The sequence below is a fragment of the Clytia hemisphaerica genome, unplaced genomic scaffold, assembly GCF_902728285.1.
Source record: "Clytia hemisphaerica strain Z4C2 unplaced genomic scaffold, Clytia hemisphaerica genome assembly, whole genome shotgun sequence".
Classification (NCBI taxonomy): domain Eukaryota; kingdom Metazoa; phylum Cnidaria; class Hydrozoa; order Leptothecata; family Clytiidae; genus Clytia; species Clytia hemisphaerica.
In genome coordinates this window covers 6,011-78,099 of record NW_027103813.1, presented here as the reverse complement: position 1 = coordinate 78,099, position 72,089 = coordinate 6,011, and the positions used below count along the sequence as shown (strand labels likewise).

Genomic DNA, 72,089 nt, shown 5'->3' with positions numbered 1-72,089 from the left:
TCCCACTCCATCTACAAGCACACAAGATGAAGAAATTTTCTCTGACATAAGGATTGTCTCAATAGAAGAAGACAAAGGGGAAAAAATAAAAGATAACTTTGCTAGAATAATTCTTGACAGCTACAATTCCAAGAAAGATAAGGAGAATATCAAAAAGCTCAGGCAGAGCTACCCTCTACCTGAAAACTGCAACACACCAGTGCCTAAACTAAACATTGAGTTATGGCAATTACTCAACAGTTTTCAACGAAAAAGTGATGTATCCATGGCTATGATCCAAAGAAATCTAATTTCTGCCCTCCCTGGGGTAATAAAAATTATTAAAAATGTACTCAATGAAGACGCAAACAAGAAAGAGCTTGTCCAAATATCTTCGGATATAGTAGGCCTCATTGGTCAAGCATCCAAAGACATTGCCTTTAAGAGGAAACTTTTTATAAAATCAGCCCTTAAAGATGAATTTAAAGACTTGGTATCCACAGGAGACAACAACAAACTAACTGAAAAACTTTTTGGGTAAAACCTGAGCCAAAATATTAAAGATTTGAAATTAAGAAACAAACTGAAAAACAATAACAAAACATCAAGCTATAAACAGAAAAGCCAGTTCTCAAAGCGAAACAGTGAATACAATCCTTACAACAAAAACACTCGTCCAAATTCTTTTTTAGGCCGAGGCCGGGGGAGGATTTCCTCCTCCACAAACACCAACACAAAAAGAAACTAGAGCTAAAAACAAGTGCAACGAAGACCTCAGATGTCAAGAAATCAACCTCAGTTGTCGAGAAATCAACCTCAGAAGTCGAAAAATCAACCTCAGATGTTAACAATAAAGACTCATCAGAGGTTCAAGACTTACAACAAAAGGTAAAAGAATCTATATCCCCTATATTTGTAAAACCTAAAGATGATGGGGGTACAAGGATGATTCTGAACCTTAAAAGTTTAAATCAAAATATTGAGTTTCGACACTTCAAAATGCTAACTATTAAAGATGCTTTACTTATGATATCAAAAGGGGACTACTTGACTTCAATAGACCTCAAAGATGCATATTACAGTGTTCCCATACACAGGGATTATCAATGTTTTCTAAAATTTTCATTTCAAGGAACCATCTATAAATTCACATGTTATCCCAATGGCCTTGGATCTTGTCCAAGAAAATTCACCAAACTCACTGCAGTCCCTATGAGCAAACTGAGGACACTGGGAATACCAATATGTGGCTTTATAGATGACTTCCTACTTGCCAAAAATAAATTTATAGATTGTATGCAATCTACACTTAAATCAGCACAAATGTTTACTGAAATAGGGTTTGTAATACACCCAGAGAAGTCTCAGCTCACTCCATCTCAGAGGATTACTTATCAAGGCTTTGTAATAGACTCAACCAAAATGACTATAACTCTTACTGAAAAAAGAACCAATGCTTTAAAAAGACACCTCAATATTCTACATAGCCTGTCAGAACCTACTATTCGATATGTAGCAAAAGTCATTGGACATATAATTTCAGCTCTACCAGCATCAAAGTATGGTGGTCTACTTTATAGAAACCTTGAAAAAGAAGAGATTAAAGCTTTAAAACAAAACTGTGGTAATTTTGATGCAAAATGACACTCTCAGACCTTAGCAAACAAGATTTGAAATGGTGGATCCAAAACATCAACAAAATTGAAAACTGGATCCAACCACCTCCCATTCAGAAAAAACTCTTCACTGACTCCTCAGATTTTGCATGGGGTATAATTTTTGAAAAACACAGAGTTGGAGGTTCCTGGCATTATAAAGAACTAGGACTACATATAAATGTTAAAGAAATGATTGCTATTCTCTTTGCTCTCAAAACATTCTCTGAAAATTTAAAAGACAACCAAATATGATATATGTGACAATACAACTGCCATATGCATCATAAATAAAATGGGGAGCTGCAAAAGCAACACCTGCAACAAAATATGCCAAGAAATATGGTCTATTTGCAAAACAAACAATATCTGGGTCACATGCACCTATATACCAGGTAAGGAAAATATAGAAGCCGATGAAGAATCCAGAAAAGACTATAGTGACAGCAACTGGATGATAAATGACAACATTTTTGCAGATATTTGCAAAAAATTAAACTACCCTCCTAAAACTGACTGTTTTGCAAACAGAATAAACAACAAAACAGATAATTATATCTCATACAGGCCAGACCCAAATGCCCAACATATAAAAGCATTTACTATTAACTGGTCAACCTTGAAAAACTCTTATTTCTTTCCTCCCTTCAGTTTGGTAGGGAAAGTACTACAGAAGCTCAAAACCGACCAATGCCAAGGATTGATAGTGACACCAGATTGGCCAACACAAACTTGGTACACGACACTGACTTCAATGACGGTCTCAGAAACCATAACAATAACACCTGGACAACAAGTTCTTTTTCTTTCAGAAGACCCTCAGCAGCTACACCCTCTCTGGAGGAAACTGAAACTCAGAGCTTGCATAGTCTCAGGACTGAATACTTAAAACAAGGTATGTCTAATACTACTACAAATATTATAATGAACACTTGGAGGGAATCAACCCAAAAACAATATGAACCTGCTCTTAAAAAAAAAAAAATGGCTTAAGTTTTGTGGGAACTCTATAGATCCATTTAATCCAAAGATAAACGAAGGATTTGAATTTCTTTCTCAATTATACAAAGATGGGGCAAGTTTCCATGTTATTAGCAATGCTAGAAGTGCACTCTCTATTTTTGTAAAAACCTTCGAAAATGTTACATTTGGAAGGCTACCTATAGTAAAACGATACATAAAAGGTGTATTCGAAAGTCGACCAACCTTCCCAAAATCATGTATCACCTGGGATGTAAATATTCTTTTTAACTATTTCAGATCCCTTCAAGATGTTGAAAATCTTAACCTAAAACTCTTATCCTTAAAGCTAGCGAGCCTCATCGCTATTGCATCAGGAGGACAAAGAGTTCAAACTCTTCAATCTTTGGACATTAAAAACATCAACCTCTTAGCAGATAAAGTTATTATTCCCATAACATCAAAAATCAAACAGACTAGACCATCAAAACACATAGAACCCTTAGAGCTGAAAGGTTTCGCCCAAGAACCAAAACTCTGTCCAATCCTTCATTTAAAACACTATATAGCAAGAGTTGAGAAACTTAGAAATTCAGACAACCTTTTTGTTAGCTACATCAGACCACACAAAACGGTTTCTAAAGATACTATATCTAGATGGTGCAAACAAATGATTGCCAACGCAGGCATTGACACTAATTTATATACTGCTCATTCCCACAGATCAGCAACTACATCCAAGTGCAAAACCAGTAACATGTCGTTGACTGAAATACTGAAGAAGGCGGGTTGGTCTAACGCAAGAACATTCGCCAAGCACTACAACAAAATAATCGTCGATGACGTTAACCTCGTGGAAGTCTTAACACATTAATACAAAATATTATTTAACAACACCTCAGATTTTGTTTTATATTTGTAACTTTATTAGAAACTTTATTACACCTTAGATTGTGTTATAAATATACGTGTTTAATGAGCTGAACAAAGCTCTAAAGCTTATAATCAACCTCTCACTACTTCCCTTCTAACATTTAAGGAGACTAAACATGCTGGCATACTGTGAAATCTCGCTTTATACTCGTAATCTCGGAATAATTTATGCAATAAAATTATCCCAAAACAAACGATACTTACCTGTAAGTTGAAGTTTGTTGGGAGTTTTATTAATAAATTATTCCAGATGGATGAGTATAAAGTGCCCACCACAGGATGGAACCCTCCCATTTATCCTCATCCTTCATCATGCCAGTATGATTATTTACAGCTATGAACCCTGACCAGATTGCCGTTCTATCTCACTTTATACTCATCCATCTGGAATAATTTATTAATAAAACTCCCAACAAACTTCAACTTACAGGTAAGTATCGTTTGTTTTGGGATAAATGTCAACATACTTTGAACATGACTGTACATCAAGCCAAAACTTTATAAAGTCAAAAAGAATGATCTTTTGATTCCAAAACATGATGAGTTTGATCTCTGTGAGGGCAGTTGTGTCCCGTGTGGTCTAGTGGCTAGGATTCGGCGCTCTCACCGCCGCGGCCGGGGTTCGATTCCCCGCACGGGAGATAGCAACTTTGCATCTCCTTCACAATGCTCAGAGGTTACTTTGCTTGCAAGTTAGGAAGTGTGGTAATGAAGTGATGTACTGCGAGACGTCTTGTCCTTTCTCAGCTTGATTGACGATCTTTTTCATCAAAATTTTTCGAAAAAAAAAAGTTAGCGAAAAATCAAACTAACTCCGTCATGGCAACTTTTTGGTCTTTTGAAGGTTATTTACTGTAAAACAGAGAAAATTTAATAGATAAAGCTGCTTTCACGGAATTAGACATTGTATGATGGCATTACGGTACTTATTTTTTTATAGATTACAATTTTCACTCAAAAGAAACAAATCACCATCATCCAGCAAAATGCTTCCTTTCAAGCTAAAAATTATATCATATATATTTGAAAAAATTGAATGTGCATGTAAAGTTGAATGAATGTAAACAAACTTTTTTATTTTGGTCTTTAAAATAGATTGAGCTCGCTTAGGATGCATTCACTATTTGTCAGTGAGGTAAATATCGATACTGTTTCAATTGAAGATTAAAAGTTTTTCTTTTTTTTAGAAAGCAACTGATACAACTTCTTCTATTAACCAAACAATCAAAAGTCCGAAGGTTTGCAAACCTTTTTTTTGTCAATTCAACGCTAACACTAATTTTAATTTTGATTTTTCTCAGAGATATGACTAGGATTTGGGTTATACAAGCAACATTTAGTATTTAAACCTTATGAAAGCTCTTTATTTTTTTGTAGATTTCGGCAAGTTCAATCTCAGCAAAATCTATTCCTTGTATTTCCACGATTCACGGAAAAGCTTCAGATATTACGGTTAAACCAAAGTTACAATACTGCATAATCAACTCCATTTTTAATTTTTTCAATATTTGGTTTTCAAGATATCTGCACTATCTCTATCTAATTTTCATATTATTTCTCCAACATTCATAATAGTGGTATTTATTTCCATTTAAGTCGTTTGATTTCCCAATAGCTGCTCACTCAACGAAAACTTGTTCGACAGTTTCTACACAACCTCCAGTAACTGGACCTACAGTAAGTATTGCTCTTAGGTATTTCAAACATTCTGGGCATTTCTCGTAGTTTTTCAAAGGTTCTCTTTTTAGACTTGAGTTTTTATTCTTAGTGTTGGGAATTTCTCATCAACTTTCCAAATCAAAAGGATTCAAAACTTTCTCTATTAATATAACACCATAATTTCCTTTTTAGGCATCACTTCATTTGAGTCAAACTTACTCATCTCTAATTACTTCACTGCAAAAAGATCAAACTAAATCTGTTGTAAGTCTTTTAACAGATATTTTTCTTAGAAGAGAGGCTTTGATGCTGATTTTTGTTAAATTTCTATCATATTCCTATTATCTTTATGCATAATACTTTAATTACTAATGTTTATGATACTGGTTTACATTTAATCTTGTATATTTTTTCAAAGATCATGTATTGCATTATCCATGAAGGTAATAAAGATAGATGGAGAGTCAATGCATTTTGTTATATTCTGATTTATCATCGGAAGCAAACAGCTGTTTGGTTGCTTTTGGAATAAGATGATTAATTTTGGGTATACTCGTGGGAATATTTAAGATGAATGAAAAGACATTACATTTTTAAGTACATTTTAGATTCAAAAAAAAATTAAGTGTTACGATTAGGAACCTTTTATCGATCATTTTGCCGGAGTATGAAAACCGCTGCCCACTTAGACGTGAAGATTTTAAGATAAGAAAATTTTAATGATAATGTGATGCGACTCTCAACGTTCACAAAATGCCTACCCAAAAGTATATCCTTATGAAATTAATATATTCTTTTATCCTTAAATCAGTTGAAACTATTTCGAATCGCATTTTAACTGAGATTTCTCGCAAAATTAAGTTTTTCAAAATCAACGGACCAGCCTCTTTCTGTTCTTATAAAGTTATGCATTGATGTTTTTTGCTTCCAATGATGGTACATCAAAGAAAAGCCGCTTTGAATAGATTTATAAAAGATTTCAACGACCATTTAGGTCATCATCGAGACGTTTTCTTTCCATCTGTATCTTTATTACCTTCATGCATTATCCCATTGTTTTATTCTAGTTGCCGATGTCCGAGTTAGAGTCATTCCCACTACCAAATGATACTTCAAATAAAATTCCAGACGAGTGATTTGTGTTCAATTACTTTCATTACTTTCACAACATGAAGTTGATCTTTCTTGAAATGCATTGTTTTGTTATACGTTATATTCTTGCTATTTTGGTAATTATAATTTTTTTCAAAGCACTTTTTAGTTGTATGTCTTTATATCTTAACTAATTAAGTACTTTTTCTAAATTAAAAAAAATGTTTTCCATTATATGGGCAATTATACTCAAATCTGTACATACCGTCCGAAGAACAGCATATACAGATTTGAGTAGAATCGCCCATATTGCATAATAGGTTTGGTCCCATTGAGTCCTGCGTTATAGGATATTTTGGACTGAGCTTTTTTCATTAGGACTACTCTGTGAGAATTCCGGATGGTTGGCTGAACTACATTGATCCATACGATCAACAATGGATAGGAAAGGCTCCTTTCAACTCTACCTCAGAAAACGTCAAAAAAGGATTGGCTGGGCGGTTGAAATCACCAACACCGATATGGTACATATGTGGTATGGCCCTCCACCAATCCTCATGTGTGCCAACAAAACCTGATCCCAAAATTTATTATCAACGTCGTTTCTGTTTATGGGTACCAATGCGAGCGCACGAGTTTGAATTCAAATGTCATGATTGTGGTTTGGGTCTGCATCCACACGGTTTTTACCTAAAGTTGAGACTGGTATTTCACATTACAGATTGGTACTACTTGACAACAGAATTCATGTCCTGTAAATGTGGTGCAACTTGTAGTGGTTGGGACAATCGTATCCTCAATCAACTACCAATTGGTCTTCGTGTCAGCTTTCCTGACACTTAAATATGCAGTGGACAAGAATTTGCTAACATTCTTGCGTTCAAGAACCCTTGGCAATAGCCCAACAGCTTTTGGCAACACACTTGTCGAAATCCATCATGAACATTGGATGAAGCAAAACATCAAATATATGTTCGCCTGTATGCAACATAAGAAAGCTATTGAGACCTTTAATGAAACAGTGACATACAATACTGTTCCGGCCATTCGTGACCTTCCAAGGAATCAGTGGTTTTTGGCAGCATATGTCCGTGACGTATACACACGACTCGACATCATCAAAACATCTTTGTGCTCAACTTTAGGTCGAATTCTTAAAATCGATTCCACTAGAAAGATTGCAAAGAAACTCACTGGCATAGGGAAAGATTAAGCACACTGGGTTACGAATGTTGGTAATGAATTTAGAGTTTAGAAGCATTGCAACCCTTGGCAGATGGCTTGATAAAAAGCTTCAAATCTGCAAACGTAAAACCACCCATCATTCTATAAACAGACCGAGATTGCTGTTCGTCTGGTGGAGATTCAAAGTTTGAAATCCTTTTTGCTGAACGGAGTATCATGCGATTATGCCTGGATATTTGGCACTACATCCGTCGTTTCTCGGAAAGATTCACTTCTGCAACTAACCACTTTATGGTGTTTGAGTGGGACCAAACAGATTACAACCGGTTAATCGAGCTAAGCGAGGTGAGCTCAAAGCCAAGAAAGTAGTTAACCCAACCATCCAAGCAATCAAAAAGAGAATCACAAAAGGTGAAATGACGAGGAACAGCAAACGAAGTACCAGAGGAGCAGACAAAACAAAATACCTCATAGAGCAGCTGATTCTTTCTTTTACTGGTGCAACAGATCCTCTTGGTGTACCCCTGCTGAAACTTTGCATTGTTGAGATTTGGGAGGAACAAAAGAAGCACCTTCATTTCATCCAAGACCCACCTGGCACCCAACTCTACACGCAGATTGGAACATCGACAAAATATGAAGTTGAACTTCCAATCTACAGATGTGCTCGTGGTACAATATCATTGGAATCGTTCCACCACCATATTCATACGTTCATCCCAGGAACAAGCGCCAATCCTGTAAATTTCCAAGCTTTTTTGCTTGAAGGTGTTTACAGATGGAACATGAACAGAACATACGCCATCGATGAATCATGCTCCAGCCTCCAAAGCTTCGATGCCAAATTGGTCGAGCAGATGAACCAACTTCATCTTTCTGTTCATGGTCGAAGATTTAACGAAGCACAACCACCTTCTAAGCTGCCCACCGAGCATTTTGGCATGGAGTCGGCAGAACGCTCAACCTTTCGACGACAATTTCATTAAATAGAATATTAATGATGGTACCAATATCGAGACATCATACTCCATCGATTCCGGCATTAATGAAAATGGGTTTGTTGAAGAGCATTTCCCGGACGAAGAAACTGGCTTCTCCAAAGATGATGACCATGGCTACTGTGATGAAGAGGATGAGAAATCGACTTATTCAAACGGTATCCCTGGCTGGAACAAAGTGGACAAACTTGCCCATGCTCTGGTTGACACCACTGGAACAAGCATCACCAACACCAAGAAAGAAAAAATAAAACGCTTATACGAATGCCTTGATGACTATGACAAGAGACCGGTTAAGTACAGCAGTGTTGTGAAGAAGCCAACCCGTGGAAAGTTTATCAAACGAAGAAGTGGACACGTCGGTGTCGTCGAAATGGCAAGAACCTTCCTTTCCGGCTCCACCCCTGCATTTCTACCGTCAAAAACCAGGATCGTGGAAGCAATCTGTATAATCTTGTGCAGCAAGTATCAGCACAATGTGACCTATCAGGAAGAAGGCCGACGGAGATACGATTCTAGATGGAAACAAATAGTTAGAGCTTACATCAACATCCGAGCTCGACTCTTCAACAGCCTCATCTTTGAAGAAATCAAACTGGTTCTTGTTCCAATCAATGAACATACTTTGAAAGTGTGGGACGAAAACAAAACTCGTCGCCAGGTGGTGACCGAGCATTTACAAGGAAGAGACACTCCTGGGGATTTAACATTGTCAAAAGTCGTACTAAGTGCAGTACAAAAACCGACAAATGTCAAAACAGAAGGTGTTGCCTCGATCGAAATTGTAGACCTAGAAGACCGGTCCGGAAAGGCGAAGCTTATCTGCCGTAGAAAAGCCAACCCGGTCAAAAAGCGTGAAAAGAAACGTAATGCTGTTTGAATCTCTGTCCCTCGTACTGTCACACCACGACCAATCCTCAAAACACCACCTCAATCACCTCCATAGGAATCCCATCACCCTTGTTATCACAATCATATTCAAATTCCACCACAGATGTACGCCCCTCAGTTTATTTGTCAATACGTCCCCAACCCGATCACCGATGCTATTCCCACACCATTTTGCAACACGTTGTGGCAATCTTCTACGTCCTGCTGTTTCTTGTCCACTAAATCTAAACGTGACATCTCCCAAAAAACCCCTCAACTTCTTCAAATCCTCAAAAAGACTACGCTTGTAAGACTTGTGGAAAACCAGTCAAGGGTACCGGACATAGCTGGTTCAAAGGAAAACGTTATTGCCCAAAGACTGACTGAAACAATGCCTTACGATCAATGGCTTGATATGATGCACAAAGAATCGAAAAACAAAGACAAATGAACATTATTCATTTTTTTCTTCTAAAAGTTTTTCTGTAGCCTGTAATTTTAGACGCATGCTTTAGTACCTTTCACCAAAAATTTCTCAAAGGATTTTCATTTTAGCGGATGTATTTTGCATAGGTCCTCCAGGGTTCATTTTTTTTTTTTTTTTTTTTTAATTTTTTATTTACTCTTTATTTTAAGTTGGGTAAAAACAATCTAGAAATTTACAAAGTAAGTTCTAATCCAATCCAACTGTCATAAAATCAAAACAAAAAATTTCTAAGAAAAATAGGAAAGTAGTCATAATTAATTAATTAACATAATAATAACAATAATAATAAAATATAAAGCTATGTACAAATATTACAAGTGCACGTGGGTAAAACATCCTTTAGAGCGCTTATAAAAGAGCCTAAATTTTCTTGAGATTTGACAGAAGATGGTAATTTGTTCCAGGTAGAAACAGCTCTAAAATCGAATGTGTTTACTCCAAAGGCACTGTTGTATTTTTTATATAAAGGGAGAGACAAAGGTGTGACCAGAACGAAGATTATACTTTGATTGTAATGTGACAAATATACCATGCATTATGCGAGGTCCAAGTCCATGGATAGATTTAAAGACTTCAGTAAGAAGAAGTTTTAGGTTTCTTGCATGTACACTTATCGCATTACAATCAGTTAGTAAGGTATCATAGCTCGAGTTTTGATTATTCTTCAAAGCACAAAGTGCTCTGTGGTGGCATTTTTCAAGGGTTGTTGTAAAACATGGATTAGCTCCATGGAATACTCCAATGGAGTACCTAATGGAGTACCCCCTAAAATACCTGTCAGAGCGATGAATATCACCAATTTGATAATCAACCTTTTCCATCAGCTGTAAACTTCCAATTTATAGCAATCAAAAGAATTTCTCAAGTATTTGTTTGTGAAAAAATGGCTACCATCATTTCTGGCAGTAAAGCTCATATAGCGCACGCTCTCTGCTTAAAAATCTTTGTTGATTCTACAATTAACAGACCAGATTTAGCTTGCAGAATAGCTCTGATATATCAAACACTTTATAATAATACATATAATATCAGTGTGATTGTATATATTATTGTGTGTTATATTATTTATGTAACACCAGTAGGGCACTAGAGCTTTCTTAAGCAATATTTTTCTTTTGTCCTTTTGTCAACAGATTGACTTTTATAAAGAAAATATTGTGACAATCATAGAATACATGGCTTATCAACCCATTTCCAAAAGGAATTTTTATCATACTCAATATGATGCAGGTAGTATGCCTGGATATGAAATGGCAGTTGGGGACAGTCTGTGAGAGAGGTTACAGAGGGGTTTAAGAGCATTAAATTATTCATTGTCATTTTATTGACAAAATACACTTCAATTAACAAAATAATAAGAAAATCACAATAAATGGAGTCCGCCAACTTATTTCTTTGATATGAGAATTTCATACTCAATGTGATGCAGATGACATGAAAGGATATAAAAAGAGACCAACATGAAAGCCACATTCTTGCTACAGAGTGGTTTTAGAGCAAATACAAAATCATACAGGTCTTTATTTTCCTCTCGCGGTGATCTAAAATCTGGTCTGTAATATTTTTAGAGTACTCCAATAGGTACTCCATTGGAGTACTCCATGGAGCTACTCCATGTTTTACAACGACCCATTTTTCAATCATGTTGCTACCTCCTTTACTACAGAACATCCAGACGAGTGGGCAATAGTTGAAAGGTGACAAAATGTAAGAATTTACAAAAAGCTTTGTTTTGTCTTCAGATATAAAGTTTCTCATTCTTCGCAAAGCCCTAAGTTTTTGATTTGATTTTTTTGCAGAGTTCGGTGACGTAAGGATTAAATGACATCTTGGTATCAATCTTTACACCAAGAAGTTTCACCACATCAACGCTCTTGATGTGGGTATTCTCAATAGGCAGAGAGAGATTTGCGTTGAAAGTACCAGGATAAATTAATTGAAATTTAGAGGGGTTAGCAACCATTGAGTTATGCTTAAACCAATCAAGAACAACACTCAGCTTACGTAAGAGGTTTAAGTTGACCTCGTCAATGTTGGAACCTGATGTTGATAAAGTATTATCATCTGCAAAATTTGAAATTTCCTTGATAATATAAAATAGATCATTAATAAAAATATTGAATAACAGAGGTCCTAAAATAGATCCTTGAGGTACTCCAAGCAAAATATCAAGTCATGAACTAAGATGAGAACCTATACGTACCCGATGCTTTCTATTGCTTAAATAACTGTGCATTAATTTGATGGAACTCTGACCGAGTCCATAAGCAGAAAGTTTTGCTAACAAGAGATCATGGGGCAGACAATCAAAGACTTTCCATAAGTCAATTAAGACCGCTCCCACTTTTTTATTATTTGCAATAGCACTCTGCCAATCTCTGATCAAATTCAAAATGGCATGTTGAGTGCTATGACCTTTTCGAAAACCGCACAAAAATTTGGAGAATCTTGGTTCAAAGTGCGCATTTAATTGATTAAAAATCAAACGCTCAAAGATTTTGGATACAACAGGGAGTAAACTGATTGGTCTTAACTAACTTAACTAATTGACTTTATCGGTTAGTGAGCCTTTTTTTAAAACTCGGAATTATGTCTGCAAGTTTTAGCCTATCTGGTAAAGTTCCAGATACGACGCATTTGTTAAAACATGAAGTTATGAATGGAGCACAGATATTTGCAGCAATCTTAAGCACACGAGTCGGTATAGTCCCACTAACTGATTTTGATTTATTTAGACTTAAAATTGCTTTGAGGACATCAGATTCTTCAACCTGGGAGAAGTCAAACACCTCATCTGAGATTTTTTGAGAAACTATATTTTTGATGCTTGGATGTTCTTCGTATTTTTCCAGAGGGTTAGAATTTAGATTTGTGGTTTGACCTTCCCAGGCTGGGATTTCAAGTGTCTCAGTAATCCTATTAAAATATGAATTAAAAATATCGGCAACCTTCTCATCAGATGTATGTAGTACATCATTTTCAAGCAATTGAACTTTTCCTTCAGCTTAGCAGTTTTTGTCTGAAAATTTTGTTTTGATAGCATCCCAGAAATGCTTAGACTTATGTGAATTTTTGCTTTTTTGTTTAGCTGAACGACCAAATTTCTCTGCCGCCTATAATTAGCCCAATCCTCAGGTTTCGTAGTTTTTATTGCCAATGACTTGAGATGTGAGCGTTTCATAATTTCCTTCTGAGTTCTTTAGAACCATAGGGTTTATTATTAGCTCTGAGATATTTGGTCTTCAACGGTGCATGCCTATTCAAAATATTGTTAAAAATATTTTCAAATTGGTCATAATTTTCAATATTATTACTAGAAATACACAAATCCAATTCAAATAAGAACTGTTCTTGGCTGAAATTTTTATAATCTCGATATTTTACGATTTTTGGAGATAATTTTACATACGTTGTCTTTAGCATTGTATAAATAAGTCTATGGATGATTTTTTCGAGTTAGTCAAAATAAGGTCAATGCACGTTCCATTTATAGATTTAAAGCAAATTTTTGAGTTCATGACATTAGCCATGTCATTTAGTTCAAGGAAACGTACCAGCTTAGGATCAGTAGGTTCAAGGTTAAAATCTCCAATGACGATGATGTTGTTATAGTCTACTTCATAGAAGTGTATTGCGTCAGATAAAGTATGAAAAAATAAATCTAAGTTTATTCTATCTGGCCTATATATGTTAAAAACAAGCAGCTTATCTTTCCTGAGTCTTAGTTCTACCGGAAGAATGTGCAAAGAAGGGTCTAATTTGAAGCTTTTCAAGTGACGTGCAGGAATATCGCTTTTCACATAAGTTAAAAGTCCTCCACTATTTGAATTACAATCTATGCGAAAAGGAGGAAAGTGATAGCCCTGAAGGTTAAAATCAGCACTTGGAAAAGACTCATCAAGTTCAGTTTCTGCTATAGTAATAACATCAAAAGTTTTTTCGACTAAAACTTGTAGATCAGTGAATTTATTTCTAATCGAGTTAATATTAAGATATGAGATAGATATATTAGAAGGATTTTTCAATTTCAATTTTCTTACATGTACCATATCAGCGTCATCAATGCCAACATTATCAGAGGATAAACAAACCATTTCATTAGCTTCATTCTGGTTTTCAGATTCTCAGCAACAATTTTCAGAAATGAAGAATTTTAGATTTTGAGCAAGTTTTGATATTCCGTTTCCATTCAAATGTAACTTCTTTTTAGACAACATATTTTTACCAATATTATCGGTGGTTTATCAAGTGTAAATTAAACTTTTCGCAAAATTTAGACAATATATCATTTTTGAGTTTGACTTCGTCTTTCATATTTTTGGTGGCATTTTTATCATCTCGCACAATGACGTTCGAAATGGTCAGTTCAGTGTTGGGGCTAGTTTCCATAACCAGGTCTCGAATTCGTTCAAAATTTTTTACAGTGTCACAGCCAGACGTAATGTCATTAGTTCCGACATGGAGAATTAAATACTTTGGTTTATTTTTAATAAGAATTGGCTTTAAGTAGTCAAGCATATCATCAGTATCAGCACTAGGAAAGCTACGAACAAGATTTCGGGTGGATTTCGTCGACACGCCATTACCAACAATGTTATTTAGCATACTATCACCACAGATCACAACTTCATTTCGACCTTTCTCCGATTTTTCTGATACTTTCACTGTTTTCTGTGAATCATCCTTCAACTGCTTCAAACTCGATTTTTTCTGTGTGTTAGAGATATAAGTGTTGCGTTGTTTTGTTCGTACTTTTTCTAATTGATCTGTTACACTTAAGTCTTTCAGAGGGTCATCGTATAAATTTAAACTTTTGTCAAAAGGAATGTCATTTATGATGCGAGATAATTTGTTTTTATTGTTAATGTCATAAATTTGTATATCATCCCTTGAGGCATCTTGTGAGCAGATGTAATTATGATTTTCTCTTTGGCAATCAGAAGAGAGAGAATTACTTTAATAAGATCCGAATTTTGCTGAAGAGCGATTTTCAAGCTTTCTTGTGTGTTTAAAAGTTCCTCTTTTAATAACTTAATAACAACGTCCTTGATCTCAAAATTTGCCTGATATTTATCAATTTTTCTGTTCAGAATGCCAATAGAATCAGTGAAGTCCCGCTGCTGAGGTCGAAAAAAGTGGCTAGAAAGTGATTTTCGTGACACATCTCTTAGAACTAACTTTTTTTGGTGGAAACTCGCGAATTACTATGTCCTGATTGCAAAATCGAAAAGTTTCCGCGATTTTAGCGTGCAAGTGTCGAGAAAATCGGCTTAAAAGTTGACTTTAATCGATTTAATCGATTTTAATCGATTTTCATGAATTTAACAGTTTCTAGGTCATGAATTTTCACTTTTATGATGCATTTTGCTTGTAAATACTAATAGTCATCAAATTATTACACTAACAATTAATTTAAGCGATGAAAATGTAAGAAAAACGGCTAAAATCGATAAAATCATCGATAAAACATCGAATGTCAACTGAAAAACTTCGAATGAGTCTGTAGACTTCAAAAATTGTCTGATTTGCCTGAAATTTTGCACACTTGGCCCTTAGGTATATGTTTGCAGATTTAAGTATTCTTTTTTTAAGAATTTGGAATTTTGGGGTCTGGGGAGGAGTTTTTTGTCAAAACGAGGCTGAAACTTAGGGGCGACCTGTAGACTTCAACAATGATCAAATTTTGCTGGAATTTTGCACACTTGGCCCTTCGGTGAATATCTGCAGATATAATGTTTCATTTTTTTGAAAATTTGGATTTTGGGGTCGAGAAAATCGACCTAGAAAATAATATTATCGAGTTTATCGGGTAATGTCGATTTTTACGTATAAAAGGTACTTCAGGTCATCAAAATACATTATAACAGCTTATTTTTCTTCACTACATCAATGTCTAAAAAATAATAATAGAATAAAAATTCTAGATCAGATTCTAGATCGAAAAAAATCGAAATGTCGTGAATTTATCGATAATTTATCAATAAAGTATCGATTTTACCTAAATCGTAAAAAGGAGTTAAAGCCATTAACCTTTTACATAGTTATAATGTATGTTGATTCAGCAGATTGAAATAAATAGAATCTTTTGTAAGGAGCAAGATTTTTTTCTTCCTTTTATTTACAAATTTGAAAGGACTCTTATTAAAATTTTGCTGACATTAGTTTCAGACGAGTCGGGTGTATATAACACCGTATAATTCCTTTAATTTTAAGTTTTTTCGTGCCTTTTAAGTACTTATTTCTATATGTAGGGTCAAATATTTAAACGAGAAAGTCGTAGTTTTTGAAAAAATAAAACAAAAGAAATAAGAAAGAGCTAATAGTAATTAATCTCCAGAAAGAAAAACAACGACGTTCTAGGCACTGTCAAATTCTTCTTCTGTCATATAGGCGGACGTTTCCCACTCTGAAACTGGTGCATCATCATTATCACTGTCAGATTCTATTTCAGTATCACTATCATTTGAATCATCACCACTGTCATTTGAATCATCACCACTATCACACATTTCTAGATTGTAATCTACTTCCTCTCTGTCATCTTCCACGGTAGTCTCGCCATTACCATTTTCACAACCCTCACATTTGCATAAATCACGACATTTAAGAGAGGCTTTTTTTCCAGGAGCAGCGATTTGTGGAACAACCTGATTTGCATCCACATCTGATGAAGGATAAGATGCTATCGGGGGCGATGGGTAACAATATCCATTTGATTTCTAGCCCACCATTTCTCACCTCTCATCCGTGGTCACTTGCAGAAGGTAATCTCAAGATTGGGGTGACAGCGTTCCTCCATATGTATGTTTGATAATTAGCACGTCGAGTATGCAACAAGAGAGAATCGTCAGTAAGTGAGAGCGATTCCTCGGAAAGCTTTCCACTTTTGAATATGGTAAAACGAACCCGATTCACGTCGTCTGTTACTTTGTGACCGTACAATTGACAAACAAAATGATTGAGAGAGGGCAAATCCTCTGATAGCGAGGTACCAAGTAATGAAAACGTTTCCAAGTGATTCTCGTCGTCTTCCATTGCTCTTAACATATGGGAAATCGGCGAGGCTGAACTCAACGACTACTTAGACAATATGCTAAGTGAGGAGGCTGACGTTTACCGAACAATGAAGAAAACCAATTTAAAAACCTTTGGTACTCAGTCCCAAACAATGAACGTGAAGAAAACAAAAAACGAAATTGAAAAACCAAAGATCTTTTTGCAAAACTTGTCCTACTTGCCAAAAGTCGGGATATTGATATGCAAGAAGTGCTGAAATATACTCTACGCCCCTTCCCTTCACCATTGTCATTTTACGACGGGAGCATCTAAACTCAGAAATCAAAGCTACTCGAAATCATCGAGACGAAGTCAAAAGTTTATTGCATTGTATCCATTCCTGAGAAAAGTTGTTTGGTCATCGACGCAATTGCCATGCTGCAATTGCTGAAAAATTAACCAGATACCTTCGAAAATCTTGCTAAAACCATCTTTAAAACCGTCATCAAAGTTTGGCTATATTCGAGTCGATTTAGTTTGTGACAGATATCCTGATGAAAGCATCAAAGGAGCTGATCGTCTCAAAAGGGGCAGTGCTGATGCAGCTGTTATCAATATATATGGTGGTTCGCAAAAAACTCCACGTCAATGGAAAAAGTTTTTAAAGTCCGGCAAAAACAAGGAGAATATAATGGAGTATTTTTGCAAGACCTGGCGTGATATTCCTTGTCAAGCCTTTGCCGGTAAAGAAATCTATCTATACCACAAGGATAAATGTGACCGCTTCAAAGTCATCAACGATGATGTAGTTGTTGAAAATATTGTTTAGCTTACGTGTGATCATGAAGAAGCAGACACCAGAATGGCAGTCCATGCAATGCATGCTTCAAGTGAATGCAACAGTATTGCTATCGCATCACCTGACACTGACGTCTTTGTCATAATGCTGCAAGTATCAATCTCATGTCCGTCTTCAATTTATTTTTTGACTGGAGCTGGAGTCAATAGGCGCATTATCCCGGTCACAACTGTTGGACAAAAGCTTGGTCCAAAAGCTTGGAGTGCGAAGCACTCATTGGATTCCATGCATTCACAGGTAGGTCTTTTGGTATCAATTTTATAATATTCCCACAAAAATTTAGGAAATGTTTGGCTTCACAATTAACCCTCACAAGCACCATTTTACGTCTTTCCGGCTGACAAAACAATTAGGGGGAGTGAGTAAATGCTGAAGTATATATAAGACTGTTTTGGGTTTAAACTTCTTTTTTACTTATTCAGGCTGTGATTCGACAAGCTCTCTCTACGGCAACTGGAAAAGCAAGACATCTCGAACAATTGAAGACGACAAGAATCACTTGGAAATGTTTTCATTACTTGGTACCTCGCTATCAGAGGATTTGCCCTCTCTCAATCATTTTGTTTGTCAATTGTACGGTCACAAAGTAACAGACGACGTGAAGCGGGTTCGTTTTACCATTTTCAAAAGTGGAAAGTTTTCCGAGGAATCGCTCTCACTTACTGACGATTCTCTCTTGTTGCATACTCGACGTGCTAATTATCAAACATACATATGGAGGAACGCTGTCACCCCAATCTTGAGATTACCTTCTGCAAGTGACCACGGATGAGAGGTGAGAAATGGTGGGCTGGAAATCAAATGGATATTGTTACCCATCGCCCCCGATAGCATCTTATCCTTCATCAGATGTGGATGCAAATCAGGTTGTTCCACAAATCGCTGCTCCTGGAAAAAAAGCCTCTCTTAAATGTCGTGATTTATGCAAATGTGAGGATTGTGAAAATGGTAATGGCGAGACTACCGTGGAAGATGACAGAGAGGAAGTAGATTACAATCTAGAAATGTGCGATAGTGGTGATGATTCAAATGATTATGATACTGAAATAGAATCTGACATTGATAATTTGGAATGCATTTTTATCATAAAAAGATCTTTATTCGAGAAATAATAGGTAAAATCGATACTTTATTGATAAATTATCGATAAATTAACGATATTTCGATTTTTTTCGATCTAAAATCTGATCTAGAATTTTTATTCTATTATTATTTTTTAGACATTGATGTAGTGAAGAAAAATAAGCTGTTATAATGTATTTTCATGACCTGAAGTACCTTTTATAGGTAAAAATCGACATTACCCGATAAACTCGATAATATTATTTTCTAGGTCGATTTTCTCGACCCCAAAATCCAAATTTTCAAGAAATGAAAAATTATATCTGTAGATATTCACCGAAGGGCCAAGTGTGCAAAATTTAAGCAAAATTTGACCATTGTTGAAGTCTACAGGCCGCCCCTAAGTTTCAGCCTCGTTTTGACAAAAAACTCCTCCCCAGACCCCAAAAATCCAAATTTTCAAAAAAATAAAAACTTAGATCTGCAGACATTTACCTAAGGGACAAGTGTGCAAAATTTCAGGCAAATCAGACAATTTTTGAAGTCTACAGACTCATTCGAAGTTTTTCAGTTGACATTCGATGTTTTATCGATGATTTTATCGATTTTAGCCGTTTTTCTTACATTTTCATCGCTTAAATTAATTGTTAGTGTAATAATTTGATGACTATTAGTATTTACAAGCAAAATGCATCATAAAAGTGAAAATTCATGACCTAGAAACTGTTAAATTCATGAAAATCGATTAAAATCGATTAAATCGATTAGAGTCAACTTTTAAGCCGATTTTCTCGACACTTGCACGCTAAAATCGCGGAAACTTTTCGATTTTGCAATCAGGACATAGTAATTCGCGAGTTTCCACAAAAAAAAGTTAGTTCTAAGAGATGTGTCACGAAACGAAACGATTTTCGACCTCAGCAGCGGGACTAGTGACATATTTTTTGAAATCAACATAATCATCATGATCAGTTTCGGTGTCTGTTCTAAGTCCCTGAAGGCTCAAAAGGAGGAGCATCTACAGTGAGTAGAGAAAAAGTCACTTTACCCTTTCTTTTGAATTCTTTGATGTGATTCATGTTCTTTAGCTTTGACAAACACGAGGTAAAGGAAGCTTCATCAAGTTGAAATCTCTTCAAGCTCTCATTCTTTAGAGTGTCAACATCACAAGCTTGTTTCTTAAATTTTCTCTCTTTGATCAACGATAAAACATTTTCCCAATTACCATTTGTTGATTCAATATGATCATAAATTGTAACATTTACAAGTTTGTCAGTCAAAAAACTAAGTTCTGTTTCAAAACTGGTATCCGCCATTTTTCTGACACGAGGTCTTTACTCCTTGCGCGCCGAGATGAGAATGAGGTACCCCCGAAAAAGTTAGGTACCCCCAATTATTTTGCTACCCCCAAAATTTTTAGAATTCTAAAGTAACCCCCAACTTTGAGCTACCAGCTACCCCCTTTTTAATTTTTTAATTGTTAAAAATACAAAATAGGACTTTTCGCTCTTTTGTCATTCCTGAGAAAATACTTTTAGGCGGCCAGCACTTCCTTTTCAAAAAATTTAGGGGGTCATTTTTTACTATAATTTTCCAGGGTTTCAAGAGATTTTTATATACCACAGACTTTCAAGGGTTTCTAAGGTTTTTAGACGATCTTCGCTAGTTTTCAAAGATTCCATGGAAGTCTGTCGACAAAAGGAGAAAGGTTGAATTTTCAATTTTTGTGTAAAGAAGGGCCCTTAAATTGGCTGATAATTGATAATTACAACCACCCATTCTATCACTCAGACCTGCCAATCTCATATAATTCCAGTGGCACTTAACGGTTAAAAGGTAAATCCCTAAGAATGGGCGTGGAATATCCCCTTGAGTCTCAGGGGTTCCAAAAGTATTTTTTTCATTATTAAGTCACTGCGATCTTTGTATCCTACGCAGTGGGAAAAAATTTGTATTTCTGAAAGTTAAAATGGCTGAAAATGGCCGCAAAATTTGGCATTTCAAGGGTTTCAAGGGTATAAATCTTGCATTTCAAGGGTCCCCATAGACAGGAAACCCGCCTATCGCTTCACTGCGGAAACCTCCAAAATGTCGAATTCCTTGTTCAGCAGATAGACGGGTCTTTTTGAGCGAGATGATTTCACCTCGCAAAAGCCGTGGTCAAGATTTCAAAATAAAAGTTTTGTAAACATTACGGCTTTTTTATTTTCGTAGGTGCGACCTTGTATAATTTTAATTTATTCGAATATACGCGCCGTTTTTTCACAGATCAAAACAAAACAGAAAGACAAAATGGCGGCAGCTCAAGTTGATTTACAAAGACAAAAAGAAGGAACAAGAACAGATTTTGAAAAAATTGCTGATAATGTCATTCAGAAAGTGAATTCTACTTTTAAAGTGAAGCAGAAACAGTCTGCATGTATGCGGGGAAATTCAAAAAACGGATTCTTCCTCATCAAGATCAAGACGAAACCCCAAATAGAGAATGCAACCAAGAAAGTTGTGTTCAAAAATCTCACTCAAACACAAAAAACAAAAGAACAATAAATCAAAAAAGTCTGAATCAAGTCCCTCGCCATGATCTAACAATAAATGGTATCAAGTTTTATTACTGCAACGCTGATATTCTAACATCAGGCAAAAAGAAAGAACTTATACAAAACGTAGAGAAACAACAACCACACATTGTTGCCATATGTGAAGTAAAACCAAAACATGGAACACTAAGAGAACTACACGAGTACGAATTCAAAGATTATAAAGTTGTTTGTCATACGAATATGGATACCTACATTGGCCGTGGAGTTATCATTCTTGCCCACGCATCAGTTCAGCATTTGATTGTTAATGTGACCAAATCAATAAATCAAGTCAACTTTATTGAAGCTTGTATCATAGAAGTTCGCCTAAGTGGTAATGACTTACTGGTTTTTGCATGCATGTACCGCAGCCCTACCAGCAGTAACATGTCGAATGAAAACAACATCAGACTTAATAAGCTCATTTACGATATTTCATCCATCAAAAAATATTCCCATAAATGCTTTGTAGGGGATTTCAACTTTCCTACAATTAACTGGGAAAATTGGACGACAAAACATCAGGAAGAAAGCAAAGAAGAGAAGTTCTTAGATACTCTCCGCGACTCTTTCCTCCATCAGAACGTAGACGAACCAACACGATGCCGTGGAACCGATGAACCATCTTTGGTTGATCTCATTCTAACAGGAGAAGCCAACCAAACACAAAATCTGGAATATCTCAGTCCATTGGGTAAAAGCGATCACAGTTCCCTGACCTTTAGCATAAAGTGCAATGCATATGTAAAGCCCACATCGGAAAGGTACAATTATGATAATGCTGATTTTGAAGCAATGAAGCAAAATCTTGAAACAGGTAACTGGCAAAGGATTTTTCTAGATGCGGCTAATGACAAATCAGTCGAGGAACTTTGGCAAGTTTTCAAGAATAAAGTAAGCGAATTGCAAAACCGTTCATCCCGCTCAAAACGATTGGAGGCGAGGGTTGGAGAAAGAGAGGAAGAATTCCTATTCCAAAAGATCTCAGAACTGAAATAGCAAAGAAAAAGCGTCTACATAGAAAATGGATGAAATCATCGCCGCGAGAGAAAGACGAGAATCGCGTGAAATACACCCGTGTACGCAACCGAGTGACGAAAATGATGACACAAGCCCATAGAAATTACGAACGGAAAATCTGCAGCAATTCAAAAACAAAACCAAAAGTTTTCTGGTCACATGTCAGGAGCAAAATGAAATCTTCCAGTACGGTATCATCATTACTTGAGGCACCAAATGACAAAAATTCTTTGAAACATGAAGACCATGAAAAGGCGAATATACTTCAACGTCAATTCTGCAGTGTTTTCACAAGAGAGCCTCCTGGGGAGCTACCGGACTTCGAGAAAAGAACTGAGTCCGTAATCGATGAAATCCATATAACAAAAGAAATGATGATCCAGATCGAAATAAAACATCTAAATCAAAATAAATCATTTGGTCCTGATGGAATACATCCTAAGATGCTACTTTCGTTATCTGACTACGTCTCTGAACCTCTTGCAGTAATAATGAACACATCATTAAAGGAAGGGTCTCTACCAAAGGATTGGAAAGAAGCTCACGTAATACCCATATATAAGAACAAAGGTGCTCAAAATCTTGCAGTAAATTATCGACCTGTAAGCTTGACATCAATAGTATGCAAACTGATGGAGTCAATAGTGAGAAAGCATATTATGGAGCATCTTCTTGATCAACATCTTTTATCGAACAAGCAATATGGTTTCATCAAAAATCGATCCACCGTTACGCAACTGTTGTATTACTTGGATACGTGCTGTGAAAGTACATCGGAGGGAAAAGTGATTGATAGTATCTATTTTGATTTCGCAAAGGCCTTTGACACTGTACCTCATCGTCGTTTATGCCAGAAACTATTAGCATACGGCATAGATGGTCCGATAATGTCTTGGGTAAAATCATTTTTAAATGGACGAACCCAATCAGTGAAAGTAAATAAATCATTTTCGACAACGGATCACGTGGTTAGTGGTATCCCACAGGGTAGTGTCCTTGGACCGTTATTGTTCGTTCTTTACATCAACGATCTTCCTGAAAGAGTGATATCATCATTTATACTCCTTTTTGCTGATGACACCAAAATCTTCCAAGAGGTCAACACTATCGAAGACTCTATTTCCATTCAACAGGATATAGACGCGCTAGTTAAGTGGTCGAAAGAATGGTTATTAAATTTCCATCCCGACAAATGTCACGTACTAACTATTGGCAAATTCTCTGACATCAAACATGCCTATCCATATTGTTTGGATGGAAATCAGCTTGAACATGTTTTTGAAGAGAAAGATCTTGGGATTGTGATCGACTCAGAACTTACATTCGAGGAGCATATTGCAAAGCAGGTAAAGAAGGCAAATTCAATACTAGGAGTGATTAACAGGAGCTTTGAACATCTGAATCCATCCATCTTCCTAGTACTATATACTTCATTTGTCCGTCCGCACTTGGAGTATGCTCAGTCGGTATGGTCACCTAAACTTCGAAAATATGTTAATTTGATCGAGGGTGTACAAAGACGCGCCACAAAACTCGTGCCTATCTGCAAAGATATGTCATATGAAGAACGTTTGCGCATACTTGACCTCCCCACGCTTGAATTCAGGAGACTCTTTTGTGATATGGTCCAAGTATACAAACATCTCCACTACTACGATAAAAATACTCTTCCAAGTAAATTATCGACTCGAACACGTCCGAACAGGAGACACAAAGATGAGCTGATACCAAATTTTGGTAAAGATGGATTCCGAGGCGCACAAACCAACTCGTTCTTTTACAGGAGTATACCAAACTGGAATAGATTACCAAGATACGTTGTAGGCAAAGACTGTCAAAATCTTTAAAGAAAGACTCAACGAAGCTTGGAAAAAACATCCGAAAAGATTCGAGACAAGACAATTGTAATCAAGATCCGGTTCTCAGAGGCCCTCGTGTGCCTTGAACTTGTATACATTATTATTATTATTATTATTAAAATATTGTAAATGGGAAAGATACTCTTGCAATATTGCCAACTTCTTATGGCAAAAGCCTGATATATCAAATGTTGCCAGCTTTATTTGTTGAGATGAACATGGCCACAAACCCATTGGTTATTGTTATTTCACCATTAAAGTCACTCATCAGAAACCAGCTTGACGAAATTAAAGAGTTGGAAACTTTTCTGCAGATAAAAGGCTGTAGTTTGGACAGTCACAATACTGTAGATTCCATCAAAGGTGGTGGATTCAATCTAATATTTGGAATTCCTGAGTTGTGGCTTTCAACTCCAGTGAAGGAAATGTTGGCATCAAGCTATTTTAGACGAAACCTTGTATGTGTCGTGGTTGATGAAGCTCATAAAGTTGCCTGGTAGGTATAATTTTTTACTGTCGTAAATTATTGGTTTTATCCACATTTAGCTATATTAGACCACAATTCACACATGCAAACTTTGGTGGATGAGATTAGAAACTTTCCAAGCGACTTCAAGCAAAATCTGGCTGCTTTTTTCAAGTTCCTTATATGTCTTTCTAGAATTCTTTTGCGTTCTTTCCAATAACAGGTTATTTTTTAAAAAGAATCTTGCTTTTTCTATACTAAGTTTTATTTTTCGTTAATATAGGGGTCTTGCCGAATCATCAAGTGAAAGTGCATTTCGTGAAGCATTTGGACGCATAGGGGAAATCCGCTCATTTTGTGCCGAGAAAGTACCAATTCTGGCGTTAAGCGCAACGATTGATATTGACTTTGCTGACATTGTCAAAGCTTGCTGTTCCATGTCAAAATATATGAGGCTAATCCACTCATGCAGTGATCGATCTAACATACGACTCTCCATTGTGCCAATTAAAGCAAAGTCAGTGAGTTGTTTCAACTGGCTTATGAAGTGGTTGGTTGAAAGGAAGAGTGAATGTTCGAAAGTTTTGATCTATTGCAATTCCCAAAATCTTGTCTCCTGGTTGTTTGGCCAGTTCACTTCAGTTCTGGGACTCGATATGTACGTCAATGGCATCAAGGACCCAAATAATTTGTTGATAAATATGTTTCATGCAGACAGTCCAGAATTTGTTAAAAACAGATGTTTGAAGTCCCTTACAAGTGACGAGCAGCTTCCCAGAGTGGTGATTGCAACTAGTGCAATTGGTTGTGGTATCAATGTCAAAAATCTTCAGTATGTTTGTCATTTTGGACCTGCCTATTCCCTGGTTGACTATTGTCAACAAATTGGTCGTGCTGGCAGAAACGGTGACCCAAACTGCCATGCAGTGTTGTACAGCTATCCATCGGCAAACAAAAAAATCAACGAGAAAATGAAGGCATACATTAAATCAAAGGATGTATGTCTCCGCACTGAATTATTTTCTCCGTTCAGTGAATCAAACAATGTCCCACCACTTGAGATTGGACATACCTGTTGTTCGATTTGTTCGTCATCCTGTACATGTGATACAGACCATACCACTCTATTTCCATTTGAAGAAGAAAATGATTTTTTCATGCCATCTCCAAAAGTGTCTATCAGGGAAGTTTCCGAAAAAGATAAAGCATCTATCAGAACTCTATTGAAAGACTATCACAGAAACTGCTTATCAGAAAATTTGAACTTTCCATCCTCTGCAATGAGTGGCTTAACAGAGAAAATCGTTGAAGAAATTTTAAATAATCTGGAATACATAGACTCTCCAAAATTTTTGATGGACAACTTGAGCATACTTGATTCAAACGTGGCTGGATGTGTTTTTGAGATTATATGTAATTTTTATTCTGATAAAAATCTGAATGATCTGTTTGATATTGACATGGAAATCGAACCAATCGTAAAGAAAACAGATACTAATATTGAAAAGTATACATTTTCAGACTATGAATATTCTGATATTGATACAGATCTCGAAAATGATTATTTATAAAGTTGGTACATATCTTTACACCTTTGGTTACTATTTACATATCATTTTACATTTTTATAAAAACTTAAAAGGGCTTAAGAAAAGAAATTTCCAAGTTTCAATGTCACACTTTTAATGTATTTTGGTGTGTATAAATTTCGACAACCTTATTCATCATAGAAGGAATTTCAGCCAAATTTTTAAATTAAAACAAATTTTTAAAGAGTAAAGTTTCATTCTCAGGGGACTTTTAATTTGCAGATTTTGGTCAAATTTTGGTCAAATTCCACAAATCTATATGAACAAGATCTATATTCTATTGATAAATGCGTTCACATTCGGCCTTCTTATCTTTGGCCCACTTCAGGAGGGTGTCCATGTCTAATGGTGCAAGGGTTTCTTCATTAAATTTTGGGAAAGAGTCATAACTGCTTTGTTTTCTTGGGTCTTCTGCAAAAATGTTATCTTCCAGAAATTTTGCACTTAGATTTCTGACATCTTCTGATAATTTAGCCTTGTTTCTTGAAGAGACTTGTTTTTTTATTTCCATTTTCTTTTCAAAATTTTGGACGATTGTGTACAAGTTATTTACAGATTTTGAAACCCTATCTGCATTATTTTGATCCAAGTTGCCCCTTAAATCTCGGAGAAGCTCTTTCAAGAAATTATTCAAATGCTCAAGGTGTAGATCCATGCTGATATTGCAGCCTCTCATTCCACGGGTATTCACAAAACGTTCCCAGATAAGGAAAAATGCTGCACTTGGCTCCATCTGAATCCGGAACAAGGATTTGATGACGGTGTGGGCATATTTTGTGCGGCCATAACATTTGAAGTATAACAATGCAACACGAAAAAAATCAAATAAACGTTCTCCATCTCCTTCCTTTATGGAATCGTTAATTGATCGAAGAAGTAGATTGAATGTTAGGAGAGCTTTTTGGTAACTTAGCCTGTGGTTTATAGGCTCTGTTTCTTCCTCCTCGACTTCCATAGCTTTATCATCACTCCTGAAGTAGATAAAGTAATTCAAATTTTAGAATAATTTCATAGTCTTTGATATAGCTGTAGTATTATTTTTTCATGTATAATTTTATAATATATGAAGTCAAAATTGATTAGATATTGTTTCTAGAAGTTATGATTTACCTTTGGTATGAATGTTTCTTTTGCTCATGCTTATTTCGACCAGCAGTTGTTTTGAATGGTTTCTTAAACCTTTTTTCCTCTGGACACTTCCCACAGAAATAGAGTGTGATGTTTTTGATCTCATTACTATCAGGTTTTGATATTTCTTTACCAGCTGCCATATCGATATCGTATGTTGCAGTATATCTGAAAATTATAAATGAAATACATTTTCAATTCATGCCTATACCTTGTTTGAAATTTAAATGACAATCATCAAGTTATATCAATTTATTATTTACCAATATAAGTTTCTTTTATGAAATTGAATTTTTGGATAAGCATTTTAGCCCAACTTTTTTCACAAAGCAAAATTTTACCTACTTGTTAAAGATCTCTTCTACATGACCTTGTAACCACTCAAACTTTTCCTTTTCACCACCATCTTTTATTTCTTTAGGGATTATATCATCTGTAATAGAAATGGTATTAATGTAATATATTATTTGACTTTTTTAAAAGTAGTATGTTTCTATTTTATCGGAATTTTTTACTGTATATAAAATCAATCCTTCAGTATTTCTCTGCGATTTTTGTTATTCAAACTAAAAACTAATTTCAAATTTTTCTTTTATCCCTAAATTTTTACCATCAATTTTGTTCATTCCGAAATGAGTCATTGCAGCTGAGACAATCAATGAATCTGTTTCAATATCAGTAAACTCTTTTACAGCATTGAAGTCTTCTTTTGCTCCTTTTTTTGCATTCGAATTATCTGATACGTTCATGTTCCATTGCGTTGTTCCATGCTGAGCGCCAGAGTCTCGTGTTCGAAAAATTGTCTCTTTTACCTGAGAAATGAATGTTACATTTGATTGGTGTATTAGTCTATTCCTTTTTATTTTTAGCATTTTTTTAATTTTTTCAATAGGATATTTTGTTGTGATTTTATTATATTAGCTTTATTAACAGAGTATTTTCTAATTACCTCATACAGTGTACGTTTTAGGTGCCAGTCTTCATATGCTGGTTTGAGACCTTGAAGCATTTCGTAATCGTTACGAGCGTCTATAAAACCTTGCTGAGCATTAAAGATCCTTTCCTCGGTCAATTGATCACCACCAAATGCCAGGGCAAATATAATGTGTTTGATTATCTCTCCGTCCTCGTCAGTCTCCGTTGCCATAGGGACATAGCCTTCTTGTACTTTCTTGAGAATTTGAATGATTTCAGATGTCGAATTTTCTGCATGAAATAGCAATCCAAGAGGTACCTGAGATAAAAAATTTTAGTACATAATGAGTTATATTTAATTTTTTAGGTATATATTGCAAGTTTTTAAAAGTAAAATTTATTCTTCGTAACTTTCATCAACTGTATTTATATCAGCCTTATTTTGAAGAAGGTCTCTTTTAAAGGCTAAAAGTTATCATTATTATATTCGCCTAAAACTTACAACTATAGATTTTTGGGCCATTTCTTGCCAGAAGTCGTGTGGGATGTGCCAACAAACGTTTTTTCTGAGAAATTTAAAGGCTGGAATAAATGTCACGATACTCCTTGCAATTAAAATCTTGAAAGTTTTCGAAAGTACATCTTGCGTGTCTGAGTTCGGAAATATCGGCATTTTCTGGTATTCTTCTAGTGTTCTGTTGGCTGAAAAATAAACGAGGAAAACACTAAAAATAAGAACACAATTAATTTTATTGTTTTAACACGAGGCTCAATAATTGGTTTCATACCTTGTGTTGAATGTAATCTATGAAGAACTGCCATGTAGTGAAACCAGTGAAGGCTCGTATTTCGATTTTTGATGCCTTGATGCCTTGCTGTCTTTTCAATATCAAGATTATCTCCGATGATCTAGAGAAAAATTCAGATATTAACTTTCCTCTTGGTCTCAATTTAATTTAAAGTCCATCCCATTTAAGTTTTAGCAGTTTTTTTACTACCAATTGGTAACTAGAGTCCAATTACGCTGACAAGGTTTCCAACTTAAGTGGAATGGACTTTTGCCTAAAACTGTACTAGCTGCTCAAAAGATTCGAATATTAAACTAAGAGAGAATGGTACCTTATAGAGAAATGGTAAGGGATTCGTCAAGCGTCGAATTTCGGTTGCTTCTTTGAACGAACAAGCATTACTTTCCTGAATGGTTTTTATTTCACTGTAGTCTTTTTCGATTTCTGCTTTCCAACGTAGAGCCTGTGTATCGTAACCTTTTCCGAAATCCCCACTTTTTGCAACCTTGGTGCTGTAGGCATTTGATATTCCCATCTTGTTAAACCAAGCATACGATCTCTTACTAGCCCCTGCCGAACTCAATAGCTGATCGTTTCGTGTCGCTACAGCGTTTTTGCCTTTTGGATGTCTAAAACGATAAGAGGATGCTATGACATATAATATTCTTAATCTTAGCTATGTCACCATATATAAATCTGGTATATGGTAAATTAGGAAATCTCGGTGATTTTATTGATGAAAATGGAAATTTTAGGGTTTTTTCGAAATTTAGTAGCGCCGTATGGAATGCTGAATTGTAATGATTAGTATATACCTAGCCTTCAGAATGGCACCATAGCACAGCGTGCGTATAGCATGATCTGAAGGTGATTCCCCATCCAATTTCAGATGTTTTCCTCCCATAGCACCTTTCAAAGCGTTTGACAAAACCGGACAGAGCTCATCTACTTTCTTGCACGCTTCTACATCATCGAACTTCACTATAGAATCTAAGTCATTTGAATCCAAAGCTTTCATATTCGCGAACTCGTTATAACATGCCTTGGAAATGTCATTCACGTCATCTAATTGCACAACAATTCGCTACCAAAAAGAAAAAAATTATTCTAATTAGCATTAATTAATTCACAAATTCATATTTGATTTAATGAAAATATTAATCGGAAAGCCATAAAAAAAATTCTCGGAAACTTTGCAAACCTTTAAATTGTCTTCGGGCGATTCGATTTTTGATTTTTTCGAAGGCGCGCCATCATTTTGATCTTGACTTTCACGTTTTCTTTTGACTCCCGACCAACCGTTCTTGATGTTTTCTGCCTCCTCCAACTTTTTAATCTTATTCTCGCATTTATCACAAATCGATGGAGAGAGATTCGGGTCATCTTCTATCAATATATTTACAGCTGAAAGCCTTTGTTTCAAAGAGGGCTTATCTCCTTTTTGATTGAAAAGATTTGCCCTAGATTCATGCTTTATTTTGTTGTTCTTATCTCTATATTCCTTATATGGGCGATTACAAAATCTGCAATAATTGCTATTGTTTGCTGGACGTTCAATATAATTGAAATTTGAAGCCATGATGACACAATGACATTTAATACGATTTGCGGTTAGAGAGAGAGGAATTTGTTTTTGAAGCGAAAGAGAAAAAATTTCCCCGCGTGCGTTCGTGATATCGAAAGTGGAAAGCAAGTATGATAATCAAAGTAATATCTTAGATATAAATTTATTGAAATCAATAGAAATATCAAAACTTCTCTAATATAAATAAAACTTAATTAAGATATAATTATAATAATTAGAAAAAACACTTTTGTTTGAAAAATTACGTTAATAAAGATAATCAACTTCTAGAGAGATCTGATTTGCTTCCGCTTAACTTCTTCCCATCGCTTCGAAGATCAAAACAAAGCCCTGGTCAAACATTATTATAATAGACACCTATCTAAACCTTGAACAAATCATGGGCTAAGACAACCAAGGATATCAAAACATTCTTTCAAAACGAAAGCGAACAGATTTCAAAGGGAAGGCAAAATGGCCGAAGGAAAAGCACCTCTAGCAAGGAACAAGTTTTTTAGCTTAAAATTAACACTTATTTCTTCGCAGAAACTTTCAACTTTTTGCATGATTTCCTTTTTGTGTGTCTCGGACGTAAAAAAATATAAATATATAAGGGAATGGTAAGTTTTAATCTATAATATTTTCAAAAAGGATTAGCTTATAAAAGCCACTTATTTACTGAAAACAGTACATCAAATATCAATTCCTACTGTTTTCATCTTAGGAAGTCGGCCATTTTGAGTTTTGTTTTGATTTTTTCTGCCATCTTTAATCTTTAATATATGCGAATTTGTTTCTGCTATTGTTTTTGAAATTGATTGAAGTGTCAAAAAAAGTGGCAGTTACAAAATTCAAACTTGTGAATTAGACCTGGCTACTATTTCCCTCATCACTTTGTAAGATAGGGAAATTTTAGCCAGTGTTTCCTGGCTAGGGTCCCCAAAATAATATTGACTTTGCAAAGGTGTTTCAAGGGTTTCAAGGAATTCAAGGATGATGACTTCATACAAAAACAACAGCCCACACCCCCACTAATGAAAATGCAGGTACCCCCAAACATATCAGGTACCCACCAAATTTAAGAATACTTCCAAGTACCTGACTTTTTTAACACTATTTTTTAGGTACCCCCAAATCTCTGGGAGGGGGGGGGGGGGGGTGGATCCTATGTTTTGTTCATTCTTTTTCAAGGGATACATTCATGTTTAAAATTTTCTTAAAAGACTGAAACTCCAATTCCTATGCGTTCTTATGTTCTTTTTGACATCTTGAGATTTTATGACATATAGATATTTACTTTGGTTCTCATTTTGGACCATATTTTTTAAATGTATATGGCTTTAACAGAAAGACGAGATTTTTAAACACATTGTATATACACATCATAAACATAAAAAAGTGTGTCTAATTCATTCTATACCACTCTATCACATCTACTTTTGAATGCTTCGAAAGAGGACCAAAAGATTAGTCTTGAATTTTAAAAAGATATTAAAGCAAAGATTGCAATTCAAAACGTTCTCGGTTGAGGAATTTAACCTAAAAGATAGCTGGTTCGAATCCGGTCTCTTATATTTACAGATGAGAAGCTATTGGAGCGTCCAAAAGGTTAAGTGCTTTACATGGAATAAATAAACAAAGTTTCAAATATTTTGGAATATTTTTATTATCTAAGAAAAAATTACAATTGAAAATAAAAGTGTAACAAATTGTCGATTTTTAGCGTATATTTACCTAAAATAGAAAAGTTGTAGTTAGTAATGAAATTTAACCTCTAAAAACTTGAGAAGATACTCTCTATACTGACATGGCAACACTTGGTCAAAAAAGGGGCAAAAAATATGGAAGATTTGGTGTGATTTTTGAGGTTACTTTTCGGTTAATTGTAGTATATAACCTGAAAAACCCATCAAAATTTGAATTTTAAAGATTCTGATTTCTTCTTCTTCTAATAATCCATCTTGAGATGTGATTTAGTTTCTGATTTGATGTTATAGTTATGCAAAACAAATAATATTGATCTTTGATTAATAGCCTTATTAGCTCTAGCTTAACACAGGATTACAGTGAAAAAGGTGCTTTTCTACAAGAGTATAACCTTTTGGCTCGAGAGCCACTAATGGTTAATAAACCCTTATGTATATACAAAGTTTTTCTTATTATTTGTTCAATCTGAAAAACTCATTTTGTGTTGAATATGGGCAAAATGTGGGCAAAAATAAAGCATTATACAGGCTATTGAAGAAATATTTCAAAAGTATGATTATATTGAAAAAGGAAGTTAAAATACCAAATATCTTTTCTCTAAAATTGGATATGAAATACTTTTCTGTTCGATGGGGAATACTGGACTTGTTTTAAATTGGTTGATTTAAAAAAGTATGATAAAAAACTTTTCCCCAACCGTTAAACCAGACTTTATTACGAAGCTGAAAAATAAAAAACTTGAGTCAGAGAAGTAGAGGGTGGTAAATGGAATTACAGTGAACCACACCCTCATCTCAAAGAAGTGGACTTACAATGGTGAGGAGTTCAAGGAGCTGGTCTTGGTTTCTTTTGGTACGGTAAAATATTACACAGCAACTAAAGAAGCACTGTTTGGATAACGCTTCGAGAATCCGTAAAGGTATGTGCTAATTTTTGCTAGGATACAAGATTTTACTAACTTTTTTGTCGAAAAGACTTTCCACTAGTCTACAGAGTTAACAAAGTGTAGTAAAGATTTATAATAATTACATAGATTTTCTATTGATAAGAACAAGGTTACTATGTGAACTTATGACACTTAGTATGTGGTTGTGTAACAACTAAAAAATTATAAAACAGTTCCTCCAAAATGGAGTAAGTGCACATTTTTCAATGTTTTGAAAGATTTTCCTAAATTTCCGTCAAAAATTTGAAATTTTCTTTGGAAAAATGTATGAAATTTTTTCATGAAAACAATTTTTTTGTCATATTTACACATATTTATGAAAAAAGAAATCGTGGAATGCTTTGATAGTCCCTTAAACCAAGTAAACTTATTCGAACAATTCCTAAATACAAAAATCAAACAAAAATTTCGACCAGTATATCTTATATAATATCTAGAAAAGCTGGAAATTACCCATTTTATGGGGGTGATGTACCCCTTTTAGAGCACTAAAAACAGTTACTCGACAGTGGAGTTAGTGCTGACGTGGTTGTGGTGTGACAAGAAATTTTCCGAAATGGGATTTACTTATCATAGTGTCACGGAGTAACTGCATGACCCCCCCCCCCTGATAAGAAAGAACTTTGAATGATTTTAATAACAAATACTTGTAGCTTATAGAGCGCATCATAATTGTAATCTTTTTTTCTACAGGAACACTTCAAATCGGAGAAAAATACATACGAGCGCGAAAAGATGAATTTGGTATGTAGCCATGTTGGTGATCTTGGAGCTAAGACATTTCAGCACATCAGTTGTGGTGGCAGTCCGGCACATAAATAACATCAAAACCTACACCCTCTACAGAATCATCGTCTAGTAGTACAAGAAAGATCACATCAAGCTAATCAGGGAGGGTTGCACTTTCAGAGAAGCCAATAAAATGACTCTAAAGGCAACACAATCACACTTGGAAAGACAAGAGGCCACAAAAACTGGCCAAAAAAAACTTTTGTTGTTTTGTTGCTAGCTGCAACTCCTAGGATGGATAGTTATTTCCTGCGAGAAAGACAACTTTAATTTTCAAAGACTAAAATTTTCAAAGACTAAAATTTCCAACTCGAAAGTAGAGGCAGATTGTCCATTGCCTTGCAATGTCCTTTTCTATCACTTTCAACAAGAATGGCCGTCAGTCAAAGACTACTTTAATCGTAGAAATTTTAGCGAGACTTATTTTAGCGTATATTAGCGAGTTAGGAAAAAATTTTTTGGATTTATTTTAGCGAATCACGATTTCAAAAAATTTCGCGTGGACAAATTATTGATTGCTTTCGTTTTCTAGCATTTCTTTGCACTGAAACCCATCCTATTGATAAAAATGTATCAAGGCAATATAACTAGAAATTTCGCGCGGATAAATTTGAGCTATCTGGCGATTCGGCGTGTTTTAGCGAGATTTATTTTAGCGAAAATAGGGAAAACTCGCTAAAACGCTAAAATGAGTCTTGCTAAAATTTCTACGATTAAAGTAATTAATATAACTAGAAATTTCGCGCGGATAAATTTGAGCTATCTGGCGATTCGGCGTGTTGTAGCGAGATTTATTTTAGCGAAAATAGGGAAAACTCGCTAAAACGCTAAAATGAGTCTTGCTAAAATGTCTACGATTAAAGTAATTAATGTCAACAAAGCAAACTTGGCAAAAAGTAAAATCATAATCAAAATTAAAAAATGATAAAAAGTTACTTTTCCACATGTAATCTAGCTTCATTGTAGTTAAACTTTTGTCCCTTCAATACCCCAAGAATATATTGGGTCTCCATAATGAGGAGTTGATAATTTGTTCCTATCCTTATAAAATTTTTTGGCAACATCTTTCTAAATATGTCTTTCCAGAATTTGAGAAAGAGATTTTTAAACTTTTGGATAATTTTTTCGACAATGCATTCAATTTTCTTTAGATCCTTTATCGAGATTGAAATCGATCCAGTGATCTGCTTTTTTCTTTGACAACTTGAACGTAATCAGTGCAATAAAATTTTGCCAATTCAGTAAGGAGTTTGTGCCTTGCATCCAAGTCGATCCGCCTGTGGATATCGAAGGCAGAAGCGAATTCAACCAAGGTACCCTGGTACCTTTAATATTCTTGGTGAGATTGGCAACCAAATCTTTCTTTAGTAATTGAGCATTTTACTTCAGTGAAAGTAATCTGTCAGGGCCGCGAGTTGGATGGTGAGTGTAATTGAGATTTATTTCATGTAGTTCTCAGTTTACCACTGCAGAGGAGGAAAGATTTTTGTTCTTGTCAAGTTTCAATCGATCGACAAACCCAATGGCATCTGTCAATGGGAATGCAGCATCATCTAAAAACAAATTTTGCTTGTTTATAACATTGATTCTTTGAGTGAAAAACTCATACAGTTAAAATGATGATTAACGCATTAACTAACAACCTAATTGAAATAGGTGAGAGCGACAATCTTTTTCATAATATCATAGTTCGCACCCCCCCCCCCTTTATGAAGGGGGGGGTAGCGATGTTCAGAAAATCTCAGAAAGGGGGGGGTAAGAGAATTTTTTCTAGAAAGAGGGAAGTTTTCAGAAAGGGGGGGGGTTCATCTAGAAAGTGGGGGGGATAAGAAAAAAAGAAAATTATTTTCAATTTAGTGTATATATACCAGTTCTGGTTACACAGTCTGAAAGAAGTTCACTTTTACCTTTGATCAAAGCATACACCACCAAATTCAGATTTCCTAATTATTTGCTTATTTACACTGAATGTTCTTGCTTTTTCACCGGTGGAATTATGGTAGGATTTTAAAATTTTGAGGGGGGTAGCATCAAATTTTAAAAGGGGGAAGAACCTAGGGTAGGGGGGGTTGCTCTAGGGTAGGGGGGTAGTGACCCCCTTCCGAACTATGAATATTTGAGACAAAAGGGAAATTCCCCACAAAGTTTTATCACTACAAACCATAGTGTCCCCTTTATAAAGGGGGATTCTGATTTTGCCCCTTTTTAAGGTATGGGGGAAAATTGAAACTTGCTGGGGGGGAATAAGGAGGGGGGAAAACCATAAATTTTGGAAATTTTGACTGGGGGAACTTCACTGATCAACTTTTCACTATAATTTCACTTTTTAAGCAGATTCAAGGTTATATTTTCAAGCTTTCCAAAATTTCAAACTTGATTTAAGGCATTTTTATGTTAACCATATGGGGGACCACAAAATCATCAAATAGCTGGGGGATGCAAAAAAGAGGGGAGGGGCGAAAGTTTTTGAAATATTGCGGGGGAAAGAAAAGAGGGGGAAATGGAGAAAAATCTCGATTTTTAGTAGGGGGAACCAACCCAGGAGGACACTATGACAAACGAATTGCAAGTGCTATAACTTAGGTTAAAAGGGTAGAGTTTTAACGCTAGACTTAAGACTTAAATCTAAAAGCTCAAAAATAGTCCAATTGGGTCAGAATATAGCCCATAGTTTCTAGAGGAGTCAAGACCCCCCCCCCCCCCTTAGGTAAGAGGAACGCCCCCTTAGGAAATTCATCTAAAATTTCACACCCCCCTTAGAAAATCAGTATAAATGAAACGATTGTACAAGAGTCATACTTCAAGGAAGATCCCCCATATCTAAGAAGACCCCATATCATACTTTTAACACCCCCTTGCTTTTGGTTCATCAAAACCCAAGACCCCCCCCCCTAAATGTAGGGGGGTAGAAACTACGTAGCCTGGAAGTCAACAAGGACACTTGTATAGCGTAGCTGGACTGAGCACAAATTTATTTTCTTTGAACCATGTGTGTCGTCGTAATAATAGATATTGTCTTTCTTTGACCAATAAGAGGTCGTTTCTCATGTTTTTTCAACCAATCAGAAATACTTTTTGATAAAAGTACTTAACTATGAAAAACCATCATCAGGATGTACTTAAATACACCCCTATTTGTCACATACCCGGTGGATCCCCCACCCCGGTGGAAAAATAGGCCAAAAAATCGTCCCCGGCGGAAAAAATATCCTACAATTTCAACCCTACTGCGATATTGCTCTATGATTTTATCCCCATTGAAAACTGAATGTAAAAAATTGCACTCCAACACCATCCCCACTGGAATTTTCGAGCTGGAAACAATAGATTTTCTATCCCCCATTGGCATTTTAATATAAATTTTCATCCCCACTGAGGGAAAAAGTTCTACCGGGGCACTGAGACAGGGGTGTATAAATTTTGGTTGGCTTACTTGATCATAGTATCCTCTACCCTTTTCTTTTTATACGGGCAGCTTGTGTATGTCTATTTTTCTTGAATTTTAATACAGTCTGGGATTTGAAAAGGATAAGTCTCTTACGTCAAAATAGAAAATTTATAGTGGAAGGTGAGTGATCTACTTCGTTGTTAAATATTATTTTTTCATATAATATTTTCATCCACTTCTTCTTTTAAGACTACCTTCAACAGATTGCCAAGTATCTCGCAACAATAAAACATACTTGCAAAAACATAGAGAAGTACACTAAACCTGGAGCTCTACAATTTGAAAATACATTCAACATCGATGAGCCGTTCGAGAACCTTGTCGATTTTGAGGAGTTTGATGCCAAAATCGCCGATTTAGAGGAGGGACAAAAGCTGGTAAGCTCCAATTCTTGGTTATTTTTTAGCATATTTTTAATTGGAATTTTCCAAAATCGTGACTGTTTGAAAGGGAAAATTTCGATTTTTATGATTTTGTGAAGCTTTCAGTGACTACTTATGAAATTGTGCCCCTTTGACGTTTGAGAGAATTTCAGACATGAACAAGGCTAACCATATGTCTCGAACATACCCGTCAACTGTTTTGCCCAAGCACCCACCCCCCCGTATATAACCAGTGAACGATTTAACACTGGGATAAAACAACTTGTTTAACAGAAGTTTAATAAATTTCGTTTGTAAAGTGGGTGTGCAGGTGCCGGGGTGGAGTTGGCGCGTGGGGCAGTCCTATATCATTTAAATATTTTTGGGAAATTTTATTCTTCTCTACAAATTAGATCACAATACTTTGTCGGCTTGGTGGAAAAGACACCAAAGCAAAACTGATGCTAAAAAGGTAAGAATTTCTTTTTACATTTGTATGGGCATGGTTTTTATAGTAATAACAAATTATTTTAATCTTTTATCATCTTGTTTCAAAGAATAAGGGTTTTGTAAAGTTAAGGAAGTGACCCTTTAAATAAATTTACTTTTACAGGGTGATGAGCAACAAACTGATGGCTTTTTATAATATGGCGGGTATCAACAGAGTCGAGAAGAAAGTACCAGAACGAAAGAAGAAGTTGGCATTTAAGGAAACCAATTTTTTCAAAACAGTTCTTAGTAAATGAAACCCCTCATGGTTAAACTATACTCACTTGAGCCCTACTAAGATCCTAATATAGTACATTGTTATAAGCATACTGGTAAATTGGAAAACTTTTCATGTTCAGCCTAAATTTATGCATATCTGTATGCATACAGACTTAGACATTGGGCAGTTGATTTTCTGTGATTATTTCAAATATTTCGAGTTTTTAGATTGCAAATTTCTCGACTCAAATTACCAAAAAAATAAACACTCTCCGTCATAAATTTTGAATCTCATTCATCATCCACCACTGCTGACAAAATTCTCTTGAAATGAAATCTATAATGAGTTTTTTTGGAAACCTTACCGGGACTCTTGGATAATGGGTTGAAAAGGGTAACCTAACCAGAGGCATATCTAGCTAATACCAGTGAAGATTTCTTAAATGTGAAATTTATCATTTTCATTTTCATTTCAGGCGCTACAATGGCTGTATTAATGGACAAAACGAATGAAAATGAGATTGGCAAGGCTGTTGCAGCTGTTCTTGTTGCTGCACCAGATCGATCTGGTGGTGGGGGGAGGGACTAATGATTTAATTTGATTGATTTATAAAAGTTATAAAGAAAAAAATAAATACTGCAAAATTACCTTCCATTTTTCTTTCCCCTTTTTTAGTAACTGATTTTGTAAACTTTAGTTAATTTAGTTACAAAACAAACGTCATAGCTCCAAGCAAAGAAAATTTTTAAAGTTTGATTTTTTAAAAGTTTTTAGAATTTAAATTTGTGTCATCTTTATGCAAAGCTTTTAATTTCTATTTATAGAAGTAAGCCAGAGGTACGCTTTTAAAGTTATGGTGCCTTGACTCCTGAAGGAAAAAGGGGGAAAAAAGATGATTTTACTAAAAACTTGACACGGAATTTGTATTAAAACCTTACCAATAAGATTAATTTTCATTATGCACCAACAAAATAGAACTAAAATGAAAGGTACGATATCATCAACAGAAAAATACTTTGACCAAAATTTAAATTCTAAAACCTCTTGAGCCTTCTCATAAAAACAATTCTGATGTATTCTCAGGCTCTAAACGTGATTTCTTTTCCTGCAAAGTCCATAATTTTTAAATTTATATTCAAAACTTTACCGAAAGTCTTGAGATTGTCTTGATATCCAAGAAGTTCAAAATCAAAACAAGAATTTCAAAGTTAAAAGTAATTAAGCCATACGGCCATAATGATTTGTAAATTTTTGGGCTTGGATACCTAGGAAGTAATAATACCTAGAAAGTGAAAGTGGCAAAACCCTATTTTTAGAACTTTACACCAACAAAAGCAAAACTTCCTAAAGATTTCCTTATAACCATCTACACCCCTGTCTCACAGCCCCGGTGAAACTTTTTTCCTCAGTGGGGATAAAAACTCTTATTGAAATCCCAATGGAGATAGAAATTTTATTGTTCAAAGGTTAAAAAACCCAGTTGGAATGGGTTTAGTGCAATTTTTAGACATTGAATTTCGAATGAGGATGAAAGTAAAGTTATTTTCCCAGTGGGGTTGAAATTTCAGGGTATTTTCCCACCGGCGACGAAATTTTTGCCAAATTTTCCATTGGGGCTGGGGTCCCAGCGGATTTGTGACACAGGGGTGTACATCTCAAACCATTTGAAATAATCAAAAAAACATGAAAAGCCAAGAAAAAAGGTTGTATGTAATGCAAAATTCAACACCTATCAAGCGAGTCCCAAAAACACCAAAATAGAAAAATTAGTCAGTCGTAAGATGCTATCCAGGTGTCATCATTAAAATAATCAGGAAAAAACTTTAAGAATATTTTGGAAATTCAGTGCCATTCAGTGGGTTGTTTTCTCGGTAATGTTGACCTAATTTTGCTAGAAATCAAGTCCCGCAGGGACGGCGAAAGGGGGGGGGGGGGCTGGGGGCCATGGCCCCCCCACTTTTTTGCTAAGAAAAAAAAAACCAACCAACCATGGTGGCGCCTCCTTAGACACTTACTATTTGGCCCCTCCACTTTCAAAATTGATTCGCCGGCCCTGGCGTAGGGTCCATTTTTTTAACCTTAGGGGTTCCTTTGTAACAGATATCTTGCGGTACAATAACAAATAATTTTACAGGATTAAGGCTAATAAGAAGTGTGCCTATCGAGTTGAAGACATATTTGAAACATATTGACAGGGTGCCATTAATTAGATTTAGATTTAGATTAAAAAAAATATTGATTTATCCACACAAACTTTATGAAAGAAAACGAAAAACGGCTTTTTGTAAGATATAAGTTATTTTTCGAATAAAACCTTCTGTTAACGCATTGATCACCATCATTGAAAATCAAGATTGTCATTTTGTCAATATATTATAAAGTATGTATACGAAATGCTTTTCATACTATCTAATTTTTGAATTTGATAGAATTTGTTTATGCGTTCAGTGCGTTCAGTTTGCGAGGATTTAAAAAGCCAGTAGGCTTTACCATTACCTAAGTGGCATACTACGATATATGTGTGATTTTTCCCCTGTTAGTATAGATGAGTGCTTTTGAAGTTTTCCTTGCTGGTAGTAGGATGGGATTCCATTTTATTTTTATTACCGAAAACGACACCTTTTCTCTTGTCGAATCTATCCAGTGAGGGTAGAATCCCACCTGATCTGTGATCCGGGAATCTTTCAAGGTTTTTTAAGTAGCTGATAATGTGTGAAATCCTTTTATCTTACATATTTTTTGAATACAAATGATATTTTAAAATCTTTTAAACCCTCAGGTAATGACAATCCGGGAACCAAAAGATGAATGCAAAGCTGTCAACAACCAAGGTAAGATAAAAGATTCCTAGCTAACTATTATAGGCGGAAATTTCTGTTGACGACCGATTTTTGAAATGGCTTGAAAAATAGAAGATAATAACTAACTAACAGATAACGAGGATTATCAAGATTTGATAGAAATCTACTATTTGAAGAACTTATATTTTGTGGTTTCTGGGCTCTAAGATAATTTGTCGATTTTCCTCTAAACTTTTGAAATTGATGGCCTTTTGAGCCAGAGAACTTTTTATCGTTGTCAAAAATATTTAAGAATATTCTAGTCGTAATTGTGAAATTCGTTTGATGATGAAAGCGCTGTTTAGTTTTAGTCAAATAGATTTTTCTTTTGGCGCTTGGTTTGGAAAATTTTATTTACGATTATGAATTCTGATTGTTTCTGTAGGAAATACTGCAATCGAGGATGATGACTTCATAGACGAAAATACTTGGAAGTTGCTTATCCTATTTTTTATTAGAATATTTATGATAAAATTTTTATTATTGTTTTTACGTAACGTCGTTTTATAAAAAGAAAAAACTTAAATAAAAGGCAAACTTTCTTTCAAGTTCTTTTTATTTCTTTATTTGAGCAGGGATATCGTATCCCTGATTTGAATACGAATACTGTTAGCTACAAACTACAAATAATAGGGGTCTGTTTTGATTCGCTGCTGGAAAAGTCATTCTGTCAGTTGTTTTTTACATAATGACAAATACACAAATTTTGGAAAATATACTTTAAAGAAATCTCAAAATTATTTCCTTCTAAATATGAAGAAACAATCAACTCTCGAACTCTTCGATACTAAAATAATGTTTGACTTCAGTATAAAAATAACGTGATTCTATCATGCAAAAATTGTGTTCGACTCTAGCATTAAAATCATGTAGATTTATTACGTTAAATCTATGTTCAATTTGAACATAAAAACGACGATCTTCTTATATATGAAAAACATGTCTGATATGAATGGAAAATAAATATCATTTGAATACATCAAGCGAATGTTCAAGCTGAACGTTGTAATTATGTTGGTAAAAAACATAAAACAAATCTCTAATATTTATATTGATTCAACATTCAAAAATGATATAAAACAGATCTTAAAGATTTATATTAATTTTACGTCAAAAAGAGACATAAAACAAATCTTTGAAATTTATATTCATTCAACGTCAAAAAGATACATGATATAAACCTTTCAGATTTACATAAATTTAACATTGAAGAAAAACATAATAATTATTTGCAAACTGGACTTAGATGTAACATTGAAAAGTTATATTAATTTAAGGTTAATTTTACATTATTTTGTTTACTGGGCATAAACTAGTTATGTTATTGGCTTTGACATCAGCCTCTAGAGCATCCGAAATTTGGCAGTTAGACACAAATTACATGATCAGAACAAGCAGCTATTACTGCTTCACTCTGCCTAAACCAACTAAGGTTCAGAAACCAGGTCAGCCACATCAAAAATTAGAGTTCCATCGTACTGATGACAATGAAAGTATTTGCGTCTATAGGCTTTTAGATGAATATATGAAGGTTACAGGGACCCTTAGAGGGAAGGAGTCAAATTTGCTAATAGCTACGGTAAAACCACATCACAAGATAACCACCTCAACAGTTTCTAGGTGGTTAAAAGAAGTGATTTGTAATTCAGGCATTGACACTAGGCAATTTCAGGGACATTCTACTAGAGCTGGGTCTACCTCAAAAGCTGCTTTGAATGGTGCCTCCGTAGAGAGCATAATGCAGGCTGCTCATTGGTCAAACAAGAGCACTTTTCAAAAATTTTATAACAGGTCGGAAAACATTGTTAAAACGCCTTTTCAGGGTGTGGTGTTTGGAAGCTTTAAACAGAGGTAGTTGAAATTATGACCTTCAGTCATATAGGAGTAGGGCGTACCCATATCAGATCGGGCGGAGATTTTATGAAATGAAATTAGGGATTGTGCGAGGGCCCGAAGGGCCCGAAGTGCAATCCCGATTTTATTAATAAAATCGAAGCCAACGATCTGATATGCCCTCCCTCTCCTCCCACTGTAATATCACAACATAAATTTTCTTTACATTTCAGGCAATTCGTTCCGAGGACGTGGCCGTGGACGTGGCGGACGTGGTGGATAGTATTTTTATTGTATTTTTAGTTTTCTTATAGCCAGTCAACGTAGGTCCTGGCAAATATACTTCAGCAAATAAAATCGAAGCTTTGTCTTTTCTTTGGTGTTTCATTTTGGTCTAGGTATTAAATAGTTTTTGCTTGAGTTGTTGAAATTATGACCTTCAGTCATATAGGAGTAGGGCGTACGCATATCAGATCGTTGGCTTCGATTTTATTCATAAAATCGGGATTGCACTTCGGGCCCTTTGGGCCCTCACACAATCCCTAATTTCTCTCAAACCAGTCGAATCGGTTAAATTGATAGAGCGAAATGATATTACAAGGAATGCGGCTTGAACCGCATATGCTATTAGCCAGACTTAAGGACGAAACATTGTTTAAGATTTCATTTCATGTCTCTGGTCTTTAATTACGAATTTTTAAACTTTCATTAAATGTTTATGAAAAAATAAAATTCGAAGAGATAAGTTTTTAACCAATTTTGCTTGTAATTTTTGGTGTACTATTAGCCGACCGCTATTCTTTTGAATATCCTATCGACCATTTTTCCACGCCCTTGTCTTTTGGTGCAATAAGGTAAAACTTAACGTCATTTTTTTGGTTCCTGAACACACGTCCATTAGGTATACCCTACAAGTCCACTTGGTGCCCCCTACAAGTTCACCATGGTACTCCCTACAAGTCTGCTTGAGACCCAAACACAAATAACTCGGTACCTGAACACAAGTCCACTTTGTACCCCCTAGAAGTCCACTTGTATATAGGTATAACTCAGACAATACAAGCGACTGTCCTTCCGCCAAAATCAATTTTACGGACCAAAATATTCCCCTTCACTTTCAAATGTCCCGTTTCTAAATTAACAAACACAAAGAAAATAAAGAAAGAAAATTATAAAGGAAAACAATGAATTACTTGTCATCTTTTCTTTGTTCTGTGAAAAAGATGTTCAAAAAATTCAAAAAGAATCCTTTAGTTATAAAAAATACAAAGATTTACAACGTTGTCTCAACTCTATCATCATTGGGGATAGTCGATATTTATGCGATTGATGATGTGGTCAAATGGAGTATCCAATCCATACCAATCTCTTAAAACAACAAGAATACGTTTAAAATTAGTTTGAACAATTTTCTAGACAACTACGGAAGCGCCAACTCTCTTTACCCCAAGGGTAGAATCTAAAAAGATTGCTGTTAAAATTTTTGAAATGATTCGAAACATTTTGACATTATTTGATGAAATCTTAACAAAACTGCTTGATAGTTTAATGACTTTATGGTAAAACATAACATAAAACCCAGCGAAAACCCGTTCAAGTCTTGCATAGAGAAGGATGTAACAAAAACTCATAAAACCTCGATTGTTAAACGCTAACAACTGTTTAATATTAAAATATGAGTTCCGAAAAAAGCTATTTTAATGAAAATAAAATCAAAGAAGTTACCTCCACTTAAATTCCTCCATGTAGCTAGTTAGGAATTGGAGCTGGATTCCCTTCATTGCCTTAAGCTTCAATTTAAATCTGTTCCAATACAATTCGATATTCTGAAAGTGAATACATGAGTTTTGAAATTAGATTGTAATTGCTATTTTTAATATATATCTAGAAAAACACCAGTACCAGCACTAAAAAGCCTTGATTTCATTCCCTCTAAAGGACAAAAGTCGGGCTGCACATGCCCGTCATTCCGCAAACCTAGTACCCCCGGCCCGGGTTATGTGAAGAGATAATTGATTTTGTGTTGAAAATTTAGACTAGGCACATGGTCTTACTTGTGTGTGTGCACCAGTTTAAGGATCCACAAAATGGTAGGTGTGGTTGACAGTGTCGTGTTGTACACAATTTGGAACAAACTGTTGCAACCGATTGTAAGCCAGCTACCGGTCGCTGTGGACGACAGTGTTTGGGTTAAGAACATTATTGATAACATTCACTAAAGTGGGACGGATTCGACGGTTGACAATCTCCATATAACATCTGGCTGGGGTGAAACGCGTATCCACCAACCCAAATACCCAAACAGGTTGTCTTCTTCTTCCGACTCCTCCCTAGAAATTATGATCGGAAATGAAATCTAGCTAGAATTCAACAAATTAGGATTTCAGAGTCTTCTCTCGGGTGGACTTTTTCATCAAATAATCGCTTGGAATTTCTACCTAGGAATAGCCCTCTCCTCAATAAAACATGCTTTGGGTTATACGTTTTGCAACCTGTCATATTTGTGTATTTTACAGATTAGTATATTGCTGTACTGGCGGTTTATGGGTGAAATGTTTTGATAAATATGAAGCTGAGCTCTCAACTTCAAATTAGCTAGTACAATAGCCATTGGTCAATAAATTTTGTCAGGCCTTAGTAGTGGTCCAACCTCGCAAAAATGACTTCATATACATTCAACTATATCCAAAAGAAATTCACGAGATTTCGTCTTAGAATAGATGTCACAGATCCTAAGGGTTTGGGACCCTTTACTAAATTTCATATAAAAAAGAATCTACAGCTGAAAGAAAATTTGTTTAGCCAAAGTTTTTCAACTGAATTGTAAAACAAATTATTGAATTGATGGAGTGATCTTAAAATTGTCTACGTGTACTGAAAACACGAATCCTATGAAATAGGCTGATTAGGAACAGTTGAATTTCTGATAAAGCTGAACTGTGGGGGTCAAACTAGAGATTTCAAAATTAATCCCCCGAAAGAAATCTTGCTATTGAGCAACATTACTATTCAATACCAATATAACTAACATACCCTTTGAACGTGTTGGAATTGACTTTCGTCAATTTGGACCACGAAGTTTGGCCCACGAAGTTTGGCCCACCACCACCCACAGTTATTGGGTTGGCTTGCAGATGGTTCGTACAGACCTGCCGCAACAACTGGAACATTTTGATCGTGTGTTCCTTTCTGATGCCGACGATGTTGGTTGTTTTGGTCATTGAAACTTTGTTGGCCCACAAATAAATGGTAAAAAACAGGTCCGGAAGAGATACTCTTCGCCAACTCGCAAAGATTGTGCCTTCTCTCAGCCTCATTGAATCTCTATAAGGACGGCTATTGCATCTCCTGCAAGAGAAATTTGTAATGTGAGGACCATGACTCATTCTAGAAGACCAGATACGCCAGGTCTCTTTTTGTAGAAAACTTCTATGATCTAATCTTTCTATATTTTAAGCTTCAATGTAAATCAAACAACAACCTTTTAGTAAAATTACAAAGAAGGTACTAATTTTCGCGCGTACTAATTTTCACGCAATTTCGCGCAGAGGCCCGAAAATACGTGAACTTTAATACCGAAATTATGAGCAGTGTTAAGGTGCGTAAACATTAATACTAATTAATAATTAATAAATTAACTCAAAACCGTGACAAATTGTACGTAAAAGTGTAATTTTTTGGAAAATGCCTTGCACGCTAAATTGAATCCACGCGAAATTTTTCAAACTGCTGACTCGCGAAATTAAATCCAAAAAAATTCACGAATTTTTTGGCTTGCTAAATTTAATCTCGCGAAATTTAATCCGATTAAAGTAGTACAACCACTGCAATGGAAAGCAATCATCCTGGATGGAAATGATGGTTAACATCTTTAGAGGTTTAGAAATCAAGCAGATGACTGCCCTCCTTCGTAGAGCTAAAAGTGAATTTCGTATATCAAACTGAATATCACACACACTAAATTATTTTTAACAACAAAAAAAGTGTAATATAAGTAAAAGTATAACTCACCACCGATATCCATCACAACATTGGTCGTGTCGCTCCAAACGCATGTTAGAATTACACCCTGGACATGCTTTCACGATACTCAGCAATCCTTGACCTTGCAAAAAAGTGGACAATCGCGATTTTGTCATTTCCAACAGTAGAACTCCCCATCTTTGTAAAATCTGCGTTGTACAGTAAAAAAACTACCCCTAATTTCAGCTCCGTAAACCAATTATACCGTTCTCTACACTGCTCTAAAGTTTGCGAACAAACAAACTGAACTGAACTAAAAAAGTTTGAAGTTAAAAACATATTCCGACGTCAGTACGATCAAGACAAGATTTGACGTCAAATCACAGTACTGTAGAGCTGGCTGACAGGTCGCTGGTTTTAAAATGGCTGTATTTCTTTGTGTGGTTGAGTAATAGATCAGTTGTAATACGCTTATCTGCTCAGAATTTCATGCTCTTCCAGAATATACCAATCAATTTCGTTTATTTTGACTTCTGAAACTCAGCTGTTTTACTACCCCTCATTCATTTCCCCTTGCAGTTTTGCCTATTGCGTCACTATTTTGGTCATAAAAAGTTTTCATGGGCCTTATCCGCATCCTCCCTCTCAAGAATATGTTATAATACAATGTTCTTTGGGATAGACTAAAAATGGCTAGGTCCTAATAATATGTCACGGAACTCCAGGCTTGCCCCCTACTATTATATGAAATTCTTTTTACTATTCTATTTCTATTTCCTATGGGCGAACTGTATCCAATATCAGATACTATTTGTAGGCGATTACTGCTCAAACCCTGCAAACAAAGTTGGTAACGGGTCATCATGTAAAACATTTGAGGGAACAATGCCAAGCGTATTTGGCGAGACATTCTCCAATCATCGAAGGCCCTGGAATTCATGTGAAAGTTTCAACTCTAAAGAAATACCAGAAGAATGAAAATGACAATATTTTGATACTAACGCAACCAAACAAACGCACAGGATATCTTCTCCACAATAAAGATGACCAATACTCAAATGCTGATTATGGTCTTCAGCGAGGCAAATTTTAATATTCAACCGAATATTGCGGTATCCAATAATGTTGATTTATACCAAGGCAACAGTCATCTAGCTGAAAAGCATGCCAAAAGATGGATTTGTCAGAAAAAAGGAATCCGCTGCAATAAAGTGGGATGGTACTTGGCCGAGTACAATCTCCGTTTCTATGGGGAAATTTCAGAAGATTCTTTCGGGGACTGCTTTTTACAAGCTATGGTTGCAAATAGTCAGGCAGCTGAGGTCACAAAAAAATTGGACGGGGTGCGAACAATCCCAAACCACTTTTAATTGAAAATATACAACCTAAATAGCTAGAAACCATCAACCGGAGTTGTTGAAATTACTTACCGGACGTGTCCGGTAATATTTTAGGACCTGATGACGTCATGCTTGCCCATAGGCTAACTGAAAAAATTTTGAGAACCAACATAGACATATTATATACCGGTCGAAGCGTTTTTTAACGTAGATTAAGAAATTGGCCAGTAACCATATCTGAAAATCTTGCTATAAAAAGTTAGAACGCTTTCCCTTTATGTCCGTAACGTCAATTTTACCTGTCCGAGACGAAAAAAAAGTCAAAAATTCAAACTTATCAAAATTGAAATCTAAGACCGCCATTCGAAAGCTCTCAAAAATCGATATAGAAGACTTTTAAGTGGATATATATGATTTCTCAACCTAACTCGAGAAAATCGATCCTAAAGAAAGTGTAAATATGACGTCATCAAAACTTCGCAAGCTTTTAATTTTTCATTATCAAATTTTCAGACATAGTTACTGACCTTTTTCTTAATCTACGCCAAAAAACGCGTCGATTGGTATATAATATGTCTATGCTTTTTTTCATAAAAATTTTCATTTTGCTTGTGACGTCATCAAATACGAAAATATTTTCGGACGCGTCCGGTAAATATTTTCAAACTGTCCGGTTGATGATTTTGTGTTCAGAAAGGTCGTATCTATTGAAAACAACTGTTTAAAGTTTGTTCGCAAACTTTGTAGCTACTGCACTTTTTTATGTGACCTCAGCTGCCTGACTAAAATTATGCAAATGAACTATAAACACGCACATGTTTGATTATATTGTTTTCTTCTAATATTCGAGAGCGTGCTTTCAGTGCAAGTTGTACTCGAATACTTCCTTGATCTTTCTAGAAATTTTTAAAATATATATTTTGTGAAAAATAGAAATCCCTAACCTATGAAAACATACCTATCTTTTACTTTTTTTATACATAAAGCCGATTCGCTTTAAATGTGCACTATTTTTATTACCATACTGAAACTACTCTCACGGGAATTATTCTAATTATTAGAGACTAACACACTCGGGTGAAACAAGGCATGTCCCAAATATATTTTGCGTGACGCACACTGCTTCCCATTATTCATTACTGTCATATATAGCTCAAAAGAATCGTATCAACGAGAGGATTTCGAAAAGTGCTGGGTCAAAAATTTGCATTAAGCCAATCTCAAGATATCGGTCAAAAATTGATTTTGACGTTATAAAATACATCGAAAAAACACGTCATAAGTAAGATTCAAATGACGTCATTATTGAAAAACAGCGATAACTTCAATTTTATTAATGCAATCAACACCAAATTTTGAATGGAGTTGTAAATAAATGATTCTGAAATATTTGTTAAAAAATTTTCAGAAGATTTGAATGACGTCATTTGTTGTCGGGAAAAATTAAAATACGTCAGAAAATGCTGACGTCATCATGGATTTTCAAGATTTTTTTCATGAAATATTTTAGAATCGTTAATTTACATCTCCAGTCAAAATTTTGCTTTGATTGTAGTAAGTTAATCGGAATTATCGCCTTTGTTCAGTAATGACGTCATTTAAATTGTCTTTTTGACGTGTTTTTTCGATGTATTTTATAACGTCAAAATCAGTTTTTGGCCGATATCTTGAGATTGGCTTGATGTAAATTTTTGACCCAGCACTTTTCGAAATCCTCTCATTGATACGATTCTTTTGAGCTATATATGCCAGTAATGAATAATGGGAAGCAGTGTGCGTCACGCAAAATATATTTGGGACATGCCTTGTTTCACCCGAGCATGATAGCAAAAAAGAGTGCACACATAAAGCAAAATGGAGTTCAGAATTTTCAAAGGACTACTTTGTAAAGCCTTTTTTTTATTGGGACCAAGTACCATACACATGTATGTAGATCATTCAAAAGAGCAGTGATATAAAAATTCAATTTTTCATTCGTATTTATTCCTTAAATTGAACTGCAAGTATTTTAGCCACTTGAATAAAATTAAACACGTTAAGCCTACTGGCATTTTGCATTCTCATAAAGGATTCGATTTTAATAGCTTTTCCATTGTATTTTCTGTCATGGTATTTCGAAAAATTAACATTTTAGAGTCATTGATGAAAAGTTGATTCCGTCAAGTTCAATTTTGACAGATTAAACAATAAATAGCTATGAAATCTCTCAAAAAGTGCAATCATTATGACTGAAACCTTTTTGCCGTAAGGCTAGGCTACGGCAAATCTTGCAAATTTTACAACATATAGAAAAGACTGAATAAAAAACGTGCACACATTGTTTTGGTTCTTTTGTTTGACTTGAAATGCCAAAAGGGAATTCCTTGGCTCAAAATGACATTTCAAATGGAAGCTAATGCCAGCACGATCGCAGATCTGTAAAGCCCGAAGGGATATGCAACTTTAAGCTTTCTCCAGCAAAAAAAAAAGTGAAGCAAAAAATTGACTTTTTAAATTTCGTGCCCGCAGATAGGATCTAGCATCTTAATTGTTTTTGGAGCGCGAGATAAAAAAAAGTAGGCGGCAAACGCTATTTCACATCTCTCAAACCAGTGAAATTGCATATTTTAGTCACCTGACTTTGGTAGGAAATCCTTCCAAACCTAGGCTTCACTTTTCGATAAAAGTCGCTTATCTAGCCCTTCGGGCTTTACATATCTGTAAGCACGATGGCATCATTAGGCGTTTGACAAAGTACACTTGATCATGGGTGCAAAGTATTCTTGATCGCGGGTGTAAAGTAAACTTGATCAGGGTACAAAGTAAACTTGATCAGGGTACAAAGTATACTAGTGATGGGTACAAAGTATACTTGCTTGCGGGTGCAAAGTACACTTGATCATGGGTGCAAAGTATACTTGATCGCGGGTGTAAAGTAAACTTGATCAGGGTACAAAGTAAACTTGATCATGGTACAAAGTATACTTGAACAGGGTACAAAGTATACTTGATCGCGGGTGCAAAGTATACTTGATCGCGGGTGTAAAGTATATTTGATCGCGGGTGTAAAGTAAACTTGATCAGGGTACAAAGTATACTAGTGATGGGTACAAAGTATACTTGCTTGCGGGTGCAAAGTACACTTGATCATGGGTGCAAAGTATACTTGATCGCGGGTGTAAAGTAAACTTGATCAGGGTACAAAGTAAACTTGATCATGGTACAAAGTATACTTGAACAGGGTACAAAGTATACTTGATCGCGGGTGCAAAGTATACTTGATCGCGGGTGTAAAGTATATTTGATCGCGGGTGTAAAGTATACTTGATCAGGGTACAAAGTATAGTTGATCGCGGGTGTAAAGTATACTTGATCAGTGTACAAAGTATAGTTGATCGTGGGTACAAAGTATATTTGATCAGGGTACAAAGTATAATTGATCGCGGGTGTAAAGTATACTTGTAATGGGTACAAAGTATACTAGTGAATTCGATCTGGTCAGTAAAATAGTTTCGGGTACAAAGTATAGTTGTAGCTCTCACAAGTATAGTTTGTACCCGTGTACCACGCTAACCGGACCTGATCCGCATTTCTTTTTGTGTGATTTGTTTAACTTTGTTAATTTCGGTGTTTATTACATTTAGAGAGTATCCTCGTTTTTCAAAAGTATTTTTAAGGTCATTCAGATGAAACTGAAGAAGAAACAAAAATCGAGAATTTATCCATGACAAAATTATTGGTAAGCGGCTCCATCTGAGGAATATAAAGATTACCGAGACGCAGCGGATCGGGAAATTTACGAAAGAAAGAGAAGATAAAGCGAGATACCGACCAATTAAAGTCACATTTACGAACGAAGAGGACAAGAACACAGTGTTGCAAGCAATAACAAAAGAAAAAGGCTTTTCTTACCGAGTGACAGAGGATTTGACCAAAAATGAAAGACAGATAATTAAAGAATGGTGTAAGGAAGCCGAAAAAATGAATGCTAAAATCAAGGAAGACAACACAAAATGGAAAGTCCGGGGGAGCCCGCGAAAAAAACTCTATTTCAAAAAGATCATTGTAAAAAGTACGAGCGGTTTATAGAGGCCCATGTGTCTTCACGGTGGCCTGCAAACCTGTAAAGCTTTATTATTTATTATTTATATTCAGGTGCCTTTTTAGGATATTTTTATCACTGATAATCATTCTGTATCTAATAGCTTGAGAATATATTATGCTTTTTTTCGTGTGCATTGGGTGGTAAAAAGACAAACCAATCAAACCAACCCAAACAACCAAACCAACCCAAACAACCAAACCAACCCAAACAACCAACCCAAACAACCAAACCAACCCAAACAACCAATCCAACCAAATCAATCGACCAAACAAAAAGAACCAAAACAGCCGAACCAACCTAAAAAAAACCATCAAAACCAAACCAAACAACCAATCCAACCAAACCAACTCAACCAAACAAACCAACCCAATCAAAACGAACCAAACTAACTCATTCGACCGATCCAACCATACCAACCGAACCAACCAATGCAACCTACCCGAACCCATGCAACCTACCCGAACCAATCAACCAAACCAAATAGATAATAGAATCGAAATGGACGAGATTGATATGTTCATTAATCAAACCAGTTTTAACGAAGAGGCCAACATACAAAACTATATCAACCTAAACAACAAGAAGATAAAACATGGCCAACAGTTGAAGTTTTTCAAAGAATCCGAAGAGACAAATATCATCCCTAACGGACTCATGGTCAAAGTTAAATCGAACCTGCCCTTATCCAAGTCTTGCCAGATGACAAGATTAAACAACTGAACACAGAGATCATCAATCAACAAAGATCAACTAAAAACCAACAAAGCCACCAAGGACAACAAACTACCCCAAAACACCCACGCCAACAGGTTCAACACACCAACCACCAGTACCCAAACCAACAAAACCACCATACCACCCACCAATACCAACAACGCACACCAAAACGCCCACAACAACAAAGCAACCACAATTGTTATCACAACGGATTTAATGGTTGCAAAAAACAAAGACAATGACTAGATTATAAAACAATTGAAAATAGTTTATACAATCTTTCTGATACTAGTAAAATATATTATGAACAAGCTTACCCATATATCTCAACATCAATACAAAATCAGTCTAGAATACATAAACGCCCACCACAGGAATTTCAAATAACCTACCTAAGACCAAAATAAAGAAACTAATGACCCGTTTTGGAAATAACATTGTCACCAATCTTTCTAACATCAAAGACCTATCAATAAGAGAACTTTCCATATTAAACAAAGGATTGACTTTTATCCCTACACCAAATAAGAATATTGCAATTAACAGCCTTAAAATATCAACACAAACTATTTTCATCGATTTTAATGGTTATCTTAAAATGTGTATTACTTCGTTTTTAGTGTGTACTTGAAAATACGAGTTCCCGCATTTTTCAATAACTGAGTATGCGTACTGAATTCCGTAAACTTTGATATTTGGATCAAAAATGGTAGCCTCAGTAGTGCAAGACTAAGTATTCCTCCCATCTGCATAGGAATTCACTTGCTGGTTGGAATTCATCAATCTGATCTTCTCCGCTGCAGAATAAAATATTGTGTTTTGATCTTTGAAATGGTTTGATTACATTTGGAGTTATGATAGGATAGTTTTGAAGGAGAAATTTTGTTGTCAATTTAGGAGGGGAGGGATATATTTTCCATTTTTCAGAAAATATCTTGGTGGCTTCATCCATTGCATTCTGCCATCCCTCTCTGGTCTGGCTGCCTGCCCAAGGCTTTTCTTAAGATTTTGGAACCCTGGCCCTGCGTTCCTTTTTCACTCAAAGATTTCCCAAATATTATTATTTAGAATAGACCTTTCCTCCATTGACATTAATTGTATGCAAACCAGTTTGAGTTTGGCAGCCATTTTTTTGTACAAACCGGTACTGTCAATTGGAGATAGAAAATATGTATAATTTTCTGCTACAGACTATACATCTTAGCTTAATTGCCCTGAACTTGGTTTACATCCAATCTTTAAATGTATATTCGCATACGATCAAATATGGTGAACTGGAAACATAAAAATACCTAAAACTGATATATTCATTCTTCATATTTGCTTTTTGTACGAGACATTTTGAAAAAAATTTGAGATTTTGAAACTTAATAAATTTTCTTCTTTCACCGTAGAATCACGTAGAATTGCTTCAAATCATGAAACTACTGACTAAAGTGAGTAAGAAAAAAAATCAGACTTCAAAAAAGATTTTTCACCCATTTTAATGTCCATTTTTTCGCTACTCTACCAATAGTAAAAGACTCCCAAGGTTATTGAATTTTTATATTTCTAATTACATTCGCTTATTATGGATTACTTCCATAATTGAATTTTTCGATTAGTAGTGTCTGGTTGAGACATTTAAATATAAAAAAGCCTATTGTGGCAGGCATAGTAAACTTGCTCCACCACATTTCTCAAAGAAAAAATAATGTCTGTGTTTTCCTGTACTTTTTGTACTAGATCAAATTAATTTTGAAAGTAAAAATGCAACTCTTGTGAGATAACAAATGTTATTGTAAAAATAATAAGACCCTTTCCAGGGAACTGTACCCAGATTTTTCAAGTCAGAATTCATTGCCAATGCAGCAGCGTGGTTTGAAACCTTGCTGAAAAGACCTGTATGTCTGGCAGAAAATAGATTTTTCTAAATGCAAACTTTACTGTACACTAGAGTCTACTTCTTACTGAGCTTTGCTCCCTGATGATTTGATGGGGTTGAGTCCAGTGACAAAGTGGTTGGTATGTTTTGCTTGGCTTGTGTATATGCAAAGCCTATTAATTTTTTGAATAGCAATGATTGCCTCTTATTGGCATTTAATTTCTGCAAATAGCTAAAGTAGAAGCAAACTCTAATTACATTAAATGAAGATTACTTTTTAATGAACCTTTTATGATGTATACAAATGTTTTGAAATAAAATATCGATTTTACAAATCAATGTTATCCAGGTTGACCCAAAGCCACTTAAAATGTTTACTATCAAATGAGAGATTCTTTCACTTTTGAAACTGATATACATGGGGAATGACCAGAAAAATGTAAAGAACTTCTTGTCAAAAGTCCTGGAAAATTTGGTGAAACTTGTTTGGTAAGTTGGGAAATTTGGGTCAAATGCTAAATTTCTCTTTTCGCATTGTGTCCCTCTGAAAAAATAACCTTATATCAAATTCTCCCAGAATTGCTTTGGATAAAAGATAAAACATCAAAATTCTGTGTAAAAGTACCCAAATAGTATCCTGTACTTGCTTGAAGAGTGAGAAATACACACCCCACCCCCAGAGTTTTTTTCACTACTTTTTCGCCACTTTAGAATTATATTGATTAAAAGATTTGATCAAAAAAGGTGAATAAAAGTTTGTTTGAACACTTTCTTAATTTCAACACTATTTATAGTATTGGCTGGGGAAATGGTAACCTTGGGAAGTCTTTTTATGAAATATGATGGATTTATTACCACTTCAAGAAAATGAATACACGTTTTTTTTTATAAGGAACCTTAACTTTGCTCTGAGCCTGGAGTTCCTTATTTTTACAGAGAATTTCAGCCTCAAAGTTCCTTATCAAGGTCCTTATTTACATAGCTGCTATGGATTCGCAAAAGTTGGATTCCTTAAAACTTGTTTTCTTATTCTCAGCCTGAGCAGTTCCTTAACAATTCCTTATTTTTTGGACCATTTGCAGCCTCGAATTCCTTATAAACGTGTTCCTTATAAAAAAAACGTGTAAGTGGTTTCATTTTTTGTGCAAAAGCGTAATTCATCTATATATATTTCAGTGTGCCTAATTCTTATTTCCTATATTTAGAATAACATTTGGCTTTTAACAGTTTTCTAAATTTTGCTTTATTATAAGAAATATCTTCTTTTAACAGTGGAGGACTCTAAACAATTAACATCTTAAACAGTCGCATGTTAATGCTAAAATTAAGAAAAAAAAATGCTTCGCTTTGACGAAAACATTCATCGATTTTTTTATCATTACAGGCCGTCCTCCATATAATAATCTCTATTTTTGGCTAAAATGATAAAAAGGCTTCATTTACCTAGTCAGTTCCCAGAAGCAGCCACTGACCCTAAATTTGCAAATGTTCTTATTTGGTCGGTGGCAGGACTTTTTTATAATTATTTAGAAGAACAGTTCCTCGTTTTTGAGAGAATAAATTTTGACTTCAGAACAGTTCCTTTTTCCAGCTTCGAGGTAAAAAAAACAACTTCCAGAACAGGTACAAATTACCAGGCGATTGATTTCTGTGAGTTATCTTTTCTTCTCTGCCAGGACTGACAAAATCTTTTAATTAGAATAGATCACTAATTTAAATATTGACATTAAAGGATTTTCTGGATGCATTCGAGCTCATTTAAATGAATGGGATTTTTATGATCCCTAAACATCATGCAATCTTTTTTGCGAGGATTTACTAGCTTCCCTGCTAGTGCTAATCGGCTTTAATATTTTATTAAAAATCAAATTATAAGACTGACTTTGAAAAAGTACAAGATTCTGTTAGATGCTGATAAATACGTTACTACTTTGTAAGGGAAAAGACTACTTAAGAGGTATCCCACCTATTAAAAATACCTTTGAGACCCCATTAAGAAGAATCCTTGACAAAAAAGACGACCATCCTTCATGAGAAAAGATCTGAAGTCTACACGCTTTTTTCCTTTATAAAAATATACTCTATAAGATTCTTATTAAGAATATTTATGATGAAATTGGCCAAAAAATTAAGAATATGCTAAGAATATCACCATCGTGGAGTTCGGAAACTGAACCTTAGAATATCACTTTTAGAGTATTTTAACTGTAAATTGCCAACCATCCCCTACCCCAGTAAGGCTCGATACTTTCACAAAAATGCCACTGTTCGCTTCAGGTATGTACTACATGTTAAATCTAGGTTGAATTTGGATCCTAACTTAAGAATACCGTAAGAATGTTCTAGAATGATTTTCGCCAATAAGTTAAGACCATTCTTATAAAAAAAGCGTGTATTTTGAGGTGTTAACCGCTCACTTTTATTTTTAGTTAATTATCATAAAAACATATCTACCCGAGGGGGCTCGTGAAAAGTAAAGTAATAATGGCAGAATCACTTAGAAATGGACAAACGTTTGGTAACTATTTCTTAAACAGTTCTTCTTTATCAGCACTTGTAAAATTAATACTTTTGAATTAAATTTCGTGATTCTTATGATTATTTATGATATTTTAGAACACAACAGACAATAATGGAGCACTTAATGTGATGCTTGATTTTACTCTGACAACAACGGATAGACTATAATGTGATAATCCTTTCACACTCAAACTCTTTACATGACATTGGTTGACTATGACTAAATTTACTTACGACTGATTGAACAAACCAACGGCGCTATGTGACTGACTGTATATCTTATCACATTGTTGTAATTTGAAATTAAAATATAGGTGAGTTCTATTAGATGAATCTTATGTAAGTAGTTTTAATGTAAAAGAAAATGACCAAAGCACCGAAGAATAAAAACAGGTAGAATAACATAATACAGGAAAGGAGTAGAAATCAACTTTAAACTAATGGACTTAATTGTCTGAAATTTTTATTCTCAATTTTAGATGATAACGAGGCACACGAGACTTCACCTGGCAAAGACGAAGAAAAAAAGAAGACGGGAAGAGCAAAAAATTTTAACAGTGGTCCTGTTCTGAAGGTAAACGAAGAGTAGGGAAGATTTTTACTCTAAATTTGGCAATCACAATAGCCTTTACATGATTAAGAGCATTTTTCATTAACTAAACAGATAAATTTTGAAACTGAAGGGTCGAAAGGGTTTAAAATCCTCATCAAAATTAATTAAATATAGTTTTTCCGAAATTTTCCTGAGATTTTTGGTTCTAGACTGGATAAAGTCTATGTAAGGCTGGATCTACCTCGAAACCCATATTTGATGTATTTTTATGAATTCTACTAAATTTTTTGGCCTTTTTCGACGAATTTTCTTCCTTTCATTGAAATTCAACCTTCATTTAGACAGCTAATTATCATTTTTAATGACTGAACCGAAAAAACTGATATCATATCATGTAATTATGCTTCTGTTTAATTTTGAGCACTTTCCGAAAGTAACTTTTTTATTCAATTGAGCATAACTTTTGATCTAATGAATCGAATTCAATAAATGACCCATCAAAATTTAAGGTTATCTTTCTTCTTTCCAATAAAATAGGAATGGTTCTTTTAAAATTTTTAGATTTCGAGAAAATTACTTTTAAAGAGAGAAACTTTTTTGTGGCGCACCCGGTAGTTCGGAATTTATTTTATGAGTACTTTTGATTACATTCATACATTTCATTAATTATATTTTATTTTTTAGAAATGTAAGTCCTGTCAAAAAGCCTTCCCACCTGGATGCAAAATGTGTAAGCACTGCTCCACACCGTTTGACAAAAGGCCAAAAACAGTCGAAGACATGATGCCAAAATACAAGACAAACATAACGACTCAAACAAAGCAAACAAAAGCTGATGTAAGAATGACTTCTTTCATGTTTTAACCTAAGTGTTAGGATATGTGTACACTCCGTTCGACGAGTTTTTTCTACTTTTATACGAATTCCTGATTGCAACATACTCGTAACAGCTAGCTGTGCAGTGGTTCTCCCTATAAAGATTAAGGATATAAAAATTTGTTAAATCAATATTTCTCATCTCATTGTTTTAATAAAAAAGCAAACTCAAAAACAAAGACATTTTTAATTGGTCTTGGGAATACTTGCAAAGATGTTTTTTGTTGGCATTAAGTAACAAAACCTTTTTTAGTAAGTATTAAGGTTCTTGAAATTCTTTTTGTTTACTTTTATTTTCAGATTTACACCCTGCGACGAGATCACCATCAGGAGGTAGTTTGTCTAACTATCAAAGAGAATAACGGCAGATACAAGGTGCGCTAAAGTATTTTCTTTAATTTTTAGTTCATTAAACAACAATTTCTCACTGCAAAACCTTTTCAGGGTTGGGTTTTTGGGCTTTTTAAATTTTCCTGGTGCTCAAAAATCTTACTGACTGAGCCAGCCTTCTTTTTTTAATTTTGTTTAGGTTGATGCTTTGACGACAAAAGGTTGGGCCTCTTCCTTCTAGAGTCATCACAAAGAAAAAGGTGCTCCAGCTTATTTATTGAAACGTTGCTCGGAAAAAGCCATCACTACAGGTATTTATCATTTTAAGACTTACTCTAAGTTTTCATGATATTTACAACAATTCTTTTCGTATAATTAATCTTGTTTGTGGTATAAGAATCTCTTTCAGTATTTGATCATTTTCGTCTTTGAAAAAAAAACCTTATTAAGGGAAGACATTTTCGCAAAATTCAATTTCGCAGCTTTAAGTATCATCCGTCAAATTAAATTCCACAAAACACGAAAATTCTAGTTTACAAAGTTTTTACCCCTGAATTTTTAGGTAAAACTAGACAGTTCCTGTCGTCGCAAACGCCGGTTTGGCTTGAGCATCAAAAGTCCTTAGAATGACAAACATGGTATTGTTGATGCTCTCTAACTTTATCTTTAAGGGGGATATAAATTAGTTTTCAACCATCAACCACGGGAGTATATCGAGTAGTGTGAAGATGTTTCGTAAATACATGCTTATACTACATGCCTCAAATGGAATAAGAGAATGAAACTTGAAATCTTCACCATAAATATGAGCTTAGTAAATAATAAACCTTCAATTATGAGAGTTTCTTCAGGAAGTTTGAAGGCAATTCCAATTTAAATCGAAAATGAAAAATGGGAACTTATTGAGCAGTAAAACGTCAAATTGAGAGCGTCAATATATCATCAGTGCATAAGAATGGAAGAGATATAAAAAATGTTGCTGTATTTAGGAATTTGAGGTCTACATGACGCACCTTAAAAGACCAAATAATAAATACTTTGATTTCAAAACAAAACTTATGGGACTACACCTTATATCCACACCTCCGTTTCTTACCTGCGCATTGACTACTTTAACCGGATTAAATTTCGCGAGCTAAAAAAATCGCGAAATTTTCTGGATTTAATTTCGTGAGTCAGAGTTTTGAAATATTTCACGTGGATTTAATTTCGCAAATAAGCCAGAAAACAGCTGAAAATTGCCATTTTTTGCCATAAATGGAGACTTGGAACTAGTTTCTCCGCCAAAAATACTATTTTAAAAGTTTTGTGGTGGATTTAATTTCGCGAATCAGGAATCTCACGCGTGTTCGTGAGTTTTAATTTCGCGAATATGGAAAAAATTCGTGAAATCGCGAAATTCAATCTCGCGAAAATTGATCCGATTAAAGTATTTAAAAACTATATTTTTACTAACTTTTTCGTAGAAAGTGCCACGCCTTCTAAAGTTCGAAAATTGATAGATTTTCTTATTTCTCTTTTTAAACCCAGGTTTTCGCTCAAAAATTCAATAAAATAAATAATATTATACAATAAAGCTAAGCAAAAAACCCGTGTATTCGAAATCCGTGTGTTCTACATCTTTATGTTTTACTCTGTTTCACAAAATTAATTGAAAACAAATGGAGAATACTAGACGAATCCCTCCCAAGTCGCAAAAATAACTCATAAATACGACTTCAATTGAGCTTTACAACTTCTCATAACCAGTGTAATCTGCCTGTCCCCAGAGAAAATGTTCAAATACGCAGTCATAATCGTCCTCATAACCAGTATAATCTGCAAGTCCCCAGAAGATATGTTTAAATACGCAGTCATAATCGTCCTCATAACCAGTATAATCTGCAAATCCCCAGAGGATATGTTCAAATACGCAGTCATAATCGTCCTCAGAACCAGTGTAATCGTCCAGTCCCCAGAGGATATGTTCAAATAGGCAGTCATAAACGTCCTCATAACCAGTGTAATCTACCAGTCCCAAGAAGGTATGTTTAAATACGCAGTCAAAATCGTCCTCGTAACCAGTGTAATCTACCAGTCCCCAGAACATATGTTTAAATACGCAGTCAAAATCGTCCTCGTAACCAGTGTAATCTACCAGTCCCCAGGAGGTATGTTTAAATACGCAGTCATAATCGTCCTCATAACCAGTGTAATCTGCCCGTGTGTTCTACATCTTTATGTTTTACTCTGTTTCACAAAATTAATTGAAAGGAAATGGAGAATACTAGACGAATCCCTCCCAAGTCGCAAAAATAACTCAAAAATACGAGTTCAATTGAGCTTTACAACTTCTCATAACCAGTGTAATCTGCCTGTCCCCAGAGGATATGTTCAAATACGCAGTCATAATCGTCCTCATAACCAGTATAATCTGCAAGTCCCCAGAGGATATGTTCAAATACACAGTCATAACCGTCCTCAGAACCAGTGTAATCGTCCAGTCCCCAGAGTATATGTTCAAATAGGCAGTCATAATCGTCCTCATAACCAGTGTAATCTACCAGTCCCAAGAAGGTATGTTTAAATACGCAGTCAAAATCGTCCTCGTAACCAGTGAAATCTACCAGTCCCCAGAAGATATGTTTAAATACGCAGTCAAAATCGTCCTCGTAACCAGTGTAATCTACCAGTCCCCAGGAGGTATGTTTAAATACGCAGTCAAAATCGTCCTCATAACCAGTGTAATCTGCCAGTCCCCAGAAGATATGTTTAAATATGCAGTCATGATCGTCCTCCTAATCAGTGTAATCTACCAGTCCCCAGAAGGTATGCTCAAATACACAGTCATAATCGTCCTGCCTCATAACTAGTGTAATCTGCAAGTCCCCAGAGGGTATGTTAAATTATGCCCCGGTGGGACCCTCACCTACCAGAAAAAATCCTAAAAAATCGTCCCCTGCTGAAAAATACTCTCAAATTTCATCAACATTTGGAATGTTTGTACCTCAATAACATCCTGCCTGGTTCGCTGGAGGAGTTGTTCTGATGTGCAACCCTATAAGACACATTTGTGCTCCTTTAGACTAAAACAGGCAGGATGTTATTGAGGGTTTTGTTTGATATGGCCGACACTCTGGATGGGGTATCGAGTTAATCGATAGCGAAAACAAAAGTAAACAAACAGGAAAGGAGCAATCTGATTGGACAAAAATCTTTGTGACGTCACGTAGTTTCTAGACCACGCGGACAGATTTGTAAAAATCTCCTGATGAACCTTCTTCTGATGAATACCTTAGGAATGATGACTTATTATCAGATTTGATATTAAATGAAGGCTACTTTAATCGGATTAATTCTCGTTATTGCCGACCCAAAAAAATATCAGCGTTTTGATTGGTCGAGAGCATCGAGATATTTGCGATATTTCATATTTCTTTAGTCTGGAAATATGACCGCGTTGACTTTGGGGGACTGGGTAAGCGGCGGGAGAAAAATCAAAACAAAACAGGACTTGGCTGGAAATCAAAGGGAAAAACGCAACAAAAAAATGTTCAGATTAACTTTTACTTTGGAGTTCTTCCATAAAAGACACTAAATCAAATCTGATGAACAAAGAATTAATTATAAAACTACTTGACACGACCCAAATATTTTCAACTTTTGGCAAATTTGTCCGTGTGATAACCAAACAGTTTTTTATCAATGCATACAAAAAAACTTGAGATTCTTCAATATTTACCAATAAAATTTCTCATAACATAACAAGGAAAGTGTAATGTCTTGTATTAAACCAAATGACGAGTGATTTTTATAAAAGTTTTCTCCTTATTCTCGTTCTCCACAGCAACGTACGTCCTTGACTTTTCAACTCAACAATCATTACATCTTCCTTCTAAAATTTGAAACATTTAGAGCTTGACGATAATCAAGAAAGCATCCAAATTGTTTTGCTGTTGAAAAAATGTTGTTCTTTAACCATTATTACAAGCATACATTTCCATCGTGGGACTTCCTTTCCTCTGCTATTCTTTCCCATGGCCATATGTCATCGAAACAAAAACATAGAAAAAAGACTGAATGTTATCAATCTGATTAATCCAATGGTGGAGGGTTTTCTCTCTATCGAAACAATACTGTACGTCATCTGCATTTTGAATTATCAATCTAGAAACTTTCAAATACATTTCTGAAAAATCTGCAACTCTTCAAAACAAAACTTCTGGATCGAAAATGATCGAAAAATGTTTCTCTATTTTGTTTTTGTGTGAATATTTTCAGCGGGAAGTTATCGAATGTTTTTGTTCGAATCTAACGTTCGAATTAGATTTTCGAATAAAAACATTCGCATCTACACAGAAGCAGAAGAAGGCGGAAGTAATTTTTAAAACAAAAAGAGGACAATTTTTTTGAGTCGACAATAAATTAGTTATCACATGACTTCTCGTGAAATACTCAATATTTTACTCGTTCCGAGATTTTACCGATATTTTTCCGAGCCTTTACGGAAAAATCTCGGAACTCGGAAAATATTTCTCGTATTGCACTCGAAGTCATGCGATAACTAGTACATATTGCAAAACTTAATCTTGCGAAATTTAATCCGATTATTAAAGTATAACGAGAAACAAGAATAAAATTACAAAGTTTTGAAAATCTTGGTTTCCACCTATAAAAATATGCTCCAAAAAAGGTCATTAAGTATGTCCCCATAATTTATGTATATTCCTTTGTAATATTGCACCTAGAGTAAAGTAAAAGTATTTAAGAAATTAAATTATAGTAATATAATCACTGTGAAATGGAAAATGCCACTGAATTTAAAAGTTCTTTCGAAAAAAATCTAAATTTTTATTTTTTCTAGTAAAAATGTAAAATTTATCCCCGGAAGGAGAACCAACATTTCAAACACAAGAACACAAATCCTTGACGACACAAGTTAAGGGGACAATTTTGAGTACCTCATAAAATGCTTACTCAGCAAAAATTAAGTATTTTTTGAAAAAAAAGTTGTGGGACTCATTTTTTTGTCCCCTCAACAAAATTTGTCCTCATAACGTAGAACATATACTTTTCTATGTCCTCAGAACTCAGTTCATGTTGGAACAATCATTTACACAAGTTCATCAGAATAAATACAAAATGGGGACAAACACAAAACAAATGCACAAATATATAAAAAAACATGCATACACACAACACAAACCCGAAGTCCCAGACTTGTGACTGACATAATGACTTTCCACGTGTTTAAGGGCCCACACTCAGTCACCTTCAGGAAACATAACAGAAAAAGATACTGACCAGCAGCTTCCAAATAAATAACAAACAACAAACAGACACTACAACGAAATACAGTAAAAAGGGCAATAAGAACATTGTAATAACAATCCCACATACACTACAGGTGAAAAACCATTTGTCGCAAACAACCTCTCACACAAAAATTGAAAAATACAGAATCAAAAGTTGAACAAGAACCCGGTTCGGCGTCGGGACGACCGCACGGGGAAAGGGAAAGTAGGAAATGAATAACTCTGATGCTGATGCTAATTCCTTAGACATGAAAAAAAAACACAAAAAAACAATTCACAATTTGAAAATATGTAAAAATTCTTCGATGATTTTCCCAATTTCATAAAACAGTCCGGAAACCTCGAAAAACATTTGACAACTTGCTTCTTCAAGAAAGCATTTGAAGCTCCCTGGTTTCGCATTCGAATGAAAAGCTCAGTGACTCTAGGAGTCAGATCTTCAAACATGAGTGTGCTGCGTGCTATCCTTTAAATTTCTGAAAAGATGGATCCATAAAAAATGCACGATGGGATGTTACTGTCGGCATATGGCATCCTTACAATGAAGAAGGGAAAGGCATCTCTTATCAAAAAGTTTGTATCTAAAAATATTGTTTTCAACGGTGATATCTTAATCTAAAAACGATGCATGGTTTCCATGGTGCTCAACTTTGAGATCTAATTCTTTAGGGTAAATCTGTTTGTAGCAATTATGAAACTCATATCTGTCATTTAAGACACACAAATCATCAATAAATCTACCTACAGAGTGGAAGTTATAGGCACTAGGCAAACTAGCAGAAATGAGACCTTTGACATACTCAGATTCAAAATGGTACAAAAACAGATTTGCCCAAAAAGGAGCAGGATCTATTCCCATGGGTATTCCAATGCACTGTTTAAGAATAGAATTGCCAACTTTGAAGAAGCAATTTTTTATCAGAAAGGACACACACACTCAGACAATGCAGTACTAGTAAAGAACCTATCATCCTTCCCTTTTGTAGTCCAGTATGCTGAAGTATTTGAAAAACCAAGTTTATTTCTACAACCTAAATCAAACACAAAGTTAATAATTTTGGTTAAAATTTCAATGAGAAGATCGTGTGGAAGGGTTGTGTACACAGGGGGGGGGGGGGTCGGTACTAAAATCCAAGACATATATGAGTACTAAAAGGTTTTTTGACGATTTTTGACATACCCCCACCTAATTTTTGAAAAAGGAATTTTAGTACACATGTACTAAATTTCTTTTTGACATTTTAGCATAGTGACCACCTAAATTAGGGTTATTTTGGCATTCGGTTCAGAGAATCACACAGGTCTTTGGAGTTTCAACAAAATGCCAACTCTGGTCAACTGGTTATTTAAAGCTGTCAATGAACCTGATCTATTTCTCTCTATTCTAGATAAAGACTCAGAAACAGTTCTGCTCTACTTTACTTATTGCAAAGATTGATTGTTTATTTTCACCTCTAATTTACAGCTTGCTATTTCTTTTCTATCTAGTTATTCCAGGCCATCTTGTAGATTGATTTTTTGTTTTTTCGAGATTTGTTTTGTTATCTGCTTATGTTCAAGCTGGTTCAAGTGTAAATTAGCAATTCAAGGTCTTCTAGTACCTTCAGTAACTAAATGAAGACATTGCAGAGTAAAGTCTAAAATCTGAGAATTCTTTTTAAATATTCAATGCAATGTCTTCAGTTCTTTACAAAAACAATAAAACATTCGAATTTTGTTTTTAAAGCAGTTTCAAGTACTGTAAGATATTCAGAGAATATTGACTGAAGTTTGTGAATAATATGAAATGCTTTAAAATGTTAATGTTATATTTTTGTTCGTTTAGTGAAAATTTATTAAGAATGAGTGAAAATACAGATATAGAGAAGAGTTGTCATATTTGTGGCAGAGAATTTAGATCGAAAGAGAGTGAACATAACATTAAAGAGCACATTGACAGTCACCAGAATATATCATCCAAACCACCACGGAAGAAACTAAAAATTGAGAAAGGATGCAAAGACATTAATTCGTTTTTAAAGAAAAAGGTTGAAGTCGAAACAGAAGCACATAATCAGGATAGTGATATCACTCCAAGAGCCATTGAATCTTCAGGAACTTGAAGATTTACAGCCCGATATTCAAGAAGTAGAAGTTTTACAGTCAGATGATCAGGAGAGAATTACTATGGAGAACAGTGTTGAGGAGCCAGAGGTTTTAGAGTCAGCTGAAGTGAAATGCTGTAGTGGTCTGAGTATGACATTCCCACCAGACTAGAACATTTTTGAAGGATTTCCTTTTCCTGAATTACTAAACCAAAACTTTGTCTTTGAAAATCATTCGTTTCATCACATAAACTGTGCAAAACAGAACTACATAATGCAGCCAAATGCAAAGCTACCAAACCTAAACAAAGTTTGCGAAGATTTGAAATATTCTAGCAATTTCAAACGTATTCAAGAAAATATACTGGATGGAAATCATCATAAGCCTTTTCAGGCAAAACTTAAAAACTTCATAAGTATATATCATATCTTTGATATTACGAGTAAAGTTACCAACTATTGATATCCTATCTTCTGGTAGGATTCGTCCTGTGTATAGGATTCCTTCAATCTCCTTCGTGATGGTTTGATATTTCGATTTGTGGACGAATTGTTTGACTTCTTCTGATCCTCTTTTGAAGTAGTAATTTTCTGCTGTAACAATCTCTTCATTGGTGAGTATTGGTCAAGCATTCGCTGGTATGTTTCTATTCAATTTGATACCTTCAAATATGGTTTTGACAAACTTCAGAACATAGGCGAGGATCCTGACGACTTTGGAAAAGCTGTGACAATTTGGGTCTACCAGATATTTGGAGAACTTATAGCGTTCTCCCATTTCTGATACGAGAGTTGATATGTGAACTTCGACGATGTTCTGTTCCATTTTGACTTCCATGTTCATTGATCCAATCAGAATTCTGGTCTACATCCTTGGAGGTTGCCCCTCTCATCTTTCTGATGTCAGCAATCATTTGATTTATTGGGATATGAAACCATTCTCCCTTTGAAGTAAAACGTTGGACTTCCAGTACTCTATCCCTCACCCAATGCTTCAACGTTTTTCATCATTACTGATCCAGTGCAATGTTATTTGGCTGTCAGTGAAGTGAATCAACGATTTGAAATGACTTTTGAATGATCGTTTAACGACTTCTTGAGATTAGGGTAGTGTAGTTAGATCGAAGTGTAATGATACCTTCCGTGACTGTTTTGTTAGACGTTTCTTTATTGATGACACTTTCAATCCGTTTGGATATCTCGTTCAGTTGGGTGAAGTTTGATGGTAGACTGTTCTTCAGCTGGATGATTTTTTCATCACTCAGATCTTTGGGTGTGCGAGAAAACTCAGTTTTGAGTTCGGAGATACATCGTTCTATGTCAGTGATGGTAAACAGGATCGACTCGTCTGATGATGTTGATGATTCGACTTCAATTGGCTGCTTTGTTTCAGACTGATTGGGAGTGATCTCACAAACTTTGTGTGCGTAATATCTGATTTTTTGAACAGCTTGAGCTATATATGTTGGGTTAGATGCTCATTTGGTGTTTCTGTTTCAAGAAGCACTTCGTTATGTCGGATGCTTTTACGAAGATTTACAAGTTGATTGACTACTGCGGATGGGTCAATTGCAATTTCAGGTGGGTTTTCTTCAACGAGGTCGAATACTTCCTGCACAAGGATTTTGGTTTTTATGACAACTTCTGCAGACATTTGGACTGGTGGTTCTGATTGATCAGTAGGCGTGGTCTTCGAAGATAAGTGATCAGGTTCTTCCACTATGACACGATTATATTTACAACGAACTCTATAATCGATTCGAGGTAAGCCTCGCGGTGACATCAAGTTAAGTTTTGATGTGAGTCGCAGCGTAAGTGAGAATGACACGGTTCTGGTGTCCTGTTTGAATGTAGCCCTAGCACAGAGGAATGGCTCTATTTGGGAATTTTAATTTACGTATCTGGAAATTATGTTTACTTTAAAATTTTGAGTTTGGGATTATGGGAGGTTCAGCATATTGCATTTCACGATTGGGATTTGAGTTTAAGTAAAATTAGACATGCCTTGGAAAAACCATAATCACAATGTGGAAAACATATATAACAAACTTAAAGCTAAAACACAACCACATAGGCTTGGGATAATGTCGTTCCCAAGCTTGTGATAGATATCCAGAAAACCAGACGCTTGCAAGTCTAGGAGAGAGATAGCTTTAACTGACTTGATTTTCGTGATATCATAAAATCTCTTTTGAAATCTACGTTGATTTTCCGATTCCGATACCGGGATGCCTTCCAGGCCAAAAAAATATTGGTGATGTCATCACTCATTTTGAGGATGAATAACTTCATTTTTATGAAATCTACGTTGGATTTCCGATCAGACGATATATAATGTGACCATATTTGCAGGGATGACCCCTAAGGGACCGTGTACAAATATTGTTTTAATCGTTTGAGAACAAATCGTATAGTGAAAAGGTATGAAACGATTTAGTAGCCAAAAATTTGAAGAACAAAAATCGTTTTCTAAACGTTTTAAATATCCAGATTTCGTTTAAGTGTACTCAAAATCGTTTTGGTGTACTCAAAATCGTTTTGGTGTACTCAAAATCGTTTTGGTGTACTCAAAATCGTTTTGGTGTACTCAAAATCGTTTTGGTGTACTCAAAATCGTTTTGGTGTACTCAAAATCGTTTTGGTGTTCTCAAAATCGCTTTTGGTCTATATAGATCGTTCTTTTAAATAGAAAAACGTTCCATCCGGAGGCAAAACGTTTCAATAAAATTAAATCGTTTTTGCCCCATTAAAATTCGTCAAAAATCAGTTAGTGTACCAGGCATGGCCAAGTAAAGAGACAATGCATAGGTCCATATATAAAATATGTGGACTCTTAATTGTCGGTGTGAAAGTCCATGCTACTTTGATTCCCCTACCCCTTAGCTTTCCAAAAATATATAACGAGTGCTTTGACTTTTTTAGAGGGGCTAAGAAAATGGTTTTAGTTTTCGCACACAGGGGAGCAAGAAGAATTATCACAACCCTGTCTCAGTGACCTGGTGAGAATTTATTAGCCAGTTAGGATAAAATGGAGGAGCTTAAAGTCAACAAGGTAGAAAATCCCTTGCTTATTATGGTTGGGGATTTACAAAAGCCTTGGCTATTAGCTAGTAATCGTTTAATAGTTTAGATATTCGTTTAATATTTCAGATATTTGTTTAATAGGTTAGATATTCGTTTGCTAGTTTAGATATTCATTTTAGAGGTATGATATTCGTTTTAGAGGTAAGAAATTCGTTTTAGAGGTAAGAAATTCGTTTTGATAGTTTCAAATTTGTTTTGATAGTTTCAAATTCGTTTTGATAGTTTCAAATTCGTTTTGATAGTTTCAAATTCGTTTAATTGATTAGGAAATCGTTTTAACTTGAAGGCTTTCTTTTCAAATCGTTTTACCACTTTTTGTTCAAAGAAAAACGTTTAAAATCATTTGGGAAACGAAAGAAATCGTGTAAATTCGTTGAAAAGTGGAACAATATTTGTACATGGTCCCTAAGCCAAAATTTTCCTGATAACTGGAAATTGGTCCAAAAGTTGGGCAAAAAAGGATAAATTCGAGCAACGATGTAAAAATAATAGATAACCAACTACCTCTAGAAGGCACTTCTCCCAAGAGAACAACCATTGTTTTCCTATTGAAATGAGCACTCCTTTAAATAGCTCTGTGTGCAGTGCGTGTTATGCTTTTAGCTAGATTTTGACACACTTTTTGACATCCACTGAATTGATAGAAAATTTGAATTGTTATTTACTGCAAATTTTGGAATTTTTTTTCAAAAGATAAAGGTACCAATCTTTAGACAAATTGACTACGGATCAGCCTGATACCACTTAATCTTCATCTGGATAAATAAACGCTCATAAAATGATGTCATCTGAAAAATATATGTGTGATTTGAAGTGCGATATCTCACGAATGAAAAGTGCATGAAGGTTGCCTGATACAAAATAAACAGATGAATGTTTATATAACAATAATATCTAATTAAAAAATTCCTACTGTGAGGTTGCCTATAGGAAAATACACTTTTTCTAACCCAAATTTTGGAAAAATATACATCACGTGATCGATTTTGTCCAATAGAAGGTTGCAAATGAAGCAAGTTTTTATTTAATTGCACTTTTTACGATGCAAAATGTCATTAATATTTTTACAACCATAACACGGATGTTTTTTGAGAATCAAGGCAAGTTGGTTATCTATTATTTTTACATCGTTGATTCGAGTTAGTCCCGGGCTAAAATGGTTTCGTAAGGTTCAAAGTCGGTCTGCCAAATTTCATGTTTTTTAGCCAAATGTGCACAATTCCATCAAAATTATGCACCATTGGGCCCCACTATATTACAAAATTGGTTCAGTTTTCTCATTTTTCAAGTCCAGACATTTAATCAGAGAGGGCTGTATTGTGTCTATACCTCTCGTACTTGAATAACGTGTTGTAACTGGAAAGGCGAACAGTGAAAAAGAATGCAACAATTTTATATTAATATTTTCCCGACATGTTTCGGACTCAGACTGTTCTCAAGGGAAAGGTATTGAAGATGTTTTAATACAAAATTATTTAACATCAATTTGGACAAATAAATCAATTTATTCTTTTCTTCTTCTGTTTTTCATCTTCGTTTTTCAATCTTGAAAAGTTTTATAGCCTGAAATTCTTCTACTCGGAATTATCTTTTTAACGAGGTATTACTTTTGATTATATCTTTTTTTTCCTTCAAGAGCAATGAACCAAAATGTGCGGACTGCCAAATATTTGAAACACTTTAAATTTATATGTGTTTAGAATCAACTTTCCGCATCAACAAAAGGGTGAATATATTGCTTTATATATATGAAGGTGTCTCATGATATTTGCCAGAAGATTGATAATTTTGAATGTATCTCGATTCTTATGTTTGACAAAATATGAGTCCATCGGCAATAAAATAGTCGGCAGGGAGGTTCGGCAAACCAACAATTAAAAATAATTTTGTATTGACCCCCCCCCCTCTCTTATTGGATTTAGATCATTTTCCTACCACTGTGATCGGAACCCGAAGATATTACTCCTTATTGAGTCTGAATTGGTTTACCTTTTTGGACCGGCATTTTTGCAGGAGATGTAGATGATTTTCCTGAATCTTTTTGAGTATTTATTGAAATTATCATTTCGTTTCGATAAAATTTTTTTTATGGTCGGTTTGAAC

At 35.1% G+C, this 72,089-nt stretch overlaps 3 protein-coding genes, 2 long non-coding RNA genes and 1 other non-coding gene across 6 annotated transcripts; 5 read left to right on the top strand and 1 right to left on the bottom strand.

Moving 5' to 3' along the window:
- Positions 1-4: 4 nt before the first annotated feature.
- LOC136806640 (uncharacterized) lies at positions 5-3,441 on the top strand. The gene is made up of 3 exons (XR_010846585.1): positions 5-867; positions 2,286-2,529; positions 3,318-3,441. It is a non-coding gene; the product is annotated as an uncharacterized lncRNA (long non-coding RNA).
- Positions 3,442-4,096: 655 nt separating this feature from the next.
- Trnae-cuc (transfer RNA glutamic acid (anticodon CUC)) lies at positions 4,097-4,168 on the top strand. The gene has a single exon. It is a non-coding gene; the product is annotated as a tRNA-Glu (tRNA).
- A 20,156-nt stretch (positions 4,169-24,324) lies between these two features.
- Positions 24,325-26,331, top strand: LOC136806633 (bifunctional 3'-5' exonuclease/ATP-dependent helicase WRN-like). Its single transcript, XM_067063220.1, has 2 exons — positions 24,325-24,689; positions 24,943-26,331. The coding sequence occupies exons 1-2, from the start codon at positions 24,382-24,384 to the stop codon at positions 26,228-26,230; spliced, it is 1,596 nt and encodes a 531-aa protein (XP_066919321.1). The 5' UTR covers positions 24,325-24,381; the 3' UTR covers positions 26,231-26,331.
- Positions 26,332-26,525: 194 nt separating this feature from the next.
- LOC136806636 (uncharacterized) lies at positions 26,526-30,697 on the bottom strand. The gene is made up of 10 exons (XM_067063223.1): positions 30,281-30,697; positions 29,895-30,163; positions 29,411-29,708; positions 29,080-29,200; positions 28,794-28,993; positions 28,326-28,610; positions 27,987-28,188; positions 27,722-27,809; positions 27,359-27,544; positions 26,526-27,219 (listed from the first exon to the last, which is right to left on the bottom strand). The coding sequence occupies exons 1-10, from the start codon at positions 30,656-30,658 to the stop codon at positions 26,526-26,528; spliced, it is 2,721 nt and encodes a 906-aa protein (XP_066919324.1). The 5' UTR covers positions 30,659-30,697.
- Positions 30,698-35,704: 5,007 nt separating this feature from the next.
- On the top strand, positions 35,705-39,248 carry LOC136806635 (uncharacterized). The gene is made up of 5 exons (XM_067063222.1): positions 35,705-35,741; positions 37,723-37,910; positions 38,309-38,367; positions 38,509-38,633; positions 39,080-39,248. Exons 1-5 carry the CDS (start codon positions 35,705-35,707, stop codon positions 39,190-39,192), a joined length of 522 nt encoding a protein of 173 aa, XP_066919323.1. The 3' UTR covers positions 39,193-39,248.
- A 19,786-nt stretch (positions 39,249-59,034) lies between these two features.
- On the top strand, positions 59,035-59,829 carry LOC136806639 (uncharacterized). Its single transcript, XR_010846584.1, has 3 exons — positions 59,035-59,155; positions 59,495-59,569; positions 59,724-59,829. It is a non-coding gene; the product is annotated as an uncharacterized lncRNA (long non-coding RNA).
- Positions 59,830-72,089: the final 12,260 nt, after the last annotated feature.

Coding starts and splice junctions, on each gene's coding strand:
- LOC136806635 (XM_067063222.1), top strand. CDS start 35,705: ATGATTAACGCATTAACTAACAACCTAATTGAAATAG. Junction 37,911..38,308: donor TAGAGGAGGGACAAAAGCTG/GTAAGCTCCAAT, acceptor TCTACAAATTAG/ATCACAATACTTTGTCGGCT. Junction 38,368..38,508: donor GCAAAACTGATGCTAAAAAG/GTAAGAATTTCT, acceptor TTACTTTTACAG/GGTGATGAGCAACAAACTGA.
- LOC136806636 (XM_067063223.1), bottom strand. CDS start 30,658: ATGGCTTCAAATTTCAATTATATTGAACGTCCAGCAAACAATAGCAAT. Junction 30,164..30,280: donor CGCCCGAAGACAATTTAAAG/GTTTGCAAAGTT, acceptor TCTTTTTGGTAG/CGAATTGTTGTGCAATTAGA. Junction 27,810..27,986: donor CGGAATGAACAAAATTGATG/GTAAAAATTTAG, acceptor TTTCTATTACAG/ATGATATAATCCCTAAAGAA.
- LOC136806633 (XM_067063220.1), top strand. CDS start 24,382: ATGTTGCCAGCTTTATTTGTTGAGATGAACATGGCCACAAACCCATTG. Junction 24,690..24,942: donor GAAGCTCATAAAGTTGCCTG/GTAGGTATAATT, acceptor TCGTTAATATAG/GGGTCTTGCCGAATCATCAA.